Below are 72,089 nucleotides of genomic sequence, written 5' to 3' on the forward strand. Positions count from 1 at the left end.
ACGAAAGGGGGCTAGTAGTACGATATGGTCTAAGGCGGCAATTGAAGCCTTCGAAACTCTCAAACAGCGGTTTGCCTCCTCCGACATATTGATACATCCTGACACCAATAAGCCTTTCATACTGGAGGTTGATGCTTCAGAGACAGGGGTAGGAGCAGTTCTCTCCCAAAGGGAGAGCCAGGAAACTCCGTTATATCCTTGTGGTTACTTTTCTAGATAGTTGTCTCCTGCTGAGCGCAATTACGATATTGGCAATAGAGAATTGTTGGCCATTATTCTAGTTCTCAAGGAGTGGCGACATCTTCTAGAGGGTTCCAAGGACCCACTTTTGATCATTACTAATCACAAAAACCTGGCTTACATAGGAGATGCTAAGCGATTATCTTCTAGACAAGCTAGGTGGTCTCTATTTCTTTCTCGCTTTAATTTTCTTATCACTTACAGACCTGGTTCTAAAAATGTCAAGGCCGACACTTGTCCAGGCAGTTTGATACTGAGGCTATACTAGAGCAAGAAACGTCCCATATCATTCCCCCGGAATGTATCATTGCGTCCACTGTCCTTTCATTGTCCTCTCCACTGCTTGGCTCCATCATGGAGGCTCAGTCACAGGCGCCCTGCGGTAAACCTCAGGACAAACTGTTCATTCCATTGGTGGGAAGGATCATGAAGGTGTTTCACGACAATGTGTCTGCTGGTCACCCAGGTCTTAATAAATCCACTTCTGCTATCATGAGATCATTCTGGTGGGATTCCTTCAGGAAGGATGTTAAGGAATATGTGCAGGCTTTTTCTGTTTGTGCGGTTTCCAAAGTGCCTCAAAAACTCCCTTGTAGCTTGTTACAACATCTTCCTATTCCTGAGGTCCCATGGTCCCACTTGTCCATGGACTTCATTGTTGAACTTCCTAGTTCTAATGGTTATACCACCATTCTCATGGTTGTGGACCATTTTTTCTAAAATGGCTAATTTTATTCCTCTCAAGAAATTGCCGTCATCTCAAGACCTGGTACTAATCTTTATACGAGAAATTGTCTGTCTGCATGGCATTCCTCACAATATAGTATCTGACATAGGTTCTCAGTTTGTGTCTCAGTTTTGGAGGGCCTTCAATAAACAATTAGGGATTGAATTGTCTTTTTCATCCTCCTACCACCCCCAGACCAATGGTACAGCTGAGAGGGCTAACCAGTCCTTGGAATTATATTTGCGTTGTTTCGTTAATAGCACTCAAGACAATTGGTCCGAATTAATACCATGTGCTCAGTTTGCTAGGAACAATGCTGACCATGACTCTTCTGGGCATAGTCCATTTTTTGTTAATAATGGCCGACATCCTACTGTCCTACCAGCTGTTTTTTCTGATACGGCTATTCCTGCTTTGGATGACCGTCTGGTTTCCATCCGTGATACCTGGGTTAAAGTTCAATCTGCTCTGTGTACTGCTGCTGACCGTTTCAAGCATTATGCTGAATTTCCTCTCAAGCCTGGTCCTGCCCGCCTGGTGGGCGTTCTTCAGGTGAGATGTAATGTCACGTATTCATCCGCTTATAAAAATGTGGTTAATGGCATTTACTGTCCACACAGGAAAAGTTGTGCCGAGCCGTAACCAAATCCACAGAAGGGTTAATGCTGAGCAGCATATATGCAAATGTTTATTCTGATTATTTGACTTTGGCATTGTTTTTGACTTCCCTGCTTTCTGGCATTCCTGACTTTTCGTTATCGTTGTGTCTCTTTCTGTATCCCTTGACCTCGGCTATTCCTGATTATTCTTTGGTGCATTAGTCCGGCCATTCTAAGGTCCAGTAAACGTTACCTATCAGTCCTCTGTGTTACACAATTTTATAACATGACAGGAGGCTTCGTATTTGATTTAGTCTCTCTTTACTAGAACTCCACAGCAGCACAGAAAACAACCAATCAGAAAAAAGTTAGGTACTATAAAACTCCCCTCCCCGTGCATCATTTCCTCGTTCTTTGCTGCTCCGCATCAGTACAGGTCAGAGTACCACTGCCTCCTGCTTATAGTTGGTGGCTTTGGGTTTTATTTTGATTTATTGGGATTCATATTTGCTATCCTAGTGTATTTACGTTTTTGTTATACTGTTCCTAATTAATATTTGACATAATTTATCTTCTTCTTCTGTATATTTATGCTATATATTCTTTGTGTTTAGTTATATTTATTTCTGATATATGTTTACTCCTTCCTGCTTGTAGGTTGTATAGTAGGTAGATATTTTGATTTTATTTGAAATCCTTTCCTTCAGATTGTTGCTCCCCCTGTCTCTTTGGGGAGACCATTTTTCCTTTTCTGTAGGGGGTTTGAGGGGTTTTATTGGGGATTCCTTCCCATCTCCTTCCTCCCCCTCCCCTCGCTACCCCACTCTCTTTCTCCCGCCTCTCCTATCCGCGGGCTGTATGTACTGTGTCGGGGTTTCAGGAGACTAGCCTCTGGCTGTCTCCTGATTTCCCCGAAACCCTTTGTTTCTATCGGCGACCGCTCCGCTCTCCCACGTGGCTGCCCCGCGCGCCATGTGGCCGCCGCCGCACGAAGCTCCCTCTCGGAGCCGCGGGCAGCCGACCGGGTGGAGGAGAGTGCGCCTACCTGCGGCTCCTCCTCCGTCCCACGGTGGTCGGTTCTCGGTTTCGTCGCCCTGCTGGCCGGCGGAGTGCTGCCAGGTTTGCCTTCACTTTCCCTATGTGATTATTGTTTTTGATTTCAGTGTGTATATAGCAGACTATAGTTAAAGGCACAGTAGCATACAGGTTGCACTGGCAAATTCTATTCCCATGCACCTTCTGCCACGTGTCAATGCTGATTTGAGCGCAGATCAGCTTACATAGTCTTCCCCTATCTGGCAGAGTCTGCTAACCACACGGGCATTTTTAGTTATTATGGGAAACGTTTACTGTACTGCCGTTCCACATTAGGACTTGTGTTTCTATCTTTATGTTCCTATAGTCCACATTTTTATATGCATTGTGTGATCTTACATATATAGCTTATCTTTGCCTTTTAGATAGCAGACTTCATATAGACTGCTGTGAGTTTTATTGACTTTATATTCCTATTGCTGTGAACCTTGCTGACAAGGGTGTATCACAGATTCTATGGGTTCTATGCTGACAGTGTATTTCACAGACTGCTGTTGGTTTTTTCTGACAGTTTATATCACAGCTTAAGTTTACACTTTTACTGTGTGCTCTACTGACAGTGTATATCACAGACTACTGTGAGTTTTACTGACATGTGAGTTTTGCTGAGAGTTTTGCGGGCAGTGCATATTGCTGACTACTGTGCGTTCTCTGTCAGGGTACATCACAGTTTCTACGTGTTACAGGTTTATATGAACTCAGTTATACAGGCTCTGTACGGGGTGTATGCTGTGTCAGTTAACTCCAGGCTTCATATGCCTCTCAGTATATATTTTTCTGGTCCTGCTTTGAGGCCTCAGATGGGACTACCCTGAGCTGCATTATCTGTCCATGGCGTATGTATAAGCTAACAGCCCTGGCTCAGACTCAATCTGATATGAGAGACCAGTCTGCGCTGGTACTGTGCAATCTTATCGGGTCATTGGGGGTATTCATTGAGGGCTATGGTCTAGCCCTACTCCGGGAAGAGTCCATGGTTACAATACCCTTCAAGCGGTATGATGATGGTATCTATAGATTACTGAGAAATTTCAAACAGATATGTGTGAACATATGCATACCTATTCGCAGTTCAAGGACAGTATCGCTAGTGTATCTTACATTCATGGACGTGATAGTCTCTGGAGCAACTTCCCCTTGTACCCAATACAGATGGAATACCACTATTTACCTGCTGGGCATTTAGGGACTGCCGGTCCCGGTTTCAAGTTACTCACGCAGCATTACGCTGTCAAAAAAGGGTTGATTGGCTAAGGGTCCTATGTCACAAGGTGCCCTGTGGATCTACCATTTTAGGGACCTCTACCCGAACTCAGAGGTCCTCGTTTCTCATTCGATACCCACTGTAAAGCGCTACAGAATTGGAAGGCGCTATATATAAATACATGTTATTAATAACATTATGGCAATACACAACCCATTGATTGGCCTGCTATGTCTGTGCCCCATTGATTGGCCTGCTATGTCTGTGCCCATAAGATTGGCCTACTATGTCTGTGCCCATAAGATTGGCCTGCTATGTCTGTGCCCATAAGATTGGCCTGCTATGTCTGTGCCCATAAGATTGGCCTGCTATGTCTGTGCCCATAAGATTGGCCTGCTATGTCTGTACTATAAGACTGGCCTGCTATGTCTGTGCCCATAAGAACGGCCTGCTATGTCTGTGCCCGTTAAAACGGCCTGCTATTTCTGTGCCCCATTGATTGGCCTGCTATGTCTGTGCCCATTGAATAGCCTGCTATGTCGGTGCCTGCTTGTATGGCCTGCTATGTCTGTGACTATTTGCTTGGCTATCCTTTCTGTGTCCTTTCGTTTGGCCTGCTGGGCCTGTGCCCTACTGGCAGGCCTACATTATTGGTACCGAGCCTCTTTTGGCCGCAGGACTGGGGTAATATCACGGAGGAAAACCCAGTGCCCACCACTGACAGGGAGATAGGCAGGTGTCCAGACAAACACCATTGCTATAGTGTTCAAGAAAACAACAGTATACGGCCATCTGAATACGGTGAGAAGGGTGACGGCCCTGAACCTCCTGCCTGAAGGGCAAGGTTTTCTTATGAAGACCCCGGACTCATCCACGGTTACTCCAAACCGGCGTCGGCACATCTCCAAGGAGAATTTCGCACAAGCAAGCACCGGTACTCAGACTCCTACAGGAGAAAGTGTTTTTTTTCCTTGTCTTTACCAGCTACCCCGTATCTGCCTCTCGGAATCCATATAGGTTCAGTAGTTTTTTCCTGCATTAGGTTAGCTCCTGGCCCTGTCCAGCGGGACTTCCTTTTCCTACCTTCCGACCTGCTGTTTACCTTCTACCCGAGATAGAATTGGCGTATTTTTTCTTATCTACGTTAATTGTTGCTTTTTTGTTTTTTTCTTGACTTCCTTTCCTTTTCGCTTGGGTCGTCGTGAGGTCGACTTGACCTCCTCCGACCTCCCAGGCACCCGTGGATCGCAGGAAAACGTCTCCAGCTTTCCTCAGACTACCATAGGATTACCTGGACCCCGCGCGCACGCACGGGATCCGGATAGTCGGTTGATAGTTTTTCCATCGTTGTTTCCGAAGATTACCCTCAGCTTTATGCTGACTTTAATAATTGGTGCGCCCTAAAGTTTGGTCACCCTGAATCTCTAGGGACTCTAATTTGCACCACGGGAGGGTGCGGCCCTCCATCACCTCGATCCGAGTATATTTACTTTCAGGAACAGAGGGTGATCCCTCTCATACAGAACCGGATACTGATTTGTTATTAGAGGGCGCAACCCCTCTCTCGTTCTCAACCAGATACTGGGCTGGATTCAGAGGACAGGTTTATATCACTTTACACTTTTTGTGGTTTTGCAATTAAGAGATAATTAATTATCTAAAGTCACTATATTGGTTTAGCTGGTCATGCCAATATTTTACAAATTGTCATTGTCACTATATAAATTTATTAATAAATTAAATATTAGTATTGGTTATTGCAAAATTTAAATGAATGTTATGAATGATCAACTCAGATGGGGAGTTTTTTTCATTCATTGTTATGGTGTTACAGTAAGTTAATTGATTAAATATGTTGGAGGACATTTCATTACTATTATATTTTTTTTTATTAAGATGAAAACTTGTTTCCTAATAGTCTTCTCCTTTCAGCTATTTGTATATAACTATCAGGCTTTAAATTGATATCCGAGTCCGTTATTACATGGTGGAACGCACGGCCATGTTTTTTCTCGAGCGTGGAATGCATAGTGATCACATGACGAAGAATTTTACCACGTGACGCACGCGTAACGTATGTCGTACGCGGAAGTGGCAGAACATTCCAACGGACCCGGTATTTCATTTTCGGCGAAGTGGACGCACCTGAGAGAAGGAAAGGGTGGACGAATCAGAGCTGGAAGATGAGAAGACACCCACTATTCCACCAATGACTTGAAGGGACTAGCCCTATATAAGATGTTTTATTTTGTTAGCTTGTTAGGGTGCTGTTTTTACTTCATGTACCTGTTATTGGATGATTATTGAAAGAGGTCCCTGAGGAAGTCCTGTTTGTATAAGGACGAAACGCGTAGGACCAACATATTTTATTTACATTGTTTTTATTATTTTATTTCATTTTGTACACCCTCTTAAAATCTTTGTAAGTGAATAAATTGCCTTTGGAGTATTCCGTTTGGTTGCTGTTTCCTTGGAATCTTTGGCTGACCTGGATCCCCTATTGGCTATCACTTGAGGAGGGAAAATCAAAAGGGAAAAAAAAAAACATTTTCATCGAGGGGAGGCACCCATAATACGCTTAACCTTTCTGGAATATGTGAGTGCATATCAACCACTGAAAATGTTATAATAGTTTTGTAGCAATATTTGCACTATGTTTTGTCCTCCTTTATAGGTATACTAGCAGATACCCAAAATAGCCCATCAATTATGTCTGTGTTTTTTTCATAAGTAGGGTTGGGATATCTACATATTAAGGTTAATTTTGGTTGCTGCATTGGGTACCTACATGCTTATTCAGAGTACATTTCATTGGATAATCAACCTGTTCGATTCTGTTTTTCTCTCGTTTCAGTTTACAGTCCATCAACACTATCTAGTAGGACGGTTACTCTCGGATGATGGACATCGTTATTTTCATCGTATCTAGGACTTCGTTTCTTCCCCATGATGTTTCTCTGCCTTTTATTCTGTTTTGTCGCAGCTTGAAAGAGGAAATGATGCACGGGGAGGGGAGTTTTATAGTACCTAACTTTTTTCTGATTGGTTGTTTTCTGTGCTGCTGTGGAGTTCTAGTAAAGAGAGACTAAAGCAAATACTCGCCTCCTGTCATTAATAAAATTAAGATTATAGGTACACTAAAGCTAGCATAATCTACAATTATACATGCTGGATCATTCTGTAATCCTGACATTAATGAGCTACTGTTAGAGTCTGCTAAGCAGGAGCTCTCCTTTGAAATGGGTGAAAAATATATATTTTTTCGATATCCTGGTTTATTACTATCTGTCTTAGGTGAGTAGTAAGTATTTATTGATTTGTTTTTTTCTGATTTATCAGTTGGAGGAGTTTTGGGGGGGGGGGGGGCATTTTTTTTTTTTTACCAAGATAGTGTCTTAATCTACTATTAATATTACTCCCTATTCTTTAGGCATATATATATATATATTCATTTATCTCTTGATAACTCTAGCTCATCACTGTACTTTCAACCAAAACAGCATGAACTACATATGTTTAACAAATTGTAGTAATATTTCTCAGAAAATGAAACCTCTAATCTTAGTATGATTCCATAAGCATAAGTGTGTTAAAGGGAATCTCCAGTGCCAGGAAAACAATCCGTTTTCCTGGCACTGGAGGGTCCCTCTCCCTCCCACCCCCCCATACCCGGTTACTGAAGGGATGAAAACCCCTTCAGTCACTTACCTCAGGCAGCGACATGTCCCACGTCGCTGCCTGCTCCTCCCCCGACGCTCCACCTTCTTCCTCCGTCGGACGGTGGACTGATCCCCAATGTGCATGCGCAGCAATGCCGCGCATGCGCATTGGTGCACCCCATAGGAAAGCATTGAAAATTAATTTCAATGCTTTCCTATGGGGAATAGAGCGACGCTGGAGGTCCTCACACAGCGTGAGGACGTCCAGCGACACTCTAGCACAGATAATCTGTGCTATGATGCAGGAAGTGACCTCTAGTGGCTGTCTAGTAGATAGTAGTTATAAAAAATTGCAATAATTACACTGGCAGGGTTAAGGGTAGTGGGAGTTGGCACCCAGACCACTCCAATGGGCAGAAGTGGTCTGGGTGCCTGGAGTGTCCCTTTAACTTATGTTAATGTTTACAAATAATATATATTGATTTAAGATGACGCCAAAGAATAAGTTGGCTACAGATTCATGACTAAAGTAACTTCAGTAAACAGCTTAAAACAAAAATGACATAATTTATTTATCTATTTGTGTTAAAGTATGACTCTATATGATTTGGTCTTATTTAGCTATCAAACACGTTAAGTACTTAAGACAAAATCTGTAAGTAAATTTCAAAGAGATGCCAGTTTTTAACCCATAAATCTACTTAATCAAGATTTTGTACAATAAAAAAGCATTTCCACGTGTGTGTGCAATTCCTAGATTGTTATACTTATCTAAAAGATGTTACTTAATTGTTAGTTAGTGTTAATGTATCCTTTAATAAGTATCAATTTTAAACTACATTCATGTATACATAGTTGCATTAAATTTTACAAAGAGTGCAGAAATGCAACCTTAGTGAAGCAGTACATGTTTCCACAGTCACTCTTCTAAGCTGACTAATTCTGTTTACTTATCTATGTTCAATATAAGATGTAGAAAAGATCCCTGAAGCAGACTCTGTTATTTCTTTAAATGCCAGCTGTGGATTTATCGCTCAGTTCGACTCCTAATTAAGTTGGATGTCCTACTGCATTGTATTCCCCGTAGAAAACAAAAAACAAAAAACTTTTCTCTTTATCTTTTTTTTTTGTCTTAACATGTTGATATAGTTTAGTGAATATAGTGAATCTGATTTAAAACTGATAAATGCATTTTCTTACGCCTTCTCCATTCTTGTATCCTTTTTCTTTCCCTGTGTTACTTCTTCTTTAGCCTACTTCCTTGTATCTTTTTCTTTCCTTATTGTACCTTCTTTCTTCCCTCCTTTTTTGTTTCTCTCTTTTATTTATTTATTTTCTCCCCCTTTTTTTTGTTGAGATATCAACTTCGGTCTAGTAATACAAAGGGAATTAAAGGATATAGTTTAGAAGACTAAGGGCTTGCATGTTGCATATTTTCTATATTTTATGATGGAAGCTGTTTCTTTACCTTGCGGTTTCCCGAAGTTGTTGAACCCTTCTTGGGAGTACTTCATAAGTTGTTAGCCTCCGTTCACCTGCCTCATGGGCTTTAGCGTGTTGGAGTGCTTTCATTACTGCCAGTCTTTTTTATTTATAGCTCAGCTTCCAGCAAGGATAACCGTTTTAAAGTTCAACAATGTGAAACAGTCCAAAATCAAATCTAATCAAATTTACAGACCTTACTAGAGTGATGGAAGCCCCCCCGCCCCCATTCTATACGAAAAATAAATCTCTTAATGCTAGTTTACTACCCCCTTTTCCTGTGTTGCTATAATTTCTGATGTGTTAGAGCTGAATGTTTTGTCTACTTTCCATTTTTGTATATGACATGTGGAAGAGAACATATTTTGTATTGTTCTATTAGACCATTTAGTTAAGTCACTCATTTTACCTTACCATCTATGTGACAGAAGCCCCTGTGCCACTGGCATAGAAGATTAATTAAATAAATCTTAATTTACACATTTTCTCACCACTAGAATTAATTTGTATTGACATTATTCACTACTGACCCCATTTGAAGACATATGCTCTCCTTCCAATATTATTGAAAGACCCCTATTCAAAATGCATACTTTGGTTAAATTTGATGTACACACATTTCTCTTTAAATTCACCAAGGCCTGGTTGGGTTCCCTTAATTTCCATCTTATTGCACAGAATTATGAAAACGAAAATCCCAAATGTGTATCACTACTTCAGACCTTTTAGGACTAAATCCTTCAACATATTGTATATCCTCAGACTTCCAAATACTCTATATTTACCCACTTTTGGCTGCTTGGAGTCATCTATGATCACACACAAACCTTAATATTGAACTTTTGGAGACAATAATCATACACTGACATTAGAGAGAAGAATTTTTAAAATGGAAGCTTTCATATCAATAGGTGATAGGCAGAAATAGACTGGAAATAAAAAGTAGCATTGCAAAATTATCAATGCTATGCCTGTTCTCAGACAGTCATTAGAGGTGCTTCTTGTTGAACTACACATTTGTTGTCTTCATGCTTTGCATGAAGATCCTAAATGCTTCATGATGCTCCATTAGTAGAATGCAACTCCTTGAGGACTGATGCAGCGTGGCAATTGCCTTACCTATAAAGTAGCCCCCCAGTGCCACCCTAAGGGGAATCATTGGATTGGAAGTGATTATCATCACTGATGATCTCAACCAGAGTGGAGTGGCAGGCACGGTGAGACTAGTATGGTGAGGGACTAAAAATAAGTTCAAATACTTTGTTTAATTTTTTTTTTTTAGGGTTGGGGGAGCAATCTAAATAGGAAGGAAACATGTTAGAAAGAAATGTATGTATATTCCTTTAAAAATAAAAATAATGAAAGAAAAAAGTTGTAAAAGAGTATTTAAAAGTATAAAACAGTGGTATTTCACATGTAGCAACTGCAATAAACGTTATTCACATATTACTTGGTACACATACATACAGTACACCCCTCACATTTTTGTAAATATTTTGTTATATCTTTTTATGTGACAACACTGAAGAAATGACACTCTGCTACAATGTAAAGTAGTAAATGCAAAGCCAGTATAACAGTGTAAATTTGCTGTCCCCTCAAAATAAGTCAACATACAGCCAATAATGTCTAAAACGTTGGCAACAAAAGTGAGTTTGGTGCACTGTTATACAGGCTGTGCACTTACTACTTTGCATTGTAGCAGAGTGTCATTTCTTCAGTGTTGTGACATGAAAAGATAAAATATTTACGAAAATGTGAGGGATGTACTCACTTTTGTGAGATACTGTAGTTATCTGTGAAAATGAAACAATAAGAGACTGGTATTGGACGTAAGCAAAAGTTTTATTCAAATATTACCATTGGAATATAACTTCAATTCATGCACAAGGTACCAAAATATATTGGAATCCCATCTAATCAGTTCAAAGTCCTATCTATACACATCTATTAATTATGTACTAACTACATAATAAAATATAGCTATGGAGCAAAACAAAAATGGATTAGTGTATTTTAGTTATCTGGACATTATTTTATATCTGGATCCAAGCAAATACATTTTTGAATTCATTTCTGGTGTAAACACAATTATGTAGCATTTTGGGAAAAATAAACATGCTAAAAGTCCAGCACTTGAGGTCAATATGGCAAATATCTCTACAGCCACCATGTATTTCCCTTTGGTGCTCAGATAGCCTGGGATCATTGCAATCCAAACACTGCAGAATACCAGCATGCTGAAGGTGATGTACTTGGCTTCATTAAAACTGTCTGGTAATGTCTTGGCTAAAAAAGCTATTATGAAACTAACAGCTGCCAGAAAACCCATGTAACCCAGAACGGAATAAAAAAACATAACCGAACCTTCATTACACTGAATGATAATCTTTCCTGGATAAGAGTGTATGTCCAGTTCCTGATATGGAGGAGAAGTAATCAACCAACAAATGTTAATTATAATTTGAACTGAAGAGAAAATCAAAACTAGTGAATTGGACACCTTTACATTGACCCACTTTCCCCAAGCACTGCCGGGTTTAGTTGCTTTAAAAGCAGTGTAGATCATCATAGTCTTTCCCAAAACACAAGAGATTGCTACTGAAAATATGATGGCAAAAGTGGATTGACGCAGCATGCAGGTTATATCCACAGGGCGTCCGAGAAACAGAAATACACAGAGGAAGCTCAGCATGATGGAGACAAGAAGAATGAAACTGAGATTCTTATTGTTGGCTCTAACAATTGCTGTCCTTTTGAATAAGTTAAAAATAACTATTATTGCAACTGTTATAAGGAAGAGTAATAGGGAAAGAAATGAAAAAATTGCAGAAATTGCATCTTCTTTATATGATAGAAATTCCACCAGTTTAGGGATACATTGATTCTTCCACTTGTTCGGCCATTCTTTCTCTGGACATTTTGTGCAGCTCTCACTATCTGAAAATGTTATGACAGAAATATGATTTTAATATATAATCATATTAATAAATATAAATTTATATTAAAGTGTGTATTATTTAAAACATATTTTGACCTATTTATTTAAAAGAAATTAAATGACAAGAAACTAATCAATGTCCAATTTTCCAATGTGCATCAAAAACAGTAAGACATTTTCAACATTCACAGACCAAACACACTTTGCCTGAAGAATAACATTTACCAATTATGTATATATTCAGGTTACACATTCCCAAGTTGGAATTTAAGTTTTATTTTATGTAGTGTTGACATTTGAATGCAGGATTATTTCTGTGTACAGTGTCGGTGTTGGAAATATTGGTGATAGCATACACATTTTTATTTGCAAATACACATGCACCACCACAAACACATACATGCATTCACTGCTACACACAGATGCCCACAGACATATACAGACACATATACACTCCAAGAGATACACAGATTGACATTGTGCACAGCTACATACATGCACAGATTCACACACAGATCTCAAACACTAACAAGCATATAAGGCTACATACACTGACACAAATGGAAATAAACATACACTGACACATACGAGCCAATTACCCTTCTTTCGACCAGGAGAACTTACATCGGCACATGGAATGTAAGGACCATGTAAGAGACAGGCAAGATGGAGCAGGTAGCTGCCGAGATGAAGAAGAACAACCAGATCATACTGGGCATAAGCAAAACCAGATGGACACAAGCAGGACAGAGAAGACAGATGACAGGTGAGCTGTTGCAGTACTCCGGGCAGGAAGAGAGTTTCGCACCCCACATGCAGGGAGTAGGCTTCATGTTGTCCAAGCACCACAAAGGGCACTGACTGGATGGGAGGCGCACAGCCCCAGAATAATCACAGCATCCTTCAGAACCAAGGAGAAGATGGTTTAGCTCAACATCATCCAGAGGTATGCTCCAACCAATGATTCCGATGATGAAGACAAGGATGAATTTTACAAATAGACTGCAGAAAATCGTAGAGACATTCTGAACCAGAGACATCATCATCCTTATGGGAGACTTCAATGCCAAGATTGGACCCGACAACACAGCATATGAACAAGTCATGGGGATAGATAAATATAAATCAAGAAAGGGGTAGAATGCCAAAAAAAATTGGGGGGTAACCCCTAAACAGTGAATTTCAAAATGCAAAAAAAACCAAGAAATAAAGTCGTGCATTTCTACCAGCATGGTGTGTGATATCATTAATGAGAAGAGTGTAAAATATAACTTTTATTATGTCATTTAAAAACAAATGAGAGTAACTAGAAAAACTATAGTTGTAAAAATAAAAATAAAAGCAATATAGGACAAAAGTAATTTCTACTGTCTATTTTCATAATTATGGCTATTGTGGGAGACTGTAGTAGTCACACTAAACAGTGAAGAGCAGTGGTTAGAGAAGCAAGTAGCACTTTATGAAATGTAGCAAAAATACAGCTACTTAGTATCACTGTATGTGTTAGATAGCAATGGAAAGTAATGGTTGATGTTCCCTGTGGGTTAGTACAGGGAAAACCGAGTAGGAAGTCGTAAAGTTTAGCAGAAGATTGTATCACTGTATAGGTCTGATATCAAGTACAGCGATGGGAGGTAGAACACAGAGGTATATGTAGCGAGGTCGGTGTTTAGCACCACCTATTCTGCTAAGTTATGAGAGATTGATGCAGAAATTGCATCTAGATCTAATAGCCTATGGTTAGAGTAAAAATGTATAAATAATACATAGATAATGAATCATTAATAAATCACTAGTGCCTTCGAGGGCACACCTTAACCAAAATACCTGCTCTGAACTAGCAACCCCATTTGTACCAAAAGTGCTATACAGTGGACCTTGTGGAGTCAACTGGATGACTTGGACTTTGCCGACGACCTCGCACTCCTCTCCCATAGCCAGCAGAAGATGCAAGAAAATATATGTGTGTAGACAGCTACATCAGCACACTATGGACTCATTATCCACAAGGAGGAGACCAAGATCCTTAAGACCAACTTCAGCAACATCAATCCAATCACCCTGAATGGAAGTCCCCTGGAGGAAGTACGGTTCTTCACCTACCTGGGCAGCCTCATCAACCAGCAAGGTGGAACAGATGCAGATGTCAAGGCAAGGATCGGCAAAGGAAAGGTTGCCTTCATCCAGCTCAATAACATCTGGGCTTCCAGAGAGCTAACCTTGACCACCAAGATTTGACAGTTCAACTCCAATGTGAAGTCAGTATTGCTGTACGGGGCTGAAACCTGGAGGACAACCAAAACCACTGACAGAAGAATCCAGACATTCATCAACAGCTGTCTCAGAAGGATTCTCCACATTCACTGGCCAGACACCATCAGTAACGCCAACCTATGGGAAAGGACCTGCCAACTTTCAGTAGAGGCAGAAATCTGGAAGAGAAGAAGGGGCCAGATAGGGCATACCCTGCGCAAACCGCAGACCAACATCACCAGGCAGGCTCTAAGGTTGAACCCCAAATTAAAGAGAAAGAGAGGCCATCCAAGAAATACCTGGCGACGCGACCTCGAGGCAGACACCACAAGAATGGCTCAGGACAAAAGTCTCTGGAGATCTAATTTTGGTGGCTCATGCCCCAGGAGGGGTGGAGGGCATAAGTAAGTAAGTAACATGCTGGAAATCCCCTTGTTTGCACTCTGACTCACCAACTAGGTGCCATAGCCAAGAGGTAGAGGATACTAGAGCATGTTAGCTGGAGGTGCAGATATTTATTTCCTATTTTGCCTATCCAATATATTAACTCTCTCTCTGCAGGGCATCAGAATTCAAGTGAATTATAAGTTATTTAAGCTGCCTGCTGTTGCCCGACTTGAGGCTCTAGCACTAGAATTTCTGCATGGATATTGCAGCACTGCCCCAGGAAGCACCTAAGTAGCCATTTGAGGAGTGGCCAGTAGAGGTATTCAAGGGCTGTAATGTAAACACTTCATTTTCTCTGAAAAAGACTGTGTTTACTGCAAAAAAGCCTGAACAGAATGATTCTACTCACCAGGACAAATACAATAAGCTGTAGTTATTCTGGTAACTACACTGTGTGCAGAATTATTAGGCAAATGAGTATTTTGACCACATCATCCTCTTTATGCATGTTGTCTTACTCCAAGCTGTATAGGCTCGAAAGCCTACTACCAATTAAGCATATTAGGTGATGTGCATCTCTGTAATGAGAAGGGGTGTGGTCTAATGACATCAACACCCTATATCAGGTGTGCAAAATTATTAGGCAACTTCCTTTCCTTTGGCAAAATGGGTCAAAAGAAGGACTTGACAGGCTCAGAAAAGTCAAAAATAGTGAGATATCTTGCAGAGGGATGCAGTACTCTTAAAATTGCAAAGCTTCTGAAGCGTGATCATCGAACAATCAAGCGTTTCATTCAAAATAGTCAACAGGGTCGCAAGAAGCGTGCGGAGAAACCAAGGCGCAAAATAACTGCCCATGAACTGAGAAAAGTCAAGCGTGCAGCTGCCAAGATGCCACTTGCCACCAGTTTGGCCATATTTCAGAGCTGCAACATCACTGGAGTGCCCGAAAGCACAAGGTGTGCAATACTCAGAGACATGGTCAAGGTAAGAAAGGCTGAAAGACGACCACCACTGAACAAGACACACAAGCTGAAACGTCAAGACTGGGCCAAGAAATATCTCAAGACTGATTTTTCTAAGGTTTTATGGACTGATGAAATGAGAGTGAGTCTTGATGGGCCAGATGGATGGATTGGTAAAGGGCAGAGAGCTCCAGTCCGACTCAGACGCCAGCAAGGTGGAGGTGGAGTACTGGTTTGGGCTGGCATCATCAAAGATGAGCTTGTGGGGCCTTTTCGGGTTGAGGATGGAGTCAAGCTCAACTCCCAGTTTCTGGAAGACACCTTCTTCAAGCAGTGGTACAGGAAGAAGTCTGCATCCTTCAAGAAAAACATGATTTTCATGCAGGACAATGCTCCATCACACGCATCCAATTACTCCACAGCGTGGCTGGCAAGAAAGGGTATAAAAGAAGAAAATCTAATGACATGGCCTCCTTGTTCACCTGATCTGAACCCCATTGAGAACCTGTGGTCCATCATCAAATGTGAGATTTACAAGGAGGGAAAACAGTACACCTCTCTGAACAGTGTCTGGGAGGCTGTGGTTGCTGCTGCACGCAATGTTGATGGTGAACAGATCAAAACACTGACAGAATCCATGGATGGCAGGCTTTTGAGTGTCCTTGCAAAGAAAGGTGGCTATATTGGTCGCTGATTTGTTTTTGTTATGTTTTTGAATGTCAGAAATGTATATTTGTGAATGTTGAGATGTTATATTGGTTTCACTGGTAAAAATAAATAATTGAAATGGGTATATATTTGTTTTTTGTTAAGTTGCCTAATAATTATGCACAGTAATAGTCACCTGCACACACAGATATCCCCCTAAAATAGCTATAACTAAAAACAAACTAAAAACTACTTCCAAAAATATTCAGCTTTGATATTAATTAGTTTTTTGGGTTCATTGAGAACATGGTTGTTGTTCAATAATAAAATTAATCCTCAAAAATACAACTTGCCTAATAATTCTGCACTCCCTGTATAGTGTCCCTTTAAGTTTGGATTCCAATATTCTTAAATAGGTTAGGCAGTGGCTGAGTGACAGGCAACAGAGGGTGGTAGTCAATGATAAACAAAGTTTTGTTGCCAGTGGGGTACCTCAGGGATCTGTACTTGGACACATTCTCCAAGTACAAGGTCTTGTTAACAGTGGGGTACCTCAGGGACGTACTTGGGCCCATTCCCTTTAATATTTCTATTAGTGATATTGCAGAAGGTCTTCATTGGTAAGATTTTTTTTATTTTTTTTGTTGATTATACAAAGATTTGCAACAGGGCTGATGTTCCGGAACGCATAAGCCAAATGGCAAATGATTTAGGTAAATTAGAATAATGGGGAAAAACCATACACTCATTTCTCCACTGTCCGTAACTCTTACTCCAGAATTGATGGGTTTCTGCTATCAGGTTCACACTTAAACCAATTACACACATGCAACATATATCAACTTACATGGTCAGATCATGCACCAGTCATACTAGTGTCAGGGTACCTGAAGTCTCTACCTCCGAGAGAGGTAGAGACTTAGACGTCTATCCGTCCGGACGGGCTGTTTCCTCTGTTCCTCGCGGTCCACCCGGTCACGTAAACGCCGGCCGCGAGGGAGTCACTTCCTTTTGTAGCAGGACGTCCGGAAACCGACGTCATGACGCCAGCCTGGAACGACCTGTCACTCAATCCTTTAGAGACTAATCAGATCTCGTCGGAGGCGTGTCTCTTCCTCCGAGCCAGGGTATTTAAACTTGCTTCTCCCATTTGCTCATTGCCCTGTCGTGGTTCTAGCCTGTCTAGTCACACAGTGCTCTGGTATTTTCTGTTATCCCTTTGGTTCCGACCCGGCTTGTTTGACTTACTCTGTTTACCTCTGTTATCCTTGACCCGGCTTGTTCCTCGCTTACCTGTCCTCTCGTTCCCTCGACCTCGGCTTGTCTCTGACCATTCTCTATACTCTCCGTACGTTAGTCCGGCCATTCTAAGGTCCGGTATACGTATCCTGTACCTGTTTGTACTCTGCGTGTTGGATCCCTGTCCCGATCCTGACATTATGACAGGGCCAATGGATCCTGCAAGTACAAACAGTCAGCTTGGTCCTTCTGATCCTAGGTTCGAAGCCATGGAGCACAGAATGGATCAGATGGCGCTACCACTACAGGCGTTATTGTCTCGTGCTAATAACCCGCCAGAGGAGACGCGTACTACTTCTATTTCTCCTGTGAGCTCAGGCCTAGAGGTAGCCACTGTAGGTGCCTCTTCCCGTATTACACCACCAGTACGTTATGGTGGCTCACCTGAGAAGTGTCGTGGTTTCCTTAACCAGATCAGTATCCACTTTGAATTACAACCTCGCTCCTATCCTACAGATAGGGCAAAGGTTGGATTTATTATCACCTTACTCATTGAGAAAGCTCTGAGATGGGCCAACCCACTATGGGAGAACGATAACCCGTTAGTATATAACTATAATGCCTTTGTAGCTGCCTTTAGAAGAACTTTTGACCCCCCTGGTAGAAAGGTCAATGCAGCCAGATTACTGTTGCGCCTGAGACAGGAGAACCAAACTCTTGTGGATTATGCACTAGAGTTCAGGTCTCTGGCGTCAGAAGTTAAGTGGAATGAGCAGGCTTATATAGATGTATTTTTGAACGGGTTATCAGACGTAATCCTTGATGAGGTTGCTACTAGAGAACTCCCTGAAAATTTGGAGGATTTAATTTAGTTCATTTCTCGTATTGATGAGCGTTTAAGAGAGAGACAAAACACTCGCGAGAGGAACCTTAGACCTTCCTTTAAATTAGCCCCCGCATTTCAAAGTCCTGATTCCACTACCTCACTGTTTCCTGAACCTATGCAGATAGGCAATACTCGCCTCTCAGAAGAAGAGAGACAGTACAGGAGAAGAGAGGGATTATGCATGTATTGTGGAGTCAGAGGTCACTTACGCCTGAATTGTCCTAATCGTTCGGGAAACGCTCGCACCTAAGTTTCTCTAGAAGACAGGCCTTGGGTGTTTCTATTTTGTCCTCTACTCATAATTATAAAGATCACAGGCTTCTGCTACCAGTTTCTTTAACTTGGGAGAAGGGAGTACTAAAGACTATGGCTTTGATAGATTCCGGAGCTGCTGAGAATTTTATCGACCAAGCCTTTGCTACTAAACACACTGTCCCATCCCAGTTAAGGGATACACCCTTGGCCGTTGAGGCCATAGATGGTAGACCTTTACTTGAGCCTGTTATCTCCCGTGAAACTATACCCGTTAACTTAACTGTTGGTATCTTACACGAGGAGAACTTATCACTTATGCTCATTTCGTCCCCTTCGGTCCCCATAGTCCTGGGGTACCCATGGTTGAAAAGACATAACCCTATTATCGATTGGGAGTTAGGGGAGATACTCTCATGGGGTCAGGGCTGCCAGGAGAAGTGTTTACGCAGGGTTTCCCCATTGGCTGTAATAAACACACCGGGTAGTTCCACTCAGTCTACAGAGGGACAGATACCGTTCATCTACCAGGACTTAAAAGCAGTATTCGACAAGAAGAATGCCGATACCTTACCTCCACACAGGTCATTTGATTGTAAAATTAAGCTTTTACCTGGTACTATGCCTCCGAGGGGCAATGTATATCCTCTATCCACTCAAGAGAACACAGTTCTAGAGGAGTATATTCGTGAGAATCTAGAAAAAGGATTCATTAGGAGATCCTCTTCCCCCGCCGGGGCTGTTTTTTTTTTCGTTAAAAAGAAGGATGGTACTTTGAGACCTTGTATTGATTACCGAGGTTTGAATAAGATAACCATCAGAAATGCCTATCCCATTCCTTTGATTACCGAGCTGTTTGATCGTTTAAAGGGCTCTAAAATTTTCACCAAGTTAGATCTCAGAGGGGCGTATAACTTGGTGAGAATCCAGGATGGACACGAGTGGATGACAGCGTTCAATACCCGTTAGGGTCACTATGAATACACGGTTATGCCATTTGGTCTTTGTAATGCTCCGGCAGTCTTTCAGGATTTGATTAATGAAGTTCTTAGGGAGTTTCAACATGATTGTGTCATTGTATACCTGGATGACATACTTATACACTCTAGGGAGATTGAGACACACCACAGACAAGTCAGAAAGGTATTGCTCAAACTTCTGCAACATGGCCTATACTGTAAATTGGAGAAATGCAGTTTTGACCAGTCTCAGATAGACTTTCTTGGGTACGTGATTTCTGGGGAAGGCTTTAAGATGGATCCTGACAAACTCCAATCTATTTTAGATTGGCCATTGCCTAAGGGACTCAAGGCTATTCAGAGGTTTATTGGTTTCTCTAATTATTATAGGCGCTTTATTAAGGGATACTCTTCTATTATTGCGCCTATTACCAATATGACCAAACAAGGGGCTAATACTAAGACCTGGTCTACTGAGGCTCTTGTTGCTTTCAAGATGCTCAAGGAACTTTTTGCTTCTGCTCCAATTTTGTTCATCCTAATACGACTCTGCCGTTCCTACTCGAGGTCGATGCCTCTGAGACGGGAGTAGGCGCTGTTCTGTCACAAAGGTTAGGGGTGGACAAACCGTTACACCCTTGTGGGTTTTTCTCTAAGAAACTATCTGGTCCTGAAAGCAGATATGACATCGGTGACAGGGAACTGTTAGCGGTCATTATGGCTCTTAAGGAGTGGAGGCATTTATTAGAGGGGACCTTACATCCTGTTACTATTTTAACGGACCACAAGAACTTGTCCTATATTGGGGAGGCTAAACGCCTATCCGCCAGGCAAGCTCGTTGGTCCCTATTCCTGACTCACTTCAATTATGTGCTTACTTATAGACCTGGTTCTAAGAACTCCAAAGCCGATGCTTTATCTCGCCAATATGAACCGTCCACTATAGTTGAGCCAGTTCTTTCCTCGATAGTTCCTAAATGTAATATCATCGCTAACACGAATCTCAGGATTCATTCTCCGTTGCTTACCGAGATCATAAAGTTACAACATCTAGCTCCTAAACAGACTCCTGGGGATAGACACTTCGTTCCTCCTGCTCTCCAACTGAAAGTGTTGCGGTGTTTCCACAACAGCAAGGTAGCTGGGCATCCTGGCATTCGCAAGACGTATGCTTTAATCTCCAAAGATTTCTGGTGGCCTGCTTTGCGTAAGGATATTAAAGATTTCATCGATACTTGTGAGGTCTGTACTAAGACTAAGCAACCTCATACGCTTCCATGTGGATTTCTGCATCCCTTAGAGGTTCCAGAGAAACCATGGTCCTGTTTAGCTAAGGACTTCATTGTCGATTTGCCTATCTCTAAAAAACAGACTGTCATCCTCACCGTGGTTGACAGATTCACCAAGATGGCTCACTTCGTTCCTCTGCCTAAACTCCCGTCTTCACCCGAATTGGCAGAGATATTCGCAAGGGAGATTTTTTGTTTACATGGGATACCCTCCCAAATTGTATCTGACAGAGGTTCCCAATTTGTTTCCCGTTTTTGGAGGTCCTTCTGCTCTCAACTGGGTATCAAATTGAATTTCTCTTCTGCCTATCATCCTCAGTCTAACGGAGCTGCTGAATGCACCAACCAAAAAATTGAACAATATTTACGTTGTTTTGTTTCTGAACACCAGGACGATTGGGTTGGTTTGATTCCTTGGGCGGAGTTTGCACACAACAATCTCGTTTGTGATTCTACTCATTCAAGCCCCTTCTTCATGAATTATGGCTTTCATCCATCTATTCTTCCCTCTGCCTCCCCTTCCCAAGGGATACCGTCGGTTGATGTTCATGTTGCCAAATTGAGGAAGTTGTGGGATCAGACTCGACAAATTCTTCTGCACAATTCTATGCTGGTTAAGAAACACGCCGATAAACGTAGAAGGGCGGCTCCGGTGTTTGTTCCAGGTGATAGAGTATGGTTGAGTACAAGAAACATCCGTTTAAAAGTACCTTCCATGAAGTTCGCTCCTCGTTATATTGGACCTTACAGGGTGCTGACTCGGATTAACCCAGTTGCGTATCGTCTAGCTCTTCCAACTGCCTTACGCATCCCTAACTCATTTCATGTTTCATTGCTGAAACCACTAGTCTGCAACAGATTTTCCTCCACAACGTCCTCTCCTCGCTCTGTTCAGGTGGAGGGTCAGGAGGAGTATGAGGTTAACTCTATTATCGATTCTCGAATCTCCCGGGGGAGAGTACAATATCTGGTCGATTGGAAGGGATATGGTCCTGAGGAGAGGAGTTGGGTACCTCAAGAGGATGTTCATGCTCCTCGTCTCCGCAGGGCGTTTCACTCCCGCTTCCCATCTCGTCCCGGTTCCTTCCGCCCGGTGAGCGTATCTGAGAGGGGGGGTACTGTCAGGGTACCTGAAGTCTCTACCTGAGGTCTATCCGTCCGGACGGGCTGTTTCCTCTGTTCCTCGCGGTCCACCCGGTCACGTAAACGCCAGCCGCGAGGGAGTCACTTCCTTTTGTAGCAGGACGTCCGGAAACCGACGTCATGACGCCAGCCCGGAACGACCTGTCACTCAATCCTTTAGAGACTAATCAGATCTCGTCGGAGGCGTGTCTCTTCCTCCGAGCCAGGGTATTTAAACTTGCTTCTCCCATTTGCTCATTGCCCTGTCGTGGTTCTAGCCTGTCTAGTCACACAGTGCTCTGGTATTTTCTGTTATCCCTTTGGTTCCGACCCGGCTTGTTTGACTTACTCTGTTTACCTCTGTTATCCTTGACCCGGCTTGTTCCTCGCTTACCTGTCCTCTCGTTCCCTCGACCTCGGCTTGTCTCTGACCATTCTCTATACTCTCCGTACGTTAGTCCGGCCATTCTAAGGTCCGGTATACGTATCCTGTACCTGTTTGTACTCTGCGTGTTGGATCCCTGTCCCGATCCTGACAACTAGATACTAAAAACCAATATGACTTTAAACACTGTAGCCCGTGGAAAATAAAGGCCACTTTGCTTCAAGACTGCAACTGCACAGCTGAACTCGATGAGGATCTACAATCCTATTTCAGCACAAATGACACAGGGGAGATGACCTCCATGATGGTGTGGATGGCACATAAGACACTGGTGAGCAGGCTACTGATAAGAAGGGCAGCATACATAAAAAAAGTTACAAATCTAACCTATTTTCAGACAACGTACTGCTAACCTTGACACAGCCACTGGTGTCCTTACCGAATCTGCTAACCGAAATACAAACATATGGGGACAAGTCTTACTATAAATTAAACGTTACAAAAATACAGGCCATGGGGGTGGGATTATACAACCTGGTGGTAGAACAGCTTAAAACAGCTTTTCCCCATGACTGGTGGTACGACTACCTCACTTTCCTAGGCTTAAGGATTCCCAAACACAGCACATCTCCAAGAACTAAATAACAATAGGCTATTGACTGAGATCTCAGAAACTCTGAATGGATGGAAAAACAAATACTTGTCCTGGGTTGGTAGACTGTCTGCTCTAAAAATGGTGCTGTGACGAAAGCAACTTCGCCACTGGTTTTTGGAGGGACCTGTTTGCCAGCCTCCTACCCTGGGACTATGGGCCCTGAGATAACCCGTGTTCAAAAGTACTGTTTCTGCCCCTTGGACTTTTAACTGGAACAGATTCAAACATGTGGCGGCGGCCATCTTAAATTGTCCAGTAGTGTTTTGTCGTCAAGTGTATGGAACTTTTTTGGGCATGGGACCATGTGCACGGTGGGGCAAAAATAAGAATTCCAAGAAATTCATGAACCCCTCTATATAATCCGAACCCTCCAGATCCTAGTGCCCAACACTTACCAAGGCAAGCTTCAGCAGGTCTTTACACGTTTTGTGTTGGCAAATCGAAAAATAAGAGTAGCTACAAAGATCTTATGAAGGACAGGGGACAGAGGGGGATTGGGGATGCCTGATGTGAGACTGTACTATAGAGCAGCACTATTGTCCACGGCTGTCTTGGCACACAAAACAGACAAACGACCACAATGGGTGGAGATGGAATAAGCCTGGTCATGCCCCCAAGGCATGAAGTACCTTTTCTGGATACCCTATAAACAACGCCCCAAAGCACCAGACATGACTGTGACCACGTCCCTGCTCCACAAGACTTGAGGCAATCCAAATCTACATTTGGGACGCATGAAACAATGGTCAGTGTCAACCCCAATCTATAACCTACACCTTGCTAACCCCTCACTCAATCACCGACCATGGGTGCAGAATGGGTGCACAATGGTTAAACATCTATATAACCGTGACAAACGAATGCACTATCCAGAACTACAAAGAGTATACTAGCTACCACACCACACGTTGTTCTCTCACCTGCAATTAAAATTAATGCTAGAGAATGAGACATATATGACCATATCGAAGCCTTTGGAACACATTACAAAAACGTGTGAATCTGGAATTATTCCCAACAAATTACTCTCATGCATGTACGCGACCCTAAATGACAACCCCTCGACCGAGATAGAGGATAGATTTAGGGAAGCATGGCAGGATGACTTAAATAAAACTTTCACAACTGAACAATGGCAAGGGGCGTTTACAGCACATAAAGGCAGGTCACGATGTGCATCACTTTTGGAGTTAATGCGAAAAATTCAATATAGGTGGTACATGGTGCCCACCAGACTAGCTGGTATGTACATACAGGTCCTGAACACTGCTGGAGGTGTGGAGATGGTGAGGGAACAATGTACCACATATGGTGGACATGCAGGTTAATAAGACTGTACTGGGGAGAGGTGGAGGGAATCATTAAGCCTTACAAATCCAGATTGACCTCCAGTTGGAGTGTGGGTTGTTATTCATGACACTCCATGAGTACAAGAGATCCCAAGCATTACTTATGTACCACATACTAATTGCAGCAAAAACACTGATAGCAAGTGCCTGGAAAGAGTTATTGACTTCGACGAAAAAGGCACTGATGCTCCAAATCACAATGAATATAGATTATGAGATGAAGCTTAACACACAAGGTGGCAAGACTACTCACAAGATGGCAGCCAAAACATGGTGGGATGAATATCTAGAAAGAGAGATGGGAACTGGGAATGAGAAAAAAGCAAGATCTCTAAGAGAGAGAAAAAAAAAGATATAAGGGGAAGGAAATGGTAAAAGGGGGTCAACTAGTGGGGTGATAAGGGGATGCCAAGAATCGCAAAGGAGGAAACAGGGAGGAAGAAAAATCCCTTAAGGGCAGTAACGCACAGAAAGAATGATACCCATAATGTATATAGTTAAGACAAATTACACTTTATTAGTTAACAGCCTAGTATAAAAGGAAACACACTGGGTAAGATAACCCTCAAGGGGAGGACACAGGAGGAGAATCTAGTTATCCCCGCCATATCACATAACCATGGAAGGCTTTGCTATGAATTGAGAATGTTGACTGTTGAAGTAAATTACTTTTGATGTCTTATTCCAACCCCTTTTTCATTCTGTATCCCATGTTCTACATGTATGAAACTCAATCAAATATTCAATGGGAAAAAAATAACAATAATTACACTAGTGCCATGTTATAATTGGTATGGCGTACCTTTCAAATGACCAGTCATATTGAGTGTCTGAGGGTGGGGATAGGAAAAGGCTTGGCAAATTATTCTGCAGTGTCCCATTCCTTGTCTATGTTCAATAGAATATCTCAGTAGAAAAGGAATAACAATCTATACAGTGCCTGTTCATCATTTACAATTTCTGTAATAGTCTTTTTCAAACTTTACTAAATTATCTTGTTCTTTTTTTTTTTTAAATACTGGTAAACTAAATGGCAGGAAAAGGAAATGGAGATGGTTTTCTCAGATTTCCTTGTTATGATAATCATTAAAGGGGCACTATAGTCCACAAAGCAACTTTAGCATAATAAAGCAGCTTTGCTGTAAAGATAATTCCCCGGCAGTCTCAATTCTCAATTCTCTGCCATTTAAGATTTAAATCACTTTGCTTATGCAGCCTTGGGTACACCTCCCTGCATGTGACTTAGCCTTCCTGAACACCTCCTGTAAAGTCATCTAAAGTTTACACTTCCTTTATTGCAACATGTGCTTTATTTATAATTTCTTATCTCCTGCTCTGATAATAGCTTGCTAGACCCTGCAGGAGCCTTACTGTGTGTAATTACAACTCAATTTACAGAGCAGGAGATACAAAACTTTTAACCCCTTCAGGACCGCTGATGGTTCAGGACCGTCAGCGGTAAAACGTGCGTTTGGACCGCTGACGGTCCTGAACCGTCATAACGGTTTGGGGCTACTTACCTGATCGCCGTCGGTCCCACGGCGGCGATCAGTGCTCCACCCGGTCCAGGGGGACTGCCTGTCTGCCCGGGCAGTCCCCCCTCGGCAGATCAGGACCCCACGGCCATGTGATCACTCGATCACATGACCGCAATAGGTGTCTGTGTATCTGCCTGCAGGGGGACTGTCTGTGCTGACAGGCAGTCTCCCTGCAAGTGAAAAATCCAAAAAATAAAGTAAAAAAAAAAACAGTGTAAAATCAGTGTAAAAATAAATAAATAATATGTGTATATATATATATATGATATATATACATGTATTATATCTATATATAATATATGTATATGTATCATATATATAATGTCATATTAAGTGTATTTTTATATTTATATATACGTATATTAATATAAAAATACACTTATATTTAAATTACACACGAATATATACAATATATATATATAATTGCTATATATATGGTATATATATATTATTATAAAATACAAATAATATGTTAATAAAAATAAATAACAAAAAATAAAAATAATTTTTAATAATTATAAAAAATATTTATATATGCAATTTTATTCTAACAGTATTTTGATATATATATATATATATATATATATATATATATATATTTATATAAAAATATACTTAGAATGTAATGATATATATATCTATGTATAAATAAATAAATAAAAACAATACGAAATATACATATGTCCAAATACATAATTACATAAATAATTTCATAAATATACACGTAGACGTCAAATATATAAATATGTATATATATTAAAATTCTACGTGCATATTTATGTAATATTTTTACCTAATTAAGTAATTTTAATGATTGCAATTTGAGGGACCTGCCTGCCAACCCAGGCCGAAAGTCCAGATAATTTAATTTGCTAGCACTGTGTTTAACCCTGTAACTTTCTATGACACCCTAAAACCTGTACATGGGGGTACTGTTTTACTCGGGAGACTTCGCTGAACACAAATATTAGTGTTTCAAAACAGTAAAACATATCACAGCGATGATATTGTCAGTGAAAGTGAAGTTTTTTGCATTTTTCACACACAAACAGCACTTTCACTGAGGATATTATTGCTGTGATACATTTTACTGTTCTGATACACTAATATTTGTGTTCAGCGAAGTCTCCTGAGTATAACAGTACCCCACATGTAGAGGTTTTATAGTGTTTGTGAAAGTTACAGGGTCAAATATAAGGCTTGATTTTACTTTTTTTTTTTATTGAAATTTGTCGGATTGGTTAGGTTGCCTTTGAGAGCGTATGGTAGCCAAGGAATGAGAATTAGCCCCATGATGGCATACCATTTGCAAAAGAAGACAACCCAAGGTATTGCAAATGGGGTATGTTCAGCCTTTTTTAGTAGCCACTTAGTCACAAACACCGGCCAAAGTTAGCGTTTCTTGCATTTTTAACACACAAACAAATATAAATGCTAACTTTGGCCAGTGTTTGTGACTAAGTGGCTACTAAAAAAAACTGGACATACCCAATTTTGAATACCCTGGGTTGTCTACTTTAAAAAAAATATGTACATGTTAGGTGTGTTTCGGGGATTTATGACAGATAACGGTGTTACAAGGTCACTATTGATACATTTAAAATATATATATATTTAAACAGCAATTTCCTACTTGTATTTATAGGCCTATAACTTGCAAAAAAAAGCAATAAAGCATGTAAACACTGGGTGTTTTTAAACTCGGGACAAAATTTTGAATCTATTTAGCAGTTTTTTTCATTAGCTTTTGTAGATAAGTAAAAGATTTTTCAAGTAAAAGTCCAAAAACATGTTTTTTTTTTTAATTTTTCACCATATTTTATTATTTTTTTTAAATACAATATTGGACATAATACAAATAATGGTATTTAAAGAAAGCCCCTTTTGTCCTGAAAAAAACAATATATAACTTGTATGGGAACCGTAAATGAGAGAGCGGAAAATTACAGCTAAACACAAACACCACAAAAGTGTTAAAACTGCTCTGGTCCTTAACGTACAAACATCGCAAAAACAGGCCGGTCCTGAAGGGGTTAAAGTAAGTTACAGCTGATTGAAAATGAAGACACTTTTTTAATGCAGGCTGTGTCAGTCACAGCGAGTGGAGGTGTGGCTATGGCTGCATAAACATAAACAAAAGTGATTTAACTTCTTAACCCCTTAAGGACGCATGACAGAAATTTTCCATCATGCTGTTTCTACCTTTAACCCCTTAAGGACCAAACTTCTGGAATAAAAGGGAATCATGACGTGTCACACACGTCATGTGTCCTTAAGGGGTTAAGGACGCATGACGGAAAATTTCCGTCATGCAGTATTTTTCCAGCAGGGTCTATTACCTTACTGGTAACTATGAGCCCCAGGTATCATTTGATTCCTGGGGCTTCCCTCTCTCACCTGAGGCCAGAATGGCCCCAGACTGACCGATGCTCTGTTTGCAGAGCTCAAAGTGAGTGCTGCAAACAAGCATTTAAATGGTGATTTAAGTCCCCACTACTATAATTGGTTTTATCAGGGTTAATGGAAACCTGGGGCTCCCCTCTATCATTTTTAGTGACCCCAGCCTTTTTGAAAAGCTACATGCAGTGCTGGAAGTCAGCGGGGCATGTATCTGTTTAACTAGGCATTAAATACCTATATCTAGATTGTGGTGTAAGCAGGGTTAAATCCCTGCTCACACCAGGAAACCCAGGAATCATTATAAACCTGGGGCTCCCCTCTGTCAGCTGGAGTCATTTTTAATGTCCCCAGACTGACAGCTGAGCTGCATGCAGAGCTCAAAGTGAGATGGAATGCAGCTGTTTAAATTGGGATTTAAATCCCCATAGAGCACAATGAAAAAAAAAAAAAACTGAACTGGGCCAGGTATGATTTTAGCCCTGTATTTTCACAAATACCTGGCTAAGGTATACAAAGTGGGTGATTTTGTACTCAGGAAATATAGCTGAGAAAAATGTAGTGATTTAATTTACAGTAGCATATATCAAGTTTCCAAAATTAACCACTAAAATACATGTGTGTATAAAAATGCAAAAATAAAACAATATGATACAATTTGAAATAAATTGGTGCTAACATAACTGTATAATAAAGCTCAAAATATACCATGTGACATAGCCCGTGGTGTCTACTTTCACAAATGGTATGCATCTATGGGGTAATTTTAACTGTCAAACTGCTACACTGCCCTAAAATGTGATATAGACACATCAAATGCATTTATCAAAATTCTAATTGTAAAAACTGTAATGGTCAGGACTATTTTAAGGCACTGAAGCTTCACATGATAGTGGCAAAGACATACATTGGGGGTATTGTTTTATTCAGAAGAGTTCGCTGAGCCTAATTATGGGGTTTTGATCAAAGTGGCACATACCAGACTTGAAAAATGACCTAAAAAAATGTAATGTGTATGTAAAAAATGCAAAAAAATAAATATTTTACCGCAAAGTTTGACATAAACTAGTGAAAAAATGGCATCATGTTAAGGCACAATATACACCATATGAGATACACTGTAGTATCTAAATTCACAAATGGTAAGTCCTTGAGGGATAAATTCAACACTCAAACTGCTACAATGCCCCAAATGAGACTTGGCCCCATCAAATTCATCTATCAAAATTATCACTGTGAAAACTGAAATGGTCAGGTCTCTTTTATAGCACTGTAACTTCACAGGATAGTGGCAAAGGCATAGATTGGGGGTATCGTTTTACTCAGTAGATATGGCTAAACACAATATGGGGTTTTCTACAGCAGTAGTATACATCAGCTTTATGAAATACACATAAAAAAACTTGTTTTTTTGTGTAAGTTAGAAATCTGAAAAAAACACAATTTTACTACACTATTTAGCAGAGATTGGCGGCGAAATGGGTATGTAAATATGTCAGAATACCCTTAGGTAAATAGCCTGTGATGTGTGCTTTATATAAATATATATTTTTGTGTGGCAATTTTGCTTTCTGTGATGGCTATTAAACTTACATACCAAATTCTAAAATAGCACCACATTAAAATTTTATTTTACTCCTTGTATTTTGTGACCTGTAACTTTCAAAATAAACTCAAATCCAAGACATATTATGTACTCTGAAAATCAGAACAACTAATTGAATATTTTTTAAATTACTTTCCTTAAGCTGCACTTATTATACACACGTTATTATTCCCTAAACTGTGAAAAAAAAAAATCTTTATTTTTTTCATTTTTTAATTGCGTTTTATAATAAACAAGAATTTATATATGTATATGTCACATCAGATTAAAGCCCTTTTTGTCCTTTAAAAATGATATATAACATGTGTTGGTGCAATAATTAAGAAAAATGCAAACTGAGGTTGAACACAAACAGTAAAAATACAAAAATTGCTTGTGTCCTTAAGGGTAAGTCCAGTTTTTGAAGCTGCGTCCTTAAGGGGTTAAGGACTGAGCCAAATGTACATGTTTTGATCAAAATAAGACGTAAACAAAACTTGGAATTTGACTATATGTTTGTTCAACCGTAATTCACCTCTTTCATATTAAGTGCACCCACACTTATTATATATAATTTTATTCAGGAGAAATAGGGCTTTCAGTTAACATCAAATATTTAGCTATGAAACATAATTTAATATGAATAAAATATAAAGAAATTTGAGAAATTAAGAAATGTTGTTATTTTTTAGTTCTGCATGCCATTTTAACTGCGAATGTCACAATACTGTTTGCTTTTACTGCAATAAAATATACATATTTGTATTCAGCGACTTCTCGCATGTAAAACAGTACCCCCTATGTACAGGTTGTCTGGTGTTTTGGGAAGCTACAGGGTAAAATATAGCATGTTAAATTTTTCATCTTTTTCACATTGTAATTCGCCAGATTGGTTACATTGCCATTGGGACCGTATGGTAGCCCAGGAATGAGAATTACCCCCATGATGGGTATAGCAAGTGGAGTATGTCCAGTCTTTTTTAGTAGCCACTTAGTCACAAACATTGGCCAAAATTAGTGTTAATATTTGTTTGTATGTGAAAAATGCAACAAACTAAGTTGAATGCCAATTTTGGCATTCTCTAGATTGAAACTGCTTCATTAAGCTAAAGTTGTTTTGGTGACTATAGTGAGCCTTTAAAGAGAAATATCCACACTATGCACATTAAACCTGAGATTGCTACATATGCTTTGATATACCACACCAGATATATTTGTTATTTCTCCCTCTGGGCACTCAATGCAGTCATAACAGCAGATTAGTCCTCCAATTCTAGACACTTTTCTATATCCTGGAAAACAGTTATCTGAGCACTGGGACCTTGGAATCTGAAAAATAAATATCCCAATATTTTCTAAACAAGATTCAATGCAGGTCTGCCTTGATTTTATGGTCATTTTTTATAATTAACCATTTTTAAAAAAAATATTGCCTATTCTTCTAATTAGAGGGAATTTTCCCTTAGATCTCTGCAAAGATGTGTATATTTTTACAATTTATACTGTACGATATCATTATGATTTACTGATAAAGGATAATGTAGATATCGCTTTTGTACAAGAGACACATTGAAAGAGAGAACAAGCAAATTTATGGAAACAGTAAATATCCCTACATATATGTATCTTCTTTACCTGGAAAGAAAAAAAGGGGAATGGTATTAACTATAACATTGAAACACAAATTTGAATAGAAATATCAAGAGAGAGATCAAGAGGGGAGATATGTGGTGCTGGTCTGTGTTGAGTATTAAGTGATGTATTTCATTAAGTGCTAATAAACCATATGAATATAAAGTGCACCTGAAATACAAGCACATTGGCAGAATAGTTATTTTTCTTTATTTTTCTGGTTAAATAAAGACTATAAACTAAAACTATAAATTTTCTGTGATTTTATGATTATTCAGAAACTGAATGCACATTTCTAATCTTAATGTCTGTAAGAAAATATAAAGCAGGTATAAAAATACAACTTGTATCAGCTGTGGTCACCTGATTTTCCTTGTTGTTCCATTGTATTGTTGAATAATTAATTAAGAGCTGCTCATCTTCAGGATAGAATATGCCCACAGGGTTCTGGTTTGAAAGCTGATTGGATCCTACAAACCAGTTCATAATAACACAATTATGGACAAACTCTCCATTTTTATCAAATAATGGTATTTTGTTATTTAGAAACTGGTTTGGGGTATTTTTCAGGCTGTGATAAAGCTGTAAAATAAAAAGTGAAATAATATGTTGTCACAAAGGGCTTAAGTCTCAGCATTATAACATAGGTAGTATGACATGACCAATAACTAAAAGCAAGCAAATCAACAAAGGTGTTTTCCTTGTCCCACCATGACTTAAAGAAACACTCTAGACATCATAACAACTTAATTTCCATTCATTGTTACTCACAAATCGCATATTTTAAAATAATTATTTCTGAATCTGGCATCTTTGTATTCACATTTCTAGACTCCTGGCTCTACCCACTGATGTGACGTCACTCCCCACATCTACGCTTTTTGTATTGAAGGTTTTGTCAGAATGTAGTGAGCTGTGTTGTAGAATGCGTGTCAGTCTTAAAGCCCTTTTCGGGCCATCCACTTTGCTATTAATTGATAAACCGTTGGTTTCAATACTTTAGGGCTTTCATGTAAGTTTAACTTATATAATGATATTTTAAAACTTTATAAAATAATATGTATATTTATTTATTGTACTTCGTATATTCATTATCAAGATATCAGATTGTATTTAAATATTAATTATGGTTTAGTGCCATCTACCGCATATTTATGAAGAAAGTGAATGTGTAAATAGTTTTTATGAATGTTTCATTCAATGCATTCAAGTTGGATGCTCTGTGACATACTAATACTTAAACATAAACTGATTATCAAATAATAACTAAATGGGTGGTGTGACAAACTACCCTTTGCCACTGACTTTTGGAGAGGCCTGCTTGCCAGCCTCTTGCCCTGTGACTATGGTCCCTGGGGTGTATTGCCATTTAAAAATACTATTTGGGCTTATTGGCTTTTAAAAGACTGTTTCTGCCTCTTTGATTCCATAGGAGAATGTGCCTCTTCCCCTCCCCTTTTAATACCTATCCCATTGTTCTCCAGCAGGGTGTTGTCCCAGGGACACTGCCAGACCAGTTGAAACTGGCTGCTTTGTCCCTCCTCAATCTCTCATCAGCCCTTGCTAAACTTTACCCCCATGGCGATTTTATTCTGTTTGTGGGATCTGAGCGCTGTTCGGATATATTGAGCACTCAGATCCAAGCTATCTGGGGATAGGAATGTGGGGGTTCTGTTCAGTATAATAGGAAATATGTATTTTTATGTATTTGTACTGTTGTTGTAAATGGAGATATTCACTGTACCTGGAGATAATTAAGTTACCACACCCACTTAAGCCAATAATCTCCAGGAGAAGAAAGACCGGCTGCACAGCCTGAATCTGTGGAACTGTTTTGGGAAGGAAAGCCATGCTTGCAGTCGGTCAAATAGGACTTCCATCTATCTTTTAAACCACTGGACCAAAGTGGATGATTTTTTGATATGTTTGTAAACTAATTATGCTGAGTTAGAATATGTATCTTTATTTTGGTCGTGCATTTATGAAAATTACAAACAAGCTTTCTATAGGTCACAACATCATGGACGAGTTTCAGTACAGTATGTTTAAAACTTGAAGTGACATTTGAGGAACATGCACATTTTTTATATTTATGCTTAAACAGGTTTTAACCATATAGTTGCAACTGAAAAGTTCTGCTAGGCATGTAATAATGGTGGGTAACTTAAAATGTTAACGTTGAGCTCGTTTAAATAATAGGTAAAATATGATAGCTTAGACTATGCGGCTAGGCGTAGTAGGCTTGTTACTCATTGCTATGAGCATCAGGAGAGAGATTGCTTGGTGAGGCAAGTTTTTATCTAATAATGAACAGAACATAATATATTATCAGTTACGCAATATAACTAGATTTGCTCGCTTTGTCTACGTTTAGTATGGAGAACATGCATGCTAAATAAAATTAGTTCTTGTATATTAACGGTTGAAAACTATAAAGTGAGAGCTTAGATTAAGAGTACAAGTAATTCCGCTTAGCTACGCTGGCATCTTAAGATATGACAGGTTTACAGTGTGTTCTTCCTAACCACCTAGAAGGGATCGTCGCTTTGCCCATCGATTGGTGACGTGGTTTAGGGAAAGGCAGGAGTAGAAAAAACATGCTAAGACATCGCTTTAGAGGATTAAGTCAAGAACATATGGTTCAGTGCTTAGTGTGTTAAGGTAAAGTAAAAGGAAGACAGAGTGGGTCTGATATACTACCAATAATTAATACACAGGATAAGAGCAGTATTTAAACTAAAGGCATGCTTAATAACATAGATTAGTAAACTGCAGGTTACAGTAAACAGCGTTAGGTGTAGGTAGCTCCGCACTTTTTAGAGTGACCACCAGGGGGCAGCGAGCCACTAAGCTTGCCGGGTAGTGCATATTTTCAGGCATAGACAGGTGTAAATGTTTGCCCTACGGTGATAAAATCATCTGTGTTACACTCATATATGATGTTAAAAAGTCAGTGCAAAACCCAAGTATATACAGTACTCTGCAGGATCATCTTTCTGTATGGTTAGTCTCCGCTTGGTTGCTGTTGCATCTGTGCTGGGTCGGCTGGCTTCTCAGCCCTCTCTGGGTCGCTTGTGTTTCCCGCTGGGTGCTAGATTGTTTCGGTACTTGCTGGTCATGTGTGAGTTCGTTATGCTTTGTTAGCTTCAGCCTTGGGGACCTGAGGGAGCCTGCGTGTTGTGCCCGCTCTGTGTGAGCAGAGTGAGAGTCCAGGTAAGATGGGAGCACTTTCTCCGGTTGTTGCAGGCTGAGTGGGTGCATGGTCGGTCCTCCGGCAGAGGAGTCACGCTGGGATGAGTGCTGTGTAGGGTTCTGCCTCTCCGGTGCAGCTGTGGTCTCCCGCCTGTTCGGGTCTCCCATGCCTCTAGGTGCTGGCCCGAGTGACTGCGAGGGCTGTGTTTGCCGCTTCCCTGTGTGGGGATCGGGAGGTAGGAGCCATTTTGGTGAGATCGAGAGGAGGCAAGAGGACTTCCGCTCACCGTCTGCATGCATGGCGACCGCCATTTTGGAGGCAGCGGTCGGGCTTCTCTGCCTGAATTGCGGGGTCACAGCCAGAGTGGGGACCGGGATCACCCCCCCGGTCCATAGGGGGGGGAACGGAGCCGGACCCGCGCCGGTCTGTACCTTTGGTCTGGATCTGTGGTGCAGGATAGTGAGGCAGCGGCCGTCTGCCTCACTCACCGCTGAAGAAGGCCCGGGTTGGGGCAACCGGTTCCTCTCCCCTGGGGGACTGAAGCTCCGTGAGCCAGCCTCTCCCCAGGTCCAGCAGTCCCTCGGCTCTGGGTAACTTCGCCGTCGGCCCGGTTTGGGGCGATAAAACACGTTTTTTGCAATCATTCCTTATCGTGGGCCAGGAGCTGGTCCGACGTGCGACCGTCCAGCTTGGCGGCCCGGCCCCGCCCCTCATTTGGTCGTTTTGACAGATTAACATAACTGAAGAAACTTGACATCAGAATATTAGCCTTAGTCTGCAGCTCACCCAAAGCTCAATAAGGAGGAGATTGAAAGCTACAAGTTTAAAAGGTCAGCCAGCAGGATGGATCTGTAGCTGGAACTCCACCTGCCCCTATGTTAATCTGAACCTGAAATGCAGAGAGACTTAATGGAAGCAAGAATACATATGCAAGACACAGTGGACTCCTGTTCACACACAATGGTGCACATACACAAATATTTTCAATGCCAAATTTCCTTTCCTTGCAATAACACTAAACTGATGGAGAGGGAATCACTTGTAAGTATACATAATAATAGTAAACAAAGTTTCATATCCATGATTCATCACTGGTTCTGATGATATATTTACCTGATGTCTGTAGTTATAGTTTTTTATGCTATTGCTCCTAGATTGTCTTTCAAGATATGAACGCAAAGCACCAGCCATAACTACTGTTGCATAATAAACTCGAGGTGAAACTCCTTGATGCACATCAACCTTCATATTTAATGAATATCCCTTCCCAGTACAATTAGTAAGTGTTTTTTTATAGAGCGATTCATAAAGTTTGTTCTTAGTTGTATTTGGTGATAAACATCCCCATTCTGCTAACCATATATTTTCAATAAGTTTGTCATTTGGTCGTTTTGACGGATTAACATGATCAAAGAAACTTCCATATGGTGGTAACTGTAGAGGAAAGAGATGTATTGCCAAACTGTTGTTAAAAACACTTACTACATTGTCTTTAAGGAAACTGCTTGATGTCCATGGAGGAGGAAGAATAAAAGTCTTTTCTTGGAATACATCACGTGCAATTTGTAATAATATAGCAACTTTAATATTAGCTGATCCATAAATTACAATAACATTTGTAGATACATCTTTTAATTCTGTTAGAAGTCTCCTAATTTCTTCGTAAGTATGACTGAACAAATAATTGGAAATTTTTAATGTGAAGTCCACACAGATATGATTTAAAGCCATATACTCATTTAAAGTCATCTGTTCTATCTCTCCACTATCATCATTTAATCCCAAGATTCCAACCCAGTTCCAACCATAGTGTTTCAGAATTTTCACTATAATCTTGTAATAGACATGGTAATTTTGAAGCATTCGGAAAAAATGTGGATAAAGATGTCTATCACTTAGCATGAAGTCTGTTGCTCCATAACTGATCTTCAAGAGAAGAAAAATGTTATGAAGTTTAAATAAAACTTATGAAGGTATCCTAATTATGGACATTCCAAGATTTAGAAACAATAGTAAAGGGTCAGCTGATAGAACAAACTGGGAAAAGTGACATTAAGGCAGCTTTCTTCCAAAAGGAAGGGAATCCCTATATACCTATAGTAATGAGACAAGTACAACATATAAAAAAGTGTATGCGATTAGCGCCAATCTATAAAGACACTGATGAGAATATTATAACCAACATAAAAGTCCACATTGTGTTTCGCCACAAAGGGGCTTATTTAAATATACATAACTATAAAAGAATAATAACGGATTAAAAAGAGTAAAATGGCACACTCAATGTAAAAGTATCCAAATTAACTTTATTAACACAGTAGTAAAACAAATTAAAAGTCCACAAAGTGTTTCGCCACAAGGGGCTTCTTCAAGTGTACATAGCTAAATTATGAAGAACCATATGCGTTTATCAGCATATGGATTATTATAATTTAAAGACAGATGTTCAAGAACTTAAAGAAATACAATCTTAGTTTTTACTCTTAATAACAATTTACAAACAAACTTGGCTTGTTTGCTTATTGTAAACACCATTCATTAGACTTAGCTGGACAGAGTTCGTTATTTACTCAGGTGATCTATACACAAAGTTCTACAATAATGTTTTAACAGCTAGCATAGAATTTTAACCAGCTCAGTGCTGAGAAGTCAGTTCAAGCTTTTAACTTATATAGGATTTTAACTAGTTCACTGTTATTTCACAGAGTAATTCATTATAATTAATTAATTCATTCATCTAGTAACTAAATTCTTGCAGGTTTTTAGTTAAAACAGTTCTTATCTGATAAATATTTCCTAGATTGTTATAGAATTAATATTCCCTTAAGTAACTGTTGATATTCTAATTTGTATTCCATGATTTTGATTAATATTCAGGTCTGCAGTTTGAGATATCAGTCTTTATCATGAGCTATCATGAAACCCAATCTGGAAGATTTCGTATCAGTTTTCACCCAGAAAATATTAGTGTAATGGCATCCCGGGTATAGAAGGGGTTAACAAAGCCAAAGATGTTTCTTTCCCGAAAGGCAAGAACAGCTACCGAACACTCCTAAGCGCCGAACAGGAAAACACACGAATAATCCCCCCCCCCCCAAGTACGAGACAAGGCTCTGTATTGAGGGTCAAGCAGGAATCTGTTTAATGTGGGCTAGATGCCCGTCTTTTATGCAGGTCTTCCACCCAGGGACACTCTCATAGGGACCTGGTCGAAGATTGGGAAACGTTTTTGCGGTAACCAATCAAAAGCATACACATGGGGGGCGGGGCCTGACTGTCATGGAGGGAAGACGTGCCTAACTGAAGCTCCACAAAAACCCTTGTAAAAACTGCTAAAATGGCACCTCTAAATCACAACAACCAGCAACACACGACCCCAAGCAACATAACAGCCCTCTAACCTAATGGTGAACCTGTGATGGGGCCCATGTAGGGACAGCAGACAGCAGACTATACCTGCAAGGGCATGCGGCCTGGTGCGCACCGGGCGGGAGAGGCGGCCGATCCCCCAGCCTGGAGCCACATGGAAACCAACTGCCACAAGCGCATACCCTGCAACCCCCCCCTCTGGACCGGCGGGGGTGATCACGGTCCACCCCTGGGGGTCCCCCCCAACACGGCGAAAATAACTGGGGAGATGGCTGGAGAGCCGAGGGGCCCACCTAAGATGGCGGAGACCATGCGGCCACCAGTCAACCACGAGACATTAAGACACCCCACGCAGTGGTGTATCCTGGTTTTGTGCTGCCCTAGGCAGGACAAAACTCAGGTGCCCCCTCCCTCCCGCGCCACCTCCACCCAACCCTTCCCCCGACCTTCTAAATACACACACACACATTCGCTGACAGATACGCATACACTAGCTAACAGAAACACACACTCGCTAACAGACACACACACACTAACAGACACACACACTAACAGACACACACACACACACACTAACAGACACACACACACACACACTAACAGACAGACACACACACACACACACACTAACAGACACACACACACACACACACACTGACAGACATACATACACACACACTAACAGACACACACACACACACACTAGCAGACATACATACACACACTAACACACACACACACACACTAACATACATACATACACACACTAACAGACACACACACACTAACAGACATACATACACACACTAACAGACACACACACACACACTAACATACATACATACACACACACACACTAACAGACATACATACACACTAGCAGACACACGCACACTAACAGACACACACACTAACATACACACACACTAACAGACATACATACACACTAGCAGACACACACACACTAACAGACACACACACTAACAGACACACACACACACACTAACAGACACACACACACACACACACTAACAGACACACACACACACTAACAGACACACACACTCACTAACACACACACACTAACATAAATACACACACACTAACAGACACACACTAACAGACACACACACACTAACAGACATACACACACACTCACATTTTTAACACATATTTGTTTTTTAAATGTAACCCCCCCAGCCTTCTTACCTTTGGAAATGCTGGGGGGGGGGTTCTCTTCCTCCCTGGTGGTCCAGTGGCTGCTGGGCGGGCGGCATTGGCGGGCGGCAAGGTGGGCGGCAGGCTGGCGAGGGAGCACTTCCCCTGAGCTGCCTGCTCAGCTCCCTCGCGCGTTGCAGAGTGAGGCTGGGAGGCGGAGCCGCAATATGACATCATATTCCGGCTCCCAGCCTCACTCTGCGGCGCGCAAGGGAGCTGAGCAGACAGCTTAGAGGAAGTGCTCCCTCGCCAGCTGCCCACCAGCGCCGCCCGCACGCCCAGCCCAGCAGCCCGCCGGCATGTCTGTTAGCCGGAAAATGCCGCCCAAGGCAAATGCCTTGTTTGCCTCGCGGCTAATACGCCCCTGACCCCACGTCCAACATAGATAAAATCTTCCAAGATTTCTGGCTCAAGCTAGAGCTCAGACTACAACAAGGGGCTCCAGGTCCACTCATCTGAAACTGTCCACCCAGACAGCAGCCACCTAACCCTCAGCACCAGCCTGCAGCCCAGACGGGGCCTCACACTATACAGATGCGGCGGAGGAACAAGCCTGCACCTCGCCCGCGTAGGGCAGTGAAGCGACAGAAACCAAGCACTGGCTCACCCCGTCCACTCACCACCCGGAGGGCGACCCTGCCTGGGCTCAGCGGCATTACTAACCGACCCCAGCTACACCCGTTTACCCAGCTACACCAGTGCACTCACCACACCACAGCGGAGTCCCTCGAGAATCCACAACAAGGCTCTGCACGGCCCCAATGCGGCATCGGGTGAACCGCTGGGGATCCATCAACACTACAGGCCAAGAGCAGGGGGACCTGACACGGCTCACAACGCCACATAATGATTCTGGGAACACGATCCCCCCTACTCCAACTTACCCAGAGAGGGACTCACATCTGGGAAACCCCAGAGGACTTTCGCACGTCCAAACGGGTATAGCGTTATATCTTTTGGACATTACAAGCTAAGGGGTATACTCACCTAGCATGTTCAGGACCATATAGTCACACCATACTAGAGACCTGTTCTAACCTGTTAAATAAGCATACTGTATACCCCTCTCGAAACTGCAATATCACATACCTTATCATAACTTTAAGCGTTACTAATAATCTCATAAGTCTACCTAGCCTAGCATTCATATAGAAAAGTTAATTTGTTTAGCGGGCAATTTGTTTAGTGTGTAATTTAAGTAAGTAATGCACAATGTACCAATATCACAGATGAAAATAAAAAGCCTGAATACTATAATATGTTCTGACAAAACCTAGTTTCACCCGACCTTTAAAAAAAAAAAAAAAAAAAAATGTGCACAGTATTTTATGCCATGTTATGTTCTGCTATTGAAATGCTTCCTGCAGCTATTGTGGCGTAGCAAGCCAGATTGTTCAATTCATGCACAAACAAAAATAAAGAATAAAAAAAAAAAGCATACACATGGATAAACACTCCCACATGATCATAACAAACCCTCCTCTCTATCCTGGAGATAATTGGGTTAAGTGCCAGAAGTAACTCAATTACCTCCAGGGATAGAGTATAACCTTCATTTTACATGAACAGTGAAATACAATAAAAATATATAAATCTCAAACTACCTAACAAAATCTCCACATTCAACGTATCCCCAGTGTCAGGATCGGGACAGGGATCCAACACGCAGAGTACAAACAGTAGCCAGATACGTATACCGGACCTTAGAATGGCCGGACTAACGTAAGTAGTACAGTATAGAATGGTCAAAGATAAGCCGAGGTCGAGGGTAACAGAAGACAGGTAAGCGAGAGACAAGCCGAATCAAGGGTAACAGAGATAAGCAGAGTAAGGTAAACAAGCCGGGTCAAAACCAAAAGGGATAATAGAATACACAATCACTGAGTGACTAGAGCAAGCTAGAACCACGACAGGGCAATGAGCTAATGAAAGAAGCTCTGTTAAATACCCTTTTCAGAGCAGTAACCACGCCTCCGAGGCGTCCTGATTGGTCCTGCAGCAATTGAGTGAAAGGTCGTTCCGGAGGAGTGTCCTGATGACAACTTCCTGCCTAGATGCTGTAAAAGGCAGTCACTCCCTCGCGGCCGGCCTTGCATGACCGGATAGACCGTGGGGAAGGGAGCCATCAGGCCGTCTGGATGGAGGAACAGCTAAGTCTCTACCTCTTTCGGAGGTAGAGACCACAGGTACCCTGACAGTACCCCCCCTCTCAGATACGCCCACCGGGCGGAATACACCAGGGCGAGAAGGGAATCGAGAGTGAAACGCCCTGCGGAGACGGGGAGCATGCACCTCCTCCTGAGGTACCCAACTTCTCTCCTCAGGACCATAACCCTTCCAATCGACCAGATATTGCAGTTTCCCCCGGGAGATTCGAGAATCAACGATGGAATTGACCTCATACTCCTCCTGACCCTCCACCTGAACTGAGCGGGGAGGGGCGATCGTGGAGGAGAACCTGTTACATATTAATGGTTTTAGCAAGGAAACATGAAATGAATTAGGAATGCGTAAGGCATTAGGCAACGCTAAACGATACGCAACTGGGTTAATTTGAGACAGTACCCTGTAAGGTCCAATATATCGAGGAGCAAACTTCATGGACGGCACTTTTAACCGAATGTTTCTAGTACTTAACCATACTCTATCGCCTGGAACAAACACCGGTGCTGCCCTTCTACGTTTGTCAGCATGTCTTTTAACCAGCGTAGAATTGTGCAGAAGGATTTGTCGAGTTTGATCCCACAACTTTCTTAAATTGGCAACATGAACATCCACCGACGGTATCCCTTGAGAAGAAGACTCCGAAGGAAGGATGGAAGGATGAAAGCCATAATTCAAGAAAAAAGGGCTAGAATGCGTAGAATCACAAATGAGATTGTTATGTGCAAACTCCGCCCAAGGAATCAAACCGACCCAATCGTCCTGGTGTTCTGAAACGAAACAACGTAAATATTGTTCAACTTTTTGGTTAGTGCGTTCAGCAGCTCCATTGGACTGAGGATGATAGGCAGAGGAGAAATTCAATTTGATGCCTAGTTGGGAGCAGAATGATCTCCAAAAACGGGAAACAAATTGGGAGCCTCTGTCAGAGACAATCTGGGAAGGTATCCCATGCAAACGGAAAATCTCCCTGGCGAATATCTCCGCTAATTCGGGCGAAGATGGGAGTTTCGGTAAGGGAATGAAGTGAGCCATTTTAGTAAATCTGTCTACCACAGTGAGGATGACAGTCTGTTTTTTAGAGATAGGCAAATCAACAATGAAGTCCATTGCCAGGCAGGACCAAGGCTTTTCAGGAACCTCTAAAGGGTGCAGAAATCCGCATGGAAGCGAATGGGGTAGCTTGGTCTTGGTACAAACTTCACATGCCCCGATGAATTCTTTAATATCCTTGCGTAAGTCAGGCCACCAAAAATCTTTAGAGACCAGCGCATAAGTCTTGCGGATGCCAGGATGCCCAGCCACCTTGCTGTTATGGAGACAGCGTAGCACCTCCAGCTGGAGAGCGGCAGGAACGAAGTGTCGATCCCCAGGGGTCTGTTTGGGTGCCAAATGCTGAAACTTCATGATCTCAGAAAGCAATGGAGAGTGAATCCTGAGATTCGTGTTCGCGATGATATTCCCCTTAGGAACTATGGAGGACAGAAGTGGTTCAGTTATAGTGGATGGTTCATATTGACGAGACAATGCATCGGCTTTAGAGTTCTTAGAACCAGGTCTATACGTAAGTACATAATTAAAGTGAGTGAGGAACAAGGCCCAGCGAGGCTGTCTGGCGGACAAGCGCTTCGCCTCCCCAATATAAGACAAGTTCTTATGATCCGTTAGAATAGTAACAGGGTGTAGTGTCCCTTCCAGTAAATGTCTCCACTCCTTTAAAGCCTTAATGACCGCTAACAGTTCCCTCTCCCCGATGTCATATCTGCTCTCAGGCCCAGAAATTTTTTTAGAGAAGAAACCACAAGGGTGTAACGGTTTATCCACCCCTAACCTTTGAGACAGAACAGCCCCAACTCCTGTCTCAGAAGCATCGACCTCGAGCAAGAAAGGCAGAGTCGTATCAGGATGAACTAGAATGGGAGCTGAGGCAAAAAGTTCCTTGAGAGTCTTAAAAGCACCAAGAGCTTCCTCAGACCAGAACTTAGTATCAGCCCCTTGTTTGGTCATATTGGTAATAGGCGCAATGATAGAGGAGTAACCCTTAATGAAGCGCCTATAGTAGTTGGAAAAACCAATAAACCTTTGGATAGCCTTGAGTCCTTTGGGCAAAGGCCAGTCTAAAATAGATTGGAGTTTACCAGGATCCATTTTAAAACCTTCCCCAGAAATCACGTACCCAAGAAAGTCTACCTGAGACTGATCAAAACTGCACTTCTCCAATTTGCAGTATAGACCATGTTGCAGAAGTTTGTGTAACACCTTTCTGACCTGTCTATGGTGAGTCTCAATCTCCTTAGAGTGTATTAGTATGTCGTCCAGGTAAACAATAACACAATCATGCTGAAACTCCCTAAGTACCTCATTAATCAAATCTTGAAATACTGGAGGAGCATTGCATAGTCCAAATGGCATAACAGTGTATTCGTAATGGCCATACCGGGTATTGAATGCCGTCATCCACTCGTGACCTTGCTGGATTCTCACCAAATTGTAAGCCCCTCTGAGATCTAACTTGGTGAAGATTTTGGAGCCCTTAAGACGATCAAATAACTCGGTAATCAGTGGGATAGGATAGGCATTTCTGACAGTTATTTTATTCAAGCCTCGGTAATCGATACAAGGTCTCAGCATGCCATCCTTCTTCTTAATGAAAAAGAACCCCGCCCCGGCCGGAGAAGAAGACCTCCTGATAAATCCCTTTTCTAAATTCTCCTGAATATACTCCTCTAGAACCGAGTTTTCCTGAACAGACAAAGGATATACATGGCCCCTCGGAGGCATAGTCCCGGGTAGAAGCTTAATTTTACAGTCAAATGACCTGTGTGGCGGCAAAGAATCGGCATTCTTCTTGTCAAACACTGCCCTTAAGTCTAGGTAAAGGTCTGGTATTTGTCTCTCTGTGGACTGAGTAGGATTCTCCTGTATGTTAATATTAGCTAATGGAGAAACCTTGCACAAACACTGATCCTGGCAGCCCTGGCCCCAGGAGAGTATCTCCCCTAACTCCCAATCGATAATAGGGTTATGTTCTTTCAACCATGGGTACCCCAGAACTATGGGAACGGAAGGAGACGAAATGAGCAGAAGAGATAAATTCTCCACGTGTAGGATACCAACATTTAACTCAATGGGTATGGTCTCACGAAAGATAACAGGGTCTAGTAGTGGTCTACCATCTATGGCCTCAACGGCCAAGGGTGTCTCCCTTAGCTGGGATGGGAAATTGTTTTTACTAGCAAAGGCTTGGTCGATAAAATTCTCAGCAGCACCGGAATCTATCAAAGCCATAGCCCTTACTACTTCCCTCCCGCAAGTTAAGGAAACTGGTAGCAGAAGCCTGTGATCTTTATAATTAGGAGTAGAGGACAAAATAGAAACACCCAAGGCCTGTCCTCTAGAGAGACTTAGGTGCGAGCTTTTCCCGGGCGGTTAGAACAGTTCGAGAGTAAATGACCCTTAGCTCCACAATACATACACAAACCCTCTCTTCTCCTGTACTGTCTTTCCTCCTCAGAGAGGCAGGTATACCCTATCTGCATAGGTTCAGGAAGCAAAGATACCGTGGAGTCAGGACTTGGAAAAGCGGGGGCTAACCTAAAAGAAGGTCTCCGGTTCCTCTCTCGAGTGTTCTGTCTCTCTCTTAAACATTCATCTATACGAGAGATGAACGAAATTAAATCCTCTAAATTCTCAGGGAGTTCTCTGGTAGCAACCTCATCAAGGATTACTTCAGATAAGCCATTCAAAAATACATCCATATACGCCTGCTCATTCCACTTGACTTCTGACGCCAGAGACCTGAACTCTAGTGCATAATCCACCAGTGTTTGGTTCTCCTGTTTCAGACGCAACAGTAATCTGGCTGCATTAACCTTTCTACCTGTAGGGTCAAATGTTCTTCTAAAAGCAGTTACAAAGGCGTTATAGTTATAAACTAATGGATTATCGTTCTCCCATAATGGGTTGGCCCATCTCAGAGCTTTCTCAATAAGTAGGGTGATAATAAATCCTACCTTTGCCCTATCTGTAGGATAAGAGCAAGGTTGCAATTCAAAGTGGATACTAATTTGGTTTAAGAAACCACGACACTTCTCAGGAGCCCCACCATAGCGTACTGGGGGGGTAATGCGAGAAGAAGCACCCACTGTGGCTACCTCTAGACCTGAACCGACAGGAGAAACAGGGGTATTACGTATCTCCTCTGGTGGGTTATTGGCACGAGATAATAGAGCCTGTAGCGCAAGCGCCATCTGATCCATTCTGTGATCCATGGCTTCAAACCTAGGATCAGGAGAAGCCAGCTGACTGTTTGTACTTGCAGGATCCATTGGCCCTGTCGTAATGTCAGGATCGGGACAGGGATCCAACACGCAGAGTACAAACAGTAGCCAGATACGTATACCGGACCTTAGAATGGCCGGACTAACGTAAGTAGTACAGTATAGAATGGTCAAAGACAAGCCGAGGTCGAGGGTAACAGAAGACAGGTAAGCGAGAGACAAGCCGAATCAAGGGTAACAGAGATAAGCAGAGTAAGGTAAACAAGCCTGGTCAAAACCAAAAGGGATAATAGAATACACAAGCACTGAGTGACTAGAGCAAGCTAGAACCACGACAGGGCAATGAGCTAATGAAAGAAGCTCTGTTAAATACCCTGTTCAGAGCAGTAACCACGCCTCCGAGGTGTCCTGATTGGTCCTGCAGCAATTGAGTGACAGGTCGTTCCGGAGGAGTGTCCTGATGACAACTTCCTGCCTAGATGCTGTAAAAGGCAGTCACTCCCTCGCGGCCGGCCTTGCATGACCGGATAGACCGTGGGGAAGGGAGCCATCAGGCCGTCTGGATGGAGGAACAGCTAAGTCTCTACCTCTTTCGGAGGTAGAGACCACAGGTACCCTGACACCCAGATAGCTTAGATCTAAGCGCACAATATAACCGAATAGTGCTGAGATCCCATACACACAGTTCAATTGCCATGGAGCTAAAGTCTTGTACAAAGTGTGTTTGTCAAAATGAATGGGCACCATGGGGTGGCTATCTGGGGCAGCTCTGTTCGTATGAAGTTAATGTACCGAACGGCACGGCATTCGTATGAACCGGGAACAGGACGAAGGAGGGTCAGCGACTTCAGCGCTGTTCGTATGAAAATAGTGTCCGATTTTAGTTCCATGGATTTGTCGACGAACACCGCTGGGCGTTCTAATGTCCAAGATGGCCGCCGCCACGTGTTCGTTCATATGAACGACGACCACCCAGCCGACCATTCGGGAGTTGGAAGTGTCTGCGGTTAACCACAACGTTGATGAGGGCAGAAAGGTTAACAAGCAGTACACTTCCCCGCTTGGTGGCATGCCATTCGGTAGTTATTTCGTAAAAAGGAGAATAAAACATAGGGCCATACGGACAAATGGAAATAACCCAACAAACAGACAAACCAAGGTTAAATCAAAGTAATCCAAAGACAGAGAGGTCTGTCACAATTAGCTTTTAGTAGTTTAATTTTATAGTTTGTAGAATTAGCTTATATTTACTGATAAACAAATATGAATACCGCACTCAAAAAGATATTTGGGCAATAAAGCTTATTGCTAATCACGCTTTTAATTCAAAATATTTATTGTGTAAGTTTTAAATAAATTCATAAAGGTAATAGTATATCCTCATAGTGACACTCATTTCAAACTATTTACATATATATACACACACAGGACCCTCCCTCGTCTGTAATAAAGTTCATAGTATATACACATCAATGTACAATAGGTAATGATCCAAAAAACACTGAGAAAAAATGATAAGAAAAAAATGATGAAAATTATGAATAATAAAAAAAGAGACAAAATGAAAAAATGAAAAAATAGAAAAAATCTAAAAAGTAGAAAAAAGTAGAAAAAAGTAGTAATGATGAAACGAAAAATTGATGAAAAAATCAAAAAAGAGAAAAAAATAGAAAAAAAATAGAAAAAATAATGCAGTCCTAACAAGATAGTAGTCCAGAATATAGTGCACTATATGTTTCACTTTATAACAGGGGCCATCGAAGGGACACGTACGTCCCGAGCGCGCAGCCCATTCAAGCCCATTCAAAGGATTACCCGCCCATCCAAGGATTACCCAGTGACCTGCCTATCTGACCGGATCATATAGCAGTACATTTAAAGGAGTACCTAGTGACCTGACTGGCTGACCACTGATGACGGAGTGATCACTGTACATTGAGCAGGAAACTTTCAACACCTCTTTTCATCCCCTTTCAGGACATCACCATCTGCAATCTTCAGCATCCTCCTACCACGGACACCATACAGCTACTGATACATTGGTGAGATCCATCCATTATAAAGTGAAACATATAGTGCACTATATTCTGGACTACTATCTTGTTAGGACTGCATTATTTTTTCTATTTTTTTCTCTTTTTTGATTTTTTCATCAATTTTTCGTTTCATCATTACTACTTTTTTCTACTTTTTTCTACTTTTTAGATTTTTTCTATTTTTTCATTTTTTCATTTTGTCTCTTTTTTTATTATTCATCATTTTCATCATTTTTTTCTTATCATTTTTTCTCAGTGTTTTTTGGATCATTACCTATTGTACATTGATGTGTATATACTATGAACTTTATTACAGATGAGGGAGGGTCCTGTGTGTGTATATATATGTAAATAGTTTGAAATGAGTGTCACTATGAGGATATACTATTACCTTTATGAATTTATTTAAAACTTACACAATAAATATTTTGAATTAAAAGCGTGATTAGCAATAAGCTTTATTGCCCAAATATCTTTTTGAGTGCGGTATTCATATTTGTTTATGATTATGATTAGGAGGTTATTGTGGGGTTAAGCCTCGAATACCTGCACCTTGCGTAATTGAGTGCCAGCACACAGTGTGTTTTTGTATATTTACTGATAGATGTTCTGGATGTTATTTTTAAGATGTCTTCTTCTCTGATGGAGGGTGACAATAGGTCCCCTTCCCTCCTTTTGTAAGTGGGGGCCAATAGGTCCCTCCCTCCTTTTGTTACTTAGGACCCCCCACCCACGGCTCATGGGTGGGGGCCGGAGGAGGGGCAATATGTTTCCCCCTCCACTCATGAGTGGGGGCTAGGGAAAGGGGACAATAGCTCCCCCCTTTTGTTACTTTTAGATAGATTCAAATTCCTCCCAGAAAACTTGTGTTTGAATTATAATAGTAATATGTGTAATTCGTGATAATGCACAGTTGGTTAGCCTGTGATAACGTACGGGTAAGCCTGTGATAAAAAGAGGGCAAAAGATAACACAGAAAAACACACTTTAATTACAGAAAATTACATAACCAATTACATAATCAATTACATATACCAAACTTTTAAAAGCTTTCCTAATTTCTTTCTCTGGATGAGGTATGTAATAGTTGGAGACTGAATATTTTCATCTCCCCAATCTCTTGATAATATGAACTGAGCTGTCAGTTCTGGAAAACGGTGGAAGTGGTGGAAGCTGCGGAAGCTGCACTATTCCAAATGAATGACCTGAGAATGATGTTGGGTTGAATACCAATTTCAGGAATAGGGTTCTAATGTAGGAAATTAATTTGGCAGTAGTAAGTGGGAATGCTTGAAGTGAAAGCAGTGGTGAGTTGGGTGTGATTATTATTACCAGGGACCAATTGTTATCAGTGGGATAAAGAGGGATTGTGGATGGATAACTGGTATGGTTCATTTTAGAGGTTTGCAGAGAAAGTACATAGTGGTTGTGGTGTTAATTGATATTGGATATTTTGAGTTGTGAAGTGATTTCTGTCTATTGTACCACTGTAAAGTCTCAGGGTCTTAGAAAACTCAGGGTCTCTAGAATGGTATGTAAATGGTGATTTAAGTACTTGGTTGGTATGACGAAAGGTTAGGAGTTCAGTAAACATGAGAGGGCTTGGAATAAAGAGCAATCAATTGGTAGTCTGGATGAAGTAGGGAGTCTGTCTGTTTTATGTATTTCCCTCAGTATACTTTTAATGGGATAGGATATGAGGAAAGGGGTGTGATTGGGATAGGTGGTAAGTACGTGAGGTTGAATCCCCGTGAGATACAGTTTGATCGTGTTGTGAGCTAATTTAAGATGACGGTAGCAAAAAGAAGAAAAGCCTACCATGGATTCTATGGAGTAGTTCTCCCGGATGTGGAGTTCCATGGCAAACATTTGATACATGGTCAGAGCTCTATCGTAGGCCGTCTTTGTGTTATTGGGAAGTGTGGATTGTGGTAATGACCATGCGTGAGACCGTAGATTGGTTTGTCCATTACATGCTCCCAGAATAGAGGAGTTCTGGAGGGAGCTTGTCTCCTGTGAGGTGTAGCTGGGAGAACACCTGAAATTGAGAGCATGAAAGGGCATCAGTCAATTTGTTATTATTATTATTATTATTGCAATTTATATAGCGCCAACAGATTCCGTAGCGCTTTACAATATTATGAGAGGGGATTTAACTATAAATAGGACAATTACAAATAAACTTACAGGAACAATAGGTTGAAGAGGACCCTGCTCGATCGAGCTTACATTCTATAGGAGGTGGGGTGTAAAACACATCAGGACAGGAATTTGCAATCAAATAAGGTGGACTGCCCTTTAGGAGAGGGCAAGAGACAGGTATGTGAGGTATTGGTTAGTCTTGGAGGCCATAAGCTTTCCTAAAGAGATGGGTTTTAAGGCACTTCTTAAAAGATGCAAGACTAGGGGAGAGTCTGATGGCGGTAGGCAGGCTATTCCATAGGAAGGGAGCCGCCCGCGAGAAGTCCTGCAAGCGCGAGTTGGCCGTACGAGTGCGGACAACGGACAGGAGGTGGTCACGGGCAGAGCGGAGAGACCGAGAAGGGACATACCTATGGATCTGTGAGGAGATATAAGAGGGGCTAGAGTTGTTCAGTGCTTTATAGGTGTGAGTTAGTACCTTGAATTGACTCCTATAGCATATAGGAAGCCAATGTAAGGACTGGCAGAGGGGTGAGGTGTGAGAGAAACGACTAGAGAGGAAAATCAGTCTAGCAGCAGCGTTCATTACGGACTGTAGGGGTGCAGTACGGCTTTTGGGAAGACCAATCAGGAGAGGGTTACAGTAATCCATGCGGGAAATTACTAGAGCATGGACAAGCTCCTTGGTAGTATCTGGTGCAAGAAAGGGGCGGATGCGGGCTATGTTTTTAAGATGGAGTCTACAGGATTTGGCAACATGCTGGATGTGAGGCTCAAAGGTGAGACCAGAGTCAAGTATGACGCCAAGACAGCGCGCTTGCAAGGATGGACTGATGTTGGTACCACAAACTTGAAGGGAGAGCGAAAGAGGAGGATCAGTATTAGGAGGAGGAAAGACAAGGAGCTCAGTTTTTGAGAGATTGAGTTTCAGAAAGCGGGAGGACATCCAGTCAGAGATGGAAGAAAGGCAAGCAGTGACACGTTGCAGGATGGCAGGGGAGAGGTCCGGGGAGGAGAGATATAGCTGGGTGTCATCAGCGTACAGGTGGTAGTGGAATCCAAAAGAGGTAATAAGTTTGCCAAGAGAGGCAGTATAAAGAGAAAATAGAAGGGGACCAAGGACGGAGCCTTGGGGGACTCCAACCGAGACAGGGCGAGGGGAGGAGGTATCATTAGAAAAGGAGACACTGAATGAGCGTTGGGAGAGATAAGAGGAAAACCACGAGAGGACAGAGTCACAGAGACCAAGCGATTGAAGAGTTTGAAGAAGGAGAGCATGATCAACAGTGTCAAAAGCCGCTGAGAGGTCAAGAAGAATTAGTATGGAGTAGTGGCCTTTGGATTTAGCTGCGATTAGGTCGTTAGTGACTTTGATAAGGGCAGTCTCTGTAGAGTGGAGAGGGCGGAAGCCAGATTGAAGGGGGTCAAGGAGAGAGTTGGAATTGAGGAAATGAGACACACGGGTAAAGACAAGTCTTTCCAGAAACTACATTTTAATAATTGTGTTGCACTAGGAGTGCTTTCTCTGTTCCCTCACCCCTACTTTTGTCTCTTTAACTACAGATATCAACTGTACAGTGTAACAGGCTATGAGTATACACACATATACACCTGGGCTTGTAGACACCCTATAAGGGATCACACTTGCTTACTCTGTATCATCTGTTTGTAAATACTTCTCAACACTTGAGGGTTTCTATACATATGTATGCGCACCAGCACTTTTCTGTTTTGTGATTGTTTCTGTACCTTATTACCTGGGAATATTGTGGGTACTGAAAACCTATTTATATGTTTCTGTACCTTATTACCTGGGTATATTGTGGGTACTGCAAACCTATTTATATGTTTCTGTACCTTATTACCTGGGTATATTGTGGGTACTGCAAACCTATTTATATGTTTCTGTACCTTATTACCTGGGTATATTGTGGGTACTGCAAACCTATTTATATTTTATCTTAATTTTTGTGCCAACTTATCTACTGCACATTTTTCTGTAAACTGCAATCTTTGATTCCAATATTGTTGAATTAGTTAGGCAGTGGCTGAGTGACAGACAACAAAGGGTTGTAGTCAATGGATTATATTCAAAGCAAGGTCTAGTTACCAGTGTGATACCTCAGGGATCTGTACTTTGACCCATTCTCTTTAACCCCTTCACGACGGGTGACGGACGAGGTCCGTCATCCTGGGGATGCCCTTAACGACGGGTGACGGACCTCGTCCGTCACGCGGTAAAATTAACCCCAGATCGCCGCAATCGCGGCGATCGTGGGGTTAATGGTGCTCCGGTCTGCCTCTGCATTAGAGGCAGACCGGGAGCACCGGATCGGGCTGTCAGAGTACATGTGCCCGCTCTGACAGCATGCCAGAGCGGGCACATGTGCTCTCTATACTCACCTCCGCCTCCCTGCACTTCCGGGTTCAGTGTGAAGTGCAGGGAGACGGATCTGCAGTGATCCTGCCCCCTGGTGTTAAAAAAAAAAGTTAAATTAAAATCCCACCCCCCCTTTACCCATATTAATAAAAAATTAACCCCTTCCCTGCCAATTGATCACTGACTACAGTGATCAATTGGCAGGGATTACATTTTAATATGACCTGATTTTTTTTTTTGAGGGTTAATTCTTTTTTTTTTAACCCTCAGGGGTTAAATTTATTTTATTAATTAATTTAAATATTTTAAAATTATAAATTTAGCTAGCTGGGGAGGGTGGAAGTTAGTGGGGAATTGGGGGATTTAGTGTTAGGCTAACTAGGGGTTAACGTTAAAAAAAAGTTTTAAAATAAGCTTTAAAAAGTTAAAAAATTAAGTAAAAAAAAAGTTTTAATAACGTTTAAGTAAAAAATAAATAAAAAATAAACCCTTTACCCAGTCCAAATAAAAATTAACCCCTTGCCTGCCAGTCTATCACTGCCTACAGTGATCAAAATACAGATCACAGTATTATACTGTGATCTAATTTTTTTTTAACCCCTGACGATTAACTTTTATTTATTTTTTAACCCTCAGGGGTTAAATTAATTTAATTAACTAATTTAAATATTGTATAATTAAATATTTTGCTAGCTGGGGTGGGTGGGAGTTATGGGAAAATGGGGAATTTACTGTTAGTGCTGCTTACTGCTAGTTAGGGGTTAACGGTAAAAGAAAAAGCTTAGAAAAATGTTAAATCTGTAAAAAAAAGTTTTACGAAAGTTTAGGAAACTTTAAAAAAATGAATAAGCAAAACAAAAGTTTAAAAAATAGTTTTAAAAAGTAAAAAAAGTTTTTAAAAGTAAAAAAATACATTTAATAACGCTCATTACCACTACACCTGGTACAAGCTAGCGGAAAAATGATCCCACGCTAAGGTTCAAAATATGCCTTTTGAAATACCCTGGGATGTCTTCTTTAAGAAATGGTATAGCTTTATGGGGTATTTGGATTATATAGCCTGGTAAAATACTCTAAAATGGGACATGGGCACAGCGTAAAAATTTAAAGTTTGAAAAAAATGGAATGGCTGTGTCCCAAATGTGCCCCTCCGATGTCCACATATACCTGGCAAAGGTACATACGGGGGTATTTTTGTACTCAGCCGACATAGCTGAGCAACATATAAAGTATTATAGAGTGGTGGTACACAAAATGTTTGCAAAATATACTGTGCAAACTCACTTTGTGTGTCAAAAAGGCAGAAAAAACGCTTATTACCACTACACCTGGTACAAGCTAGCGGAAAAATTATCCCACACTAATTTTCAAAATATGCCTTTTGAAATACCCTGGGATGTCTTCTTTAAGAAATGGTATGGCTTTATGGGGTATTTGGATTATATAGCCTGGTAAAATACTCTAAAATGGGACATGGGCACAGCGTAAAAATGTAAAGTTTGAAAAAAAATGGAATGGCTGTGTCCCAAATGTGCCCCTCCGATGTCCACATATACCTGGCAAAGGTACATACGGGGGTATTTTTGTACTCAGCCGACATAGCTGAGCAACATATAAAGTATTATAGAGTGGTGGTACACATAAGGTTTGCAAAATATACTGTGCAAACTCACTTTGTGTGTCAAAAAGGCAGAAAAAACGCTTATTACCACTACACCTGGTACAAGCTAGCGGAAAAATTATCCCACGCTAAGGTTCAAAATATGCGTTTTGAAATACCCTGGGGTGTCTACTTTAAGAAATGGTAGGCCTTTGTGGGGTAGTTTGAATTTAAAACTTACGAAGATGCTTGGAAATTGCACATAGGTCCAGCGTCAAAATTCAAAGTTCTGTAAAAACTGATATGGCTTGGTCTCCAATATGCCACTGTAGCTTCACAAAATAGTGCCAAAGACATTCATTGGGGATGTCTTTTTACTCAGAAGACTTAGCTGAGCATAATTTGAAGGTTTTGAACTTAGTGGCACATATGAAATATACAAAATGCCCAGCAAAAATGCAATCCGTATGTCAAAAAATGCACAAAATTATTTTTTACCACATACTTTGGCATATATTGGTGAATAAATGGGGGCATGCTAAGGCACAATATGCACCTTATGATATACCCTGGAGTGTCTACTTTTACAAATGGTAGGCCTTTGTGGGTTTTTTTTTGAACAGTCAAACTGTTATAATACCCCAAATGGAAGCATAGGCTCATTAAATCCGTCTCTCAAAATTCAACTGTGAATACTGAAAAGGACAGGTCTCCTGTATGGCACTGTAGCTTCACGAAATAGTGCCATAGACATACAATGGGGTTGTCCTTTTACTCAGAAGACTTAGCTGAGCATAATTTGGGGGGTTTGAACTTAGTGGCACATATGAAATATACAAAATGCCCAGCAAAAATGCAATCCGTATGTAAAAAATGCACAAAATTATTTTTTACCACATACTTTGGCATGTAATGGTAAAAAAATGGGGGCATGTTAAGGCACAATATGCACCTTATGAGATACCCTGGAGTGTCTACTTTTACAAATGGTAGGCCTTTGTGGGGGTTTTTGAACAGTCAAACTGTTATAATACCCCAAATGGAAGCATAGGCTCATTAAATCCGTCTCTCAAAATTCTACTGTGAATACTGAAAAGGACAGGTCTCCTGTATGGCACTGTAGCTTCACGAAATAGTGCCATAGACATACAATGGGGGTGTCCTTTTACTCAGAAGACTTAGCTGAGCATAATTTGGGGGGTTTGAACTTAGTGGCACATATGAAATATACAAAATGCCCAGCAAAAATGCAATCCGTATGTAAAAAATGCACACAATTATTTTTTACCACATACTTTGGCATGTAATGGTAAAAAAATGGGGGCATGTTAAGGCACAATATGCACCTTATGAGATACCCTGGAGTGTCTACTTTTACAAATGGTAGGCCTTTGTGGGGGTTTTTGAACAGTCAAACTGTTATAATACCCCAAATGGAAGCATAGGCTCATTATATCCGTCTCTCAAAATTCTACTGTGAATACTGAAAAGGACAGGTCTCCTATATGGCACTGTAGCTTCACAAAATAGTGCCAAAGACATACAATGGGGGTACCGTTGTACTCAGCAGAAGTAACTGAACACATAATAAAACTTTGTACAGGAATAGCACACAACAACTTTACAAAATACACATGAGAAGTTCTTTGTTATACGTTTGTGTGCGAAAACCCCCCAAAAACACAATTTTACTCCAATATTTAGCAGAGGTTGGCGGTAAAATGGCTACGTAGAAAGTGTCAAAACAACCTTAGGTAAATAGCCTGTGATGTCTACTTTATATAAATATATACTTTTGTGTGGCAATTTTGTTTTATTTTATGGCTATTAGGCTTACAAGACAAACATACCAAATTCTAAAATCGCTCCATATTAAAATTTTATTTTACTCCTTGTGCTTTGTGACCTGTAACTACCAAAAAAAACTTAAAATCCCAGACACATTATATATTCTGTAAATCAGAACAAATAAATGAATTTATTTTTAATTACTTTCCTTAACCTGCACTAATTATGCACACATTATGATTGCAAAAACTGTAAAAAAAAACAATATTTTTCATTTTTTTTGCATTTTTCTGTATTTTTTTTATAATAAGTAAGCATTTATATATTTATATGTTATATCAAATTAAAGCCCTTTCTGTCCTTTAAAAAACAGTATATAATATGTGTCGGTGCAATAAATGAGAGAGATGCAAATTGCAGTTGAACGCAAACAGCAAGAAAATGCAAAAATTGCTTGTGTCATTAAGCGTAAGTCAAGCTTCTGAAGCTCTGTCCTTAAGGGGTTAATATTTGTATTAGTGATATTTCAGAAGGTATTGATGGTACGGTATGTCTTTTTGCTGATGATAAAGAAATTTGCAACAGGGTTGATGTTCCAGGAGGGATAAGCCAAATAGTAAAGGATTTAGGTAAATTGGAAAAATGGTCAGAGCTGTGGAAACTAACATTTAATGTGGATAAGTGCATATGCATATTGGGCATAAAAACCCAAGGGCACAGTATAGCATATTTGATATAGTCTTAACTTCAACATCTAAGGAAATAGATTTAGGGGTAATTATTTCAGATGACTTAACACCATAAGGACCAAACTTCTGGAATAAAAGGGAATTATGACATGTCACACGTCATGTGACCTTAAGGTTAAAAGGTAGGCAGACAATGTAACAGAGCAGCAGGAAATGCTAGCTGGATGTTTAGTCGAATAGGGAGAGGTATTAGCAGTACAAAGAAGGAAGTGCTCATGCCTTCAGTACAAAGAAGGAAGTGCTCATGCCATTTCGTGTATTGTACTAATAATATCTGTCAACATTTAAGTTGCTGTTTAGTGGATAAGTGAGTGTGCTGGATCTTGTGTATTATATAAATATATATGCATGACCTGGTATTATATATATTAATATTTGGGAGTCTAGCCAATTTCTTGGTTTTGCACCCCTTGCTGGCATAGGCTAATCTATAGACAGGTCTTCCAATTTCTTAATAGCTAGGGTTACTTTACCATTAGGGCCAGTGTTCTCTGGAATATAGGTACAAAAAACACCGGAGTCAAGTAATTTACAGACTCCTCCCTTTTCTGCTAAACTCATATCAAGGGCCATTCTATTCTGGAAAGTCATTTGTGAGGTAGCCTGTAATTGTTCAGCAAGACCTTGTAATGCATCTTGTGTATAATTTACAAATCTTTGCTGATTATAATATATATAATTAATCCAGTTAACATTCTTGTTAGCTGTTTTAATGGGAAAAAATTGATTCAAATCCTGCTGCCACCTCGTCTCTAGCTTTAAATTCATTAGGGACCCCTCTTGGAATACCAATGGCATCTAGATAGATATGTGGGTCGAAACTACCTTGTGGGGATTCCCTTTTCCTTCTTGTGTAATTAGTTACAACCTTAGTTTCAGGGAGAGAGTCGCCAAATATATGGAGGGGCATGATTATTTTGGCTGGGGCACATTCTCCTCTCCAGGGGGTGGGGAGTCTAGAACGTTTTTTCATATCTCCACATATCCAATAAACATCTCCAACAGATTGTGTTTGATTCATTAAGGGAATATGTCTGTAGGCGGAGCAGAATCCTGAAGAAACGTTATCAAATTGTTTACCCACCTTACCATCATTATTTCCCTGAAAACAAGTATAATTACCAGGGTATACTGAGACAGCATCATTTAATTTAAACTTGGGTTCACCAATAGGATCCCTCTTTCATTCTGCATATCCTGTAGTATTAACAGTAGTACCTGTAAACACGCTTAGGAAACATTCCCAATACTCATCAGGGACATGTAAGGGTATGGTTCCTAGATGAGGTCTGGCACTACCACATACATAACAGTTTGACCTGTTATTGGAGTGTGCATTATATCTCATCCATTCTAGCCATAGGTTTGTATCTGTATACCCTGTTTCTAGCGCTACGGTATCTTCAAACGTGGGATCTGCTATGGCCATCAAATCACCAAGGGGCATATATTTTCCTTTTGCGCTCAGATAAGTCAAGATCATTACAATCCAGACACTGCAGAATACAAGCATGCTGATGGTGATGTACTTGGCCTCATTAAAACTGTCCAGTAATGTCCTGGCTAAAATAGCCATAATAAAACTTACAGCTGCCAGAAGCCCCATATATCCCAGGGCAATGTAGAAAGCAATAACCGAACCTTCATTGCATTGAACAATAAACTTTTCTTGATAAGAGTGTGTGTCCAGTTCCTGGAAAGGATGAGAAATATTCAGCCAAGAAATCGTAATTACAATTTGAACTGAAGAGAAAATCAGCACTAGAAAGTTGGAGACTTTTACACTGATTAACTTTCCCCAGGCACTGCCTGGTTTAGATGCTTTAAAAGCAACGTAGATCATGACAGTCTTCCCTAAAATACAAAAGATCGCTGTTGAGTAGATGATGGCAAAAGTGGAGTGCCGTAGCATGCAGGTTATATCCACAGGGCGTCCAAGAAACAGAAACACACAGAGGAAACTCAGCATGATGGAGACTAGGAGGATGAAACAAAAAATTCTGTTATTGGCTTTTACAATTGCTGTGTCTTTGAACAAATTAAAAATGACTACTATCACAACAGTTATTAGTAAGAGTAAAATTGAAACAAATGAGAAAACCATAGCAAGTGCATCATCATCGTTATATGACAGATATTCGACAAATTTAGGAATACATTGATCTTTCCACTCGTTGGGCCATTCTGTGTCAGGACATTTTATGCAGTTCATGCTGTCTGAAGATAGACAAAAAAAAAAAAATATTTAAAATTATTTTTTTACAAAGTAAATTCAAAACACAACAATATATTATGTTTTACTTCGAAGTCAACCAATCAGAGAGCTTTGATAAGAATTTAAGGTGTAGGAAATAAGTTATGATGGCCTTCCACCTTGAATGCTTGTTCTGAGTAGGCATGTGCATGGGGAAAATTTTCGGTTCGGTTCGGCATTCCCGAAATTCGAATTTTCGCAATTCGGGACTTCGGCAATTCGGCACTTCAGCACTTTGGCACTTTGGCAACTTCGGCAATTTGGAACTTCGGCACTTCGGAATTTCGGAACTTTGGAATTTTGGGACTTCGGCACTTCGGGACTTCTATTGCAGCTGCTTAGTAGATAACTCTCTAATTCCCACAGTATTAGGGAGTTATCTACCAAAAGGCTGAAAGACCTAAATTGGTCTTTCAGACAAATTTACTAATACTAAGTAAAAATGACTTAGTATTAGTAAATTTTGCCCCTACTCGCTATACCGCGAGTAGGGGCATGTCTAGTAAACAGGGAGCAGCCTGTGGCTGCTCACTGTAAAAAAAAATAAAAATAGGCCCCCCCGGCGGGTGGAGGCCCTTAAGTAAAATGATGGGGGGGACCTCCCCCCGGCCCCCACTCCTGATCGGTGGGTGGGGGCCCTAAATACTAATAAGGGGGGACCTAATGTCCTCCCCCCTGGCCCCCACCCCTGAGCGGTGGGTGGGGGCCCTAAACTAGAATAAGGGGGACCTAATGTCCACCCCCCTGGCCCCCACCCCTGAGTGGTGGGTGGGGGCCCTAAACACAAATTGGGGGGACCTAATGTCCTCCCCCCTGGCCCCCACCTCTGAGATAAAGATGAGATAAATCCAAACATTTCTATTTGGACTGATGTTAGTCTGGAACACAAGGGGAGGGTCAATTATTGCTCCTCAATCTATAGCACCTCTGGGCAGGCTTGGGAACTTGCAGAGGGTAAATATCAATGATATGTAAATGGCTAGTGTGCTTACAAGGGGCCAAGATCTAATTTTGTGTAAGTTGCCAAGTTTCCTCGCAGGAGTCCCCCAGGGCAGAAGATACTGTTACTTTTAAAACTTAAGTGAGTAATTCACTTTGTTAATTTCCTCTTTTTATTTGTTATCTGTTGCTTGTGTAAATAATTTGTTTGTCAACAATTTTTGTATGCACTATGACTATTGTTTGTTCATAATAAATATTACTTTATTAAGTTCTGCCTTGGTCTGGTAAAGACTCAGGTTACCCAGTTACACGTTACAGATTAGAGCAATTTATTAGTATTTTGAAATTGGATAGATATTGTGCTGAATTGTATTTGGTGGGTTTTTATTCTTATTTACTTGGGGAGCAAAGGCACCCCATTTATAAATTGTCTTAGTGGTGGCAGCGTTAAAAATATTAATATTTATATTATTATGTTTAAGTGTAGGTGGTGTTAAGGTGATTTAGCATCATTATTTCTGGCTTAGTGCAGACAAATAGTGAATTTTAACCTTTTTACCACTGGAACCAAGTTTGGTGGGCTCGTGACAGAGGCATAGCACGTACACCGTCCTTTAAGGGATAACAGGAAATTTATGCCATACTTACCGATATTTTCGTTTCCCAGATATATGCCATGGCAGCACTACGTATGGGTATAGCTCCTCCCCTTCTCAATTGGACAGGAACACCTCCTAAATAAAAGAGACTCCCCCCTATACCCCCTCAGTCTTAGTTTAAAGCCACAAAACAACACATGATTTCAGAAAAGGGTGGGATCACAGTGCTGCCATGGCATATATCCGGGAAAAGAAAATATCGGTAAGTATGGCATACAGGATATATCCATGGCAGCACTACGTATGGGTTATACACAAGCTGAAAGGAGTAAGGGAGGGAGAATAATAACCACAACACATAAATCCATGCAAATGCGGTTTATTGATCCATAAACTATAAGGCAGCAGAGAGGACACTTCTACCAAATTCTGTGGTAGATGAACGCACTACATCCAACTGATAGTGATTGATAAACATGTTGAAGGAGGACCATGTTGCTGCTGAACAAATGTGATCCGCAGAAATGTTGGCTGCAGCTGCCCAAGAAGCGGCCAAGGATCTGGTAGAATGAGCTCAAAGGCCTTGAGGGACAGGAACTCCGGAGGCTGAGTAGGCCTGACCAATGGCTGAGATGATCCATCTGCCAATATGAGACAAAGAAGCGGCTTGACCCTTCTTGTAACCTGAAGGAATAATGAACAGTCTAGATGTCTTCCTTATGTCTGACGTCAGGTTCAGGTATGTAGATAAACAGCGCACCAGATCCAAACGATGCCACTTCTCTTTTTCAAAAAGACTGGCGAAATGATGTCCTGATTCATATGGAAAGCAGAAACCACCTTGGGTCTGAAAGCTGGAATCGTACGAAGGATCACTCGGTCTTCCTGAAGAATCAAAAAGGGAGACTCACAGGAGAGAGCACTTAGCTCGGAGATTCTTCTACCTGAGGTCAAGGCAACCAACAGAACGGTTTTCAACATAAGAGTAAGTATAGAAACACTCTCCAAGGGCTCACGGAGAATCAGATAAGGCCTGTAAAACTAGAGGTAAATTCCAAGGAGGGGAGCAAGACCGTACTGGAGGACGAAGCTTGAGAATGGCTTGAAAAAATCTAGCAATATCTGGATCAAATGCCAATTTCCGATCTAACAGAGCAGAGATAGCTGAAGTATGCACTTTTAGGGAGTTGTGACACAAACCCTTGTCAAATCCGTCCTGTAAAAATTGAAGGATGTCACAGATACTGGGAGACAAAGGAGAAATATTATGTGCCAAACACCAGCTACAGAAGATTTCCCAAATACGATAGTAAGCTGAAGATTTCTTCCTGGAATTCAGAAGAGTATAAATTACTGAAGAAGAGAAGCCTTTGCTGGAGAGACGTTGCTTCTCAATTTCCAAGCCCTTAAATTGAGAGACTGAGGAGATGGGTGAGAGATCAGACCTTGTTGTAGGAGACTGAGTTGATCTGGGAATTTCAGAGGTATGTCCTGAGAGAGTTTCTGCAGCAGGGGAAACCAAGGCCATCTGGGCCAGAAGGGAATCACTGCGAGAATCGTTGCTTGCTCCTGCAGGATCCTTCTTAGCAGGGGGAAAATCATAGGAGTTGGAGGAAAAACATACCCCAGATGGAACTTCCACTCGCAACAGAGAGAATCCTGGTCTTCTGCCAAAAGGTCGAAGTAACACAAGAAGATCCTTCCCACTCTGCGATTCTTCGCTGTGGCCATCAGATCTACCTGAGGAAAACCCCACTTCTGGACTATGCTTTGGAATGCCAGAGGGGCTAACTCCCATTCTGTGGGATCCAGGGTTACTCGGCTTAAGAAATCCGCCACTTGATTGTTCTTTCCCGGAAGGTAAACTGCCTTTATCCCCTTAATATTCTTCTCTGACCAGGACATAAGTGGGGTCAACACTTTCATTAAGCGTTTGCTTTTTGTACCCCCCTCGATGTCTATCCTTACTCTCACCCAACTTTGCTTTAGACAAGGAAAGTGCAGAAGAGCCTGGAAGACTGCTTGCAACTTCAAAACATTCGAGGATAGAGGATACTGTTTGTTTTCCCACTGCCCCTGAACATGAAGAAGGCCCAAATGAGCTCCCCAACCTGATTGGCAAGCATCCGTCGTGAGAGTAACCCAAGGGATATTGTTCAGAGGATACCCTTGATATAGATTCTCGTTCATCAGCCACCATGCTAGTTCCTTCTTGATCTCTGATGATAAAGAGATTGCTTGATTCAGATCCTTGTTCGCAAACTGGGATAGAAACCCTTCTTGTGGAATCCTCATATGCCACTGGGCCCATCTCGTAAGGCTTATTGTAGAGGACAAACTTCCCAGAAGGCTCATAAGTTCCTGGGCCGGGATGCAGTTCAAAGGCAGAAGACGAAGGATCTTTGATTGAATACGAAGCCCCCTGTCCAAGGATAGGGAGACTTGTGACTGGATTGTGTCGAATCTTGCCCCTAAGTATATCATAACTTGAGAGGGGGAAAACTGACTCTTCTTGAGGTTTACCAACCATCCAAATATTTGAAGAATTAAAAGAACCCGATCTCGATGAAGAAGGAGAATATCTCTGCTGTGTGAGAGAATCAAGATGTTGTCGAGATAATGGAATATTGAGATGCCTTCCAGACGGATATATGCTATTAAGGCAACCAGGATCTTTGAGGGAGTCCTGGGAGCTGTGCTCAGGCCAAAGGGAAGGGCTTGAAACTGAAAATGCTGATGGTGAATTGCAAATCTCAGGAACTTCTGGTGTGGTGGAGCAATAGGAATGTAAGCGTCTCAAAGGTCTATGGAGATTAACCAGTCGCCTGGGGAGATGACTTTTATAATGGAACTTACTGATTCCATCTTGAATTTTCTCACATACAGATTTTTGTTTAATTCGTGAAGGTCCAAAATTGGTCTCCACTCCCCTGATGCTTTCGGAGTGAGAAAAAGTCTGGAATAAACCCCCAATCCTCTTTCTTATGCAAGAACAGGACATATAACTCCTTCTGCTGAAAGGGAAGAAACTGTCAGGGACCAGGAACCAGACAGAGACAGAACTAGATGCAAAAACACCTTTATTAATAAATAACAAATAAATAACCAAAAGCAAAGTCCAGGAATCAAGCAGGGGTCAGTCACCAGAGCGGGAAGTCAGACAAGCCAGGAGAAGGAGCACGGAGAGCAGCGGAGTCAGGAACAAGGCCGGAGTCAGGAACCAGGAACAAACAGGAAACATAGGAACAAGGAGACATCTGGGGAACAGGAAACAACGCAAGGGTAAGGAGGTTCTGGGATTTGCTGCTTAAATAGGCTGAACTGATTAGCAGCAGGGTTGATTACTACTCTCAGGTGAGTAACCGTGGCAACATACTGTAGGAGCTAATAGTAATTACAGCTGAAAACTCAGTCACTGAAACAGGAAGGGTTGCTGTTTAAAACAGCAAAGAAACCCTGACAGAAACAAAAGACCGAATGGCCACTGCTTTCTCTGTTTCCATAGGCATGCTTGTGGACATGAACTGGGGATAAGGGTTTGTCGAGAATTCAAGGTAGTAGCCGGATTTTAGGGTCTTCAAAACCCACTTGTCCTGTATTGCTGGAGCCCAGACCTCGTAGAAGTGAAGAGGTCTTGCTCCCACTCCCAAGGGCTGGACTGATGTCCCATCAGAATTGCTTTGAAGGCTTACCATTGCCACCACGTCCTCGGGTGGTTTTGGAAGAGGAGAGACCACTTTTCCAGGATTGGAATCTGGAAAACTCTCTACCAGGTCAGTATTGCCTAAAGTCCTTGTCCCAAAAGGAACGTCTGTCCTGCGGAAAGGATCTTTTAGGACGTCTATCTTGAGGAAGAAAGGCCTTACGTCCTTCTACTGCCTTTTTTTTTTTTTTTTTTTTTTTTTTTTTTTCAAAATTCTTTATTTTCAAAGTTTTCAACTGTTAATGCAGGGTACAGAATGAAAAAAGGGGGGGGTACAAGTACAATCCTTATTTTCAAAGTTTTCAGCAGTTAATGAAGGATACAGAATAAAGAAAAAAGGGGGGTACAAGTACAATCCTTATTTTCAGAGTTCACAACTGTTATTGCAGGATACAGTATAAGGAAGGGGGGGGGGGTACAAGTACTGTCCTTATATTCAGGTGAGTTACGGCTTCTACTGCCTTTTTGATACATTCATCCAGATATTTGCCAAAGAGCATCTCTCCTTAAAAGGGGAGGGAACACAGGCTATTTTTTGAAGAATTATCTGCCACCCAATTACGTAGCCAAAGAGCACGTCTTGATGCTACAGTAAGGACCATGCTTCTGGAGATGGTTTTAACCAAATCTGTGGAAGCCTCTGATGAAAAATCAATAGCCAGCTTAACTTTCCTTAAGGATTCCAGCAGCCTGGATCTACTGACTCCACTTGATATGTCCTCTTCGAGGTCATCCATCCACTGCTTTAAGGCCCTAGAGACAGATGTCAAGGCTACAACAGGACAAAGCCCAGAGCCAGAGTCTATATAGGCTTTGGACAAATTTGAGTCCATACGTTTATCCATTGGATCTCTTAAAGTACCGGCATCATCCAATGGAAGGGTAGTCTTTTTGGCTAATCGGACAATTGCTGCATCTACTTTGGGGGCAAGGTCCCAATGGTTACTGTCCGTAGCCTTAAAAGGGTTAGTTTAGAAAAACGACCCTGAATAGTGATTCTTTTTTCAGCCTTCTTCCATTCTTGCTTAATGAGGTCCTCAATGGTCTCATGTAATGGGAAAGTAGGATTGCACCTTCTCAGGTCAGCAAAATGCTTACTAGAAGCTGGTTCCTCCTCTCTCTTAGCATTAAGCTCCAAGGTATCACAAACTGCCTTGATTAAAGCTTCTATTTTCACACTGTCTATAAAGACAGGAGAGGCCCCATATTCCTCATCTTGAGATGACAACTCGTCTTGCTCAAATACCAGGGGTACATATTCGTCAGAGCTTAAGTCAGCATATTCCTCTGGGCTAAAAGATCTATGTCTTTTCTTAGCCCTCTCAGACTGTCGAAGCCTCTGAAACTGCTTGACGGATGTAAGAGAGAACATCTGGATCCGGGTTCAGCATGGCCTGACGCTGCTTTAAGACAAGCTAAGCAGAGCCTTTTCCCAGGAAGCACCTTGTCGTCACAAGCTTCACATAAGGGGGTCTTATCCTTCTTTTTCTTGTATAAGGACCTGTGGGCAGAACTGAAAATCCTCCAGTCAGAAGTCTGAAATGCACTCTTTTTTATTATTGGGTCTTTAAAATTTTTGTAGTGACTTACTCAGAACCTCTAGATTGCGACCTATTTCTCGAAGCCTGACTGGGGGAATCCATAGTATAGGCAGCTAGAAAATTTTTTTAATTTCCAGCAACTAATTATTGCCTTGAAAAAGGACTGGGGAAAAGAGAAATTATAATAAAAGGACAAGAAATTTAACTTACCTGCAGCCAGAAGACAGAAGTTTAATCCAGTTATGCAGAGATACATCAAACAGCATACTGACAGAATAGAGGTGCTTACCCTTTAAATATAGGATGCCGAACAAGGAAGTAAATCCCCCTGCTGCTGGCCTTCCTCTGGCATGCGTTCCACCTGCGTTCCACTGCTGGAGAGAAGGAAAAGATAGGCCGAAAAAACAGAAGTGACGAACCGGAAGTGCCGAAACTGGAAGTGCTAGCAATATCGGCGTGCATTCCACCATGCGTTCCACGACCGGAATGGATAAGCTACAAGGAAACAGGAGACCACCCCCGGTCAGGTAAGTTCTTAATTCACTGCCACTTACATCCTGAGGATAGGGCAGGCCATCTTTATTGGGAAAGCCAAGAAGACCACATTTTTTGCAGCAAGTAGGTGAACCCTGCTGTGGGAATTACCACCTCCCTGAGTCTGGCACATCCAACTGCTACCTATAGGGTTACTGCAGCATAGCTCCCCGGTTGCTAAGTGGAGAATCCAAAAGGGGGTCGCCCTTGGTGAGGCGTCGTGTCCTGAGGCTTTCATGGGGAGAGAGGCTGAACTTCCCATGGGCCAGGGGTACAATTAGATCCGAATAAGTCACAAAAGAAAGATTTTAGGAGATGCAACCTCCACTGTCCCTGAGAAGAGGACAGGAAAAAAAGACTGAGGGGGTATAGAGGGGAGTCTCTTTTATTTAGGAGGTGTTCCTGTCCAATTGAGAAGGGGAGGAGCTATACCCATACGTAGTGCTGCCATGAATATATATCCGGGGAAAAAGGGTTAACTTTACTCGATTTACTTTTTTAGACTGTATCACTCTAAAAAAATCCTCCTTTTATTGGTTTCCCATTTAAAAGATAATTCTAGGACTCCAAATTAGAATTGTACGTGTCTTCTAGCATGTACAGCAAACAATAGGGTGTACACATATTCAAGTTTAGGGAAGATACCAGATCTCTATTTCCTAAATTATTTCTTTATGTTCAGATACTTTAATGGTCTATTTAAACAAGAATAGAGTTATCCAATAATGTGGGAATCTACAGTTTATAACTGGATACTTGAATATGTCCATATGCTTGTATCGAATCTCTGATATATTAGCCTGAATTCTCTAAAATAAGTGTTACAATGTAGCAAATAAATAATAACTTGTAGGTGGATAAGATTTACTCTTATACTTAATCTACATGCGTTTACAGTTCACAATTGGGGTATACTTTATTTTGTAATTTAAAATGGTAATATTTGGAGCGCTTATTTAGTAGTGATGTACAGAACTGTTCGCTGGCGAATAGTTCCCGTCAAACATAGCGTGTTCGCGTTCGCCACGGCGGGCGAACACATGCGCGGTTCGATCCGCCCCCTATTTGTCATCATTGAGTAAACTTTGACCCTGTGCCTCACAGTCAGCAGACACATTCCAGCCAATCAGCAGCAGACCTTCCCTTCCAGACCCTCCCACCTCCTGTACGGCATCCATTTTACATTCATTCTGAAGCTGCATTCTTAGATAGAGGAGAGACAGTGTAGCTGCTCCTCATTTGATAGGGAAATTGATAGCTAGGCTAGTGTATTCAGTGTCCACAACAGTCCTGAAGGACTCATCTGATCTCGGCTGTAAGGACAGCACCCCAAAAAGCCCTTTTTAGGGCTAGAACATCAGTCTGTTTTTTTTCCTGTGTAATCTAATTGCAGTTGCCTGCCTGCCAGCTTCTGTGTCTGGGTCACAGTGGATACTGTGCCCACTTGCTCAGTGCCACCACTCATATCTGGTGTCACAATAGCTTGCATTTAAAAACAAAAAAAATGTTTTCACTGTAATAGATTGAATAGCAGTTAGTTGTCTGCAAGCGTCTGTGTGTCAGGCCTACAGCGTGTACTATGCCAACCACTGCCTGTGCACAGTGCCACTCATATCTGGTGTCACAATAGCGTGCATTTAAAACCCAAAAACTTTTTTCACTGTTATAGATTGAATAGCAGTTAGTTGTCTTCAAGCGGGTGTCAGGCCTACAGCGTGTACTCTGCCAACCTCTGCCAGTGCACATTGCCACTCTTATCTGGTGTCGCAATAGATTGCATTTAAAAACAAAAAAAAATGTTTCACTGTTATAGATTGAATAGCAGTTAGTTGTCTGCAAGCGTCTGTGTGTCAGGCCTACAGCGTGTACTCTGCCAACCTCTGCCAGTGCACATTGCCACTCATATCTGGTGTCACAATAGTGTACATTTAAAACCAAAAAACGTTTTTCACTGTTATAGATTGAAAAGCAGTTAGTTGTCTTCAAGCGGGTGTGTCAGGCCTACAGCGTGTACTCTGCCAACCTCTGCCACTGCACATTGCCACTCATATCTGGTCTCACAGTAGCTTGCACGCATAGTACCACTAATCCAAAAAAAAATGACAGGCAGAGGCAGGTCACCCCGCAGGGGCCGTCGTGGTCGTGGTGCTGTGATTCCCTTTTGCTCTAGAATAATGCCCAATTTTCAGAGGCCACGTACCCTGAACTTGAAAAGTTCTGAGGACATAGTTGACTGGCTAACACAGGACACCCAATCTTCTACAGCTTCCGCTCGGAACCTTGACGCACTATCCTCCTCCAGCTTAGCTTCGGGCACCTCTCAAGATACCACTCACCCGCCTGCCACCACCACCAACACTAGCACCACAGCCGCTTCACTTTATCTGTCAGAGGAGTTATTTACACATCCATTTGAAGAAATGAGTGATGCGCAACCATTATTGCCAGAGGATGTAGATAACAGGGATATGTCTCAGTCAGGCAGCATTACACAGATGGACGTACGGTGTGATGATGATGTTGTACCCGCTGCTGCTTCCTTTGCTGAGTTGTCAGATACAAGTGAAGCGGTTGATGATGACGATGCGTCCATGGATGTCACGTGGGTGCCCGCTCGGCAAGAAGAAGAACAGGGCGAAAGTTCAGATGGGGAGACAGAGAGGAGGAGGAGACGAGTTGGAAGCAGGGGGAGGTCATCACAAAGAGCTAGTGGCACAGTCAGACAGCATGCATCGGCACCCGGGGTCAGCACGACAATTAACGCATGCTGTGTCCACCACCAGAATGCCGTCATTGCAGAGCTCAGCAGTGTGGCATTTTTTTGGTGTGTCTGCCTCTAACAACAGTGATGCCATTTACAACCTGTGCCAAAAGAAACTGAGTCGTGGGAAGTCCAACACCCACCTAGGTACAACTGCTTTGCGTGGGCACATGATCGCACATCACAAATGCCTATGGGATCAACACATGAGTACAAGCAGCACACAAACTCAAAGCCGCCATCCTACTCCTGGTCCAGCATCTTCAGCCACGTCAACCACTGCTGTCCTCCTTGCTCCCTCTCAACCATCCGCCACTCCGTCTCTCGCCTTGAGCAGTTTCCGCTCATCTGCCCACAGTCAGGTGTCTGTCAAGGACATGTTTGAGCGTAAGAAGCCAATGTCAGAAAGTCACCACCTTGCCCAGCGTCTGTCAGCTGGCTTGTCTGAACTATTAGCCCGCCAGCTTTTACCATACAAGCTGGTGGAGTCTGAGGCGTTCAAGAAATTTGTAGATATTGGGACACCGCAGTGGAAGGTACCCAGACGAAATTTCTTTTCACAAAAGGCAATCCCCAACCTGTACTCGATTGTGCAAAAGGAAGTAATGGCATGTCTGGCACACAGTGTTGGGGCAAGGGTCCATCTGACCACTGATACCTGGTCTGCAAAGCATGGTCAGAGCAGGTATATCACCTACACTGCGCATTGGGTAAACCTGCTGACGGCTGCCAAGCATAGAATGCGTGGCTCTGCAGAGGAGTTGGTGACACCGCCACGACTTGCAGGCAGGCCTGCTGCCACCTCCTCTACTCCTCCTACTCCATCCTCTTCCATAACCTCCTCGGCTGAGTCCTCTTCTGCTGCTGCGTCTTTCTCCACATCAACGGCAACCCCCCCAGCTCCCCAGGTACTATTCCACATCCCGGATACGGCAGTGTCACGCTGTCTTGGGTTTGACTTGCTTGAAAGCAGAGAGTCACACCGGACAAGCACTCCTGTCCGCCCTGAACGCACAGGTGGAAAAGTGGCTGACTCCGCAGCAACTGGATATCGGCAACGTGTTTTGTGACCACGGAACAAATTTGTTGGCGGCATTGAAGTTGGGCAAGTTGACACATGTGCTGTGCATGGCACATGTGTGTAATCTGATCATACAACGCTTTGTGCATAAGTACACAGGCTTACAGGACATCCTGAAGCAGGCCAGGAAGGTGTGTGTCCATTTCAGGCATTCCTATATGGCCATGGCGCACTTTGCAGATATCCAGCGGCGAAACAACATGCCAGTGAGGCGCTTGATTTGCGACAGCCCGACACGTTAGAATTCAACACTCCTAATGTTCGACCGCCTGCTCCAACAAGAAAAAGCCGTTAATGAATATTTGTATGATCGGGGTGCTAGGACAGCCTCTGGGGAGCTGAGAATTTTTTTGCCAAGTTACTGGACGCTCATGCGCAATGCCTGTAGGCTCATGCATCCTTTTGAGGAGATGACAAACCTAGTCAGTCGCACCGAAGGCACTATCAGCGACAACATACCATTTGTTTTCTTCCTGGAGCGTGCCCTGTGAAGAGTGCTGGATCAGGCTGTAGATGAGCGCAAAGAGGAAGAGGAAGAGTTGTGGTCACCATCACCACCAGAAACAGCCTTATCAGCATTGCTTGCTGGATCTGCGGCAACGCTGGCAGAGGATTGTGAGGAAGAGGAGTCAGAGGAGGAATGTGGCTTTGAGTAGGAGCAAGACCAACCACAACAGGCATCCCAGGGTGCTCGTTGTCACCTATCTGGTACCCGTGGTGTTGTACGTGGCTGGAAGAACATACCTTCATTGAGATCACTGAGGAGGAGGAACGGGAAATGAGTAGCTCGGCATCCAACCTTGTGCAAATGGGGTCTTTCATGCTGTTGTGCCTGTTGAGGGACCCTCATATAAAAAGGCTGAAGGAGAACGACCTGTACTGGGTGTCCACGCTACTAGACCCCCGGTATAAGCAGAAAGTGGCTGAAATGTTATCAAATTACAACAAGTCAGAAAGGATTCAGCATTTGCAAAATAAATTAAAAAGTATGCTTTACACAGTGACCCTATATAGGGGGAACAGTCCCTATTCTGCTCTGTGTCAGTGTGTATCAGGGTCTCTGAGGACAGGTGTCAATCCATATCTGCCAAGTGACCCTATGTAGGGGGAACAGTCCCAATTCTGCTCTGTGTCAGTGTGTATCAGGGTCCCTGATGTCACAGCACAAAGGGAATCTAACACGGGAAGAGGTGAAAGTAATCCACCTCCTCCCACGACCACGCCGGCAAGGACAGGATGTTTTAAAGACGTGTTGTTGATGGAGGACATACGGAGCTTTTTAAGTCCTATGCATCGCCACAGCCCTTCGGGATCCACCCTCAGAGAATGACTCGACTGACAGGTAGCAGACTACATCGCCTTAACTGCAGATATCGACACTCTGAGGAGCGATGAACCCCTTGACTACTGGGTGTGCAGGCTTGACCTGTGGCCTAAGCTATCCCAATTTGCGATAGAACTTCTGTCCTGCCCCGCTACAAGTGTCCTGTCAGAAAGGACCTTCAGTGCAGCAGGAGGTATTGTCACTGAGAAGAGAAGTTGCCTAGGTCAAAAAAGTCTAGATTACCTCACCTTTATTAAGATGAATGAGGGATGGATCCCGAAGGGACTGACACTGGGCGATACATTCTATTGTGGTCGATACAAACTATTGTGGCCAGAAAGAGTCCCTGTGGGTTTTAAAATTCGCCTGCCCATTGAAGTCTATGGCGGGTTTGCCGGTTCGCGAACGTTTGCGGAAGTCCGCGTTCGCCGTTCACGAACCGAAAATGTTATGTTCGCGACATCACTATTATTTAGTAGGTGAAAAAAGTCTAATAAGAGCTAATAACTTAAATTACTGCTTCAAACACTCTAGGTGTGGTCTCCTTACATGTACCCCATACATAATGCAGTAAACAAGGAAAAAGAGGAATAAGAGTGGAGCAATTTGTTGAAAAGTGACAATTTAGGCAATCTCCCCCTGAATCTCTACAGGTGTAGAAAGGTTTAAGTAAAACACAAAGCAATACTTAATCTCCAGGGAAGAGTCTTCCATACATAGATCTCTTAAAGCATGTAGGAAAAAAAAACATAAAAAATAATAGTGCAGATTGTATTAAATGCATTCTCAGATATTATACCCCAAACATAAGGAAATACCATAAGACAGTGTCTTGATTTTAACAAGCTGTTAGGAAAGGAGCAAATAGTAATACAGATTGTACTTAAATGTATTCCCAGATATTGTACCCCAAATAAAAAGGGCTAAGGAAATACCATAAAGCA

General features: G+C 41.8%; 1 protein-coding gene across 1 annotated transcript; it reads right to left on the reverse strand.

The window, feature by feature from the left end:
• Positions 1-11,026: 11,026 nt before the first annotated feature.
• On the reverse strand, positions 11,027-31,131 carry LOC134566027 (vomeronasal type-2 receptor 26-like; the record flags this gene model as incomplete). The annotated part of the gene is made up of 2 exons (XM_063425740.1): positions 11,027-11,946; positions 31,062-31,131. Coding segments are annotated over 2 exons (990 nt in total), but the record flags the coding sequence as incomplete, so codon positions are not given.
• Positions 31,132-72,089: the final 40,958 nt, after the last annotated feature.

This window comes from Pelobates fuscus, chromosome 6 (assembly GCF_036172605.1).
Source record: "Pelobates fuscus isolate aPelFus1 chromosome 6, aPelFus1.pri, whole genome shotgun sequence".
In the NCBI taxonomy this organism is placed as follows: Eukaryota; Metazoa; Chordata; class Amphibia; order Anura; family Pelobatidae; genus Pelobates; species Pelobates fuscus.